Here is a 72,089-nt window from a genome sequence, read left to right as displayed (position 1 = left end):
ACAATTAGGCAAGTTAAATCAACTAAACATGCTTTTCTAATCTAACACAGGTTATAACTGCAAGTAAAACAAGGCAATTATGAAGGAAACTCAGTCTCAATATCTTAAGTAAAAATCGGATTTTTCAACAATTAGCTCAAGTACGCGCTCGTCACCTCACGTACAAGGCACTCAATTACCACATATCATATCCTAGGGGAATGGTCCCCCACACAAGGTAAGACAAGCCACTTACCTCGAACCGGCTCAATATCAACTAGAAACCACGCCCTTGCCACGAGTATCCGACTCCAAATGGCCCAAACCTATTCAATTCAATTACATATTGTAAATAACATCGCAAACAACTGGTTTTGCTATTAAATTCAAAGCTACAGCGTGAAATTAGGTAAAATGACCAAAATGCCCTTCAGGCCAACGCCTCGGAATCGAATAATTTTTACATTTTCAGAACCCTCGTACTCTCACGAGTCTAACCATATAAAAATCTCCCAAATCGGAGGTCAAATGCTCACTCAAAACTCAATTGTTTAGCCTATGAAGTTTTACCCAATTTCTTCCAATTTTTGATCCCAAATTCGAATTTTGATGATGGATTTAACTACAAAATGATGAAATATAACTAGAAGGGATCAAAGAAACGTTACCCAATAATCTTCTCTTTAAAACCCTCTGAAAATCGCCCTTCCCCGAGCTCAAATTGATTTTTTCTAACTTATGAAATCTAACCCTCAAAATTTCTATATCTGCACAGGCATTTCCGCTTCTGCGGACAAGGGACTGCTTCTGCGGACCAAGCGCCGCTTCTGCGGCTTTTCCTTAAGTTTCCAGGCTCCGCTTTTGCGGTCTTATACCGCACCTGCGGATTCCGCTTATGCGGATTTCCTACCGCTTCTGCGGTTTCAACCAAAGACCCAAGGGCCGCATCTGCGACTATTATCTCGCAGGTGCGTAACCGCTTCTGCGGCTACACTTCCGCACATGCAGAAACTGAAGAAACACTCGAATTTCGCTCCCGCGATGGGCAGGCCGCTTCTGCGGCTCCGCACCTGCGGAACCCAAACCGCAGGTGCGGTTATGATAGGTACCAGCAGTCTTCAGCAATTCTTCAACTTCAAAAACCTTCCGTCAACCATCCGAATTCATCCCGAGGCCCCCGGGACCTCAACCAATAATACCTAATACCTCATTCAAACTTGTACCAATCCTTAAACCACCTAAAACAACGCCGGAAACTCGAATTAATCAATGATTTGAGCCTAAGAACTTCAAATTCCATCAAAATACATTTTCGATCAAAAACCCAACCAAAACACGTCCGAATGACCTGAAATTTTGCACACACATCCCAAATGACTCGACGGAGCTACTACAACTTCTAGAATTCGCCCTCGGATCAAAAACTCACTATCGGACCGAAAACTGCAAAAATTCAACCTTCGGCATTTCAAGCCTAAATGAGCTACGGACTTCCAAAATACATTCCGAACACGCTCCCAACCCCTAAATCACCTAACGGAGCTAACGGGACCATCGGATTTCCGTTCTGAGGTCGTCTTCACACTGTTCCGACTACGGACCACTTTCAACACTTAAGCTCTCATTTAGGGACTAAGTGTCCCAAAACTCTCCGAAACTCAACACCGAACGTCCCGGAAAACCAAAATAGCAGAAATGAACTTAGGGGAAGCGGTTAATTGGGGATCGGGGCGTAAATTCTTAAGACGACCGGCCGGGTCGTCACATCCTCCTACACTTAAACATTCGTTCGTCCTAGAACGAGCATAGAGAACATACCTGAAGTAGTGAAAAGATGAGGGTACTGGCTGCGCATATCCTGCTCGGTCTCCCAGGTCGCCTCCTCGGCCGGCAGACCCTGCCACTAAACCTTCACTGAAGCCCTGCCAAACCAGCCTTAGCCAAAATAATCTAAGACTATCCAAACCTCATCTGAAACTTATATGGGCCACTCGGGACCCCGTACGAACATACCAACAACTCCCATAACATAACATGTACATGCCTCAAATCACACACAACAACATCGAAACGACGAATTGTACCTCAATTCAAACTTAAATGAACTTCGAACTTTCAGCTTCCAAAACTCGCGCTGAAACATATCAAATCAACGCAGAATGAACCCAAATTTTGCACACAAGTCTCAAATGACATTACAAAGCTATTCCAATTCCCGAAACCACAATCTGAATCCGATATCCTCAAAGTCAACTCTCGGTCAAACTTATAAACTTTTCAAACCTTCAAATTTCAAACTTTCGCCAATTAGCGTCGAAACCTTCTAGAAATGGCCAAATGCAAATCCGGGTATACGAGTGGGTCCAAAATTACCATCCGGACCTAACAGAGCCATCAAATCTTCAATCCAGGTCAAATACTAAAAAGTCGAACTTGGTCAACTCTTCCAACTTTAAAGCTTTAATTATGAAATTCATTCTTCCAAATCAATTCTGAATAACAAGAAAATCAAAACCGACGATTCACACAAATCATAATACATCATACAATGCTGCTCAAGACTTCAAATAGCTGAACGAAAACAAATACTCAAAATGATCGGTCGGGTCATTACGTAATGTAAATGGGAAAATCTCGAAATTTTAAAATAAAATATACGTCTAAACTTAACCAGAACATAAAACCTACATAGTTAACAATAGAGAATGATATACAATTATAAACATCTTATGAACAAGGGGCTAGGGATACCAAAAGGGATGAGGGGATGAAAGAATTTATTTAAGAGACTTGCAGATTTTTTTACACACTTGTCTAACAAATTAGTTTAACTATTTATGTAGAGCTATGAAATTTAACATGAACTTAAAATGCTTTCAAAAATTCTTTATTTCAGCCTGGCAGGTGTGTTTCAATGAGCCCAATTCTTCCGTATTTTTTTTTTTAAAAAAATCTTCTTTATTTAATTTGTCCTTCACTTACATTATTGCTCCTTATCTTCTAACGCAACACACCTTATCGTTTTCTTTCAGATTTTCAGTTTTATGTCTCATCCCTTTCTACTGTTCTTCCATTTTATGTCTCTTTATTCTTTTTTCATATGTTCAAATTATGCAGAGCCGTTGAGTCGAAACTCATTCCAGAGTTATCATCTTCATTTTCATGATATCCCATATTTGAGTCTTTTTTTTATAAGTGTTAGTCTTCTTCTAAAACATGTGAGGTTGCTCCTTCTTATTGTGATTCTCCTTCCAACACGAGTTTATCCTTTGCCAATTTTTTGCAATATTTGCTTAACAATAATTTTTATCCATTTCTTAGATTTGTTATCAGAACAACGTATTTAGTTGTTATAGGTGATACGTACAAGTTGAGAATAAGTTCTGGACTTATGTATACACATACACACATACACACACACACACACACATATATATATATATATATATATATATATATATATTAATAATGACACGTGATGAGTTTAAACATTTAAATGTCGAAAAATATTATTACATTAGCATAATACCTGAATTTGAAATGAAAGGACATCATCAGAACTTACATAAATGATCAATTTAGTCATGTTAGTTAGATAATTATGTATTATATAGTTTAAACGTATTTAATGTGATGATATCTGTAATGACCCGATCGGTCGTTTTGCATTTTTGAACCCCGTTCCCTTAAATAAGACTTCTCGCACTTGCATTAGCTAATTTATGACTTGCGGGGACGGGTGGTTCGGAAGTTAGAAGAGTTTTGGGCAAGAATATGTCTAGTTGCTTCTTTAAGTTTCTTTAAAAAGGCCAAGTTTGACTTCGGTCAACATTTTGGGGAAACGGACCCGGAATCGTGATTTGACAATTTCTGAGGGTCCGTGGAAAAATATGGGACCTGGGCGTATGCCCGGAATCGAATTCCGAGGTCCCTAGCCCGAGTAATGAATTTTTATGTAAAATTGTTAAGTTAAAGTTTTAAAGGTTTAAATAAACTAAGAAATCATTGTTTTCCTAGGTATCGGGTTCGGATTTTGATTCCGAAATGTGGTACCAGTCCAAAATATCAGTTAAGACTTACTTGTAAAATTTGGTGTCAATCCGAGTGGCTTAAGGGCGTTTTGACCCGTTAGGAGGAAATTTAGAACTTAAAGGTTCAATGATTTGAATCATTTGGTTTTGGGGTTGATTCCCTGATTTAGCGTTGTTTTAAGCGTTTCGAGGGCTCGAGTAGGTCCGCCTCGTGATTTCAGACTTGTCGGTATGTTCGGGCGGGGCTCGGGAGCCCCGAGCGTCAAATGGTCGAGGTGCGAGTGAAGTTGAAAACTTAGGAAAAACCTTATCTGCTGCTTCTGTCATAACCGCTTCTGCGGCTCTTGGACCGCAAAATCGAGACCGCAGAAGCGGTCGTTTTATCGCAGAAGCGGAAGGGGCCAGGCCCAGGGGAAACCGCAGGAGCGGACCCCTGCCCGCAGAAGCGGTCCATCCGCCCAGGCCCAGAACCGCAGAAGCGGTGGGCTTTCCGCTTAAGCGGCCTCGCAGAAGCGAGGTTATTACCGCAGAAGCGGCCCAGGCCCCCTTGCCCATTTCCGCAAAAGCGGCTCATGTCCGCAGAAGCGGGATTCCTTCCGCAGAAGCGGAAATCACTGGGGGCAGAAGGGTTCATTAATACGAACCCAAACTCATTTCTTCCACATTACTCTCAACACTTAGGCGATTTTGGTGATTCCAAAGAGGAGGTTTCAACATAACATTGCAAGGTAAGTAATCCCCACTCATTTTTAGTTCAAATACATAAACATTAGGTAGATTTAACACTAAAAATTAGGTAAAATCAAGGGATTTGAGCTAGACCTAGGGTTTAATGAAAACTAAGGTTTTATCACATAATTTGCCATGTAGTGAACTAGAAATCATATATTTGTGATCCTTAGGTGATAGAGAACAACTTCCTTCGAAAAATCTCGGAATCCGGGCACGTGGGCCCAGGGTCGGAATTTAGGAAACTTGTGTTAATGGTTAGGAAATTGCTTAAATAGCTAGAATTCAACCTTGTAAGCCTTTATTTACTAGTTCTTACTTCGTTTGATTAGTTTGGGATTGTCCGGCTTCGAATTAAGGACTTGGGCTCATTCTTGGACATTGGGAGCGCACTTTGGAGCGAGGTGAGTCTCCTTTCTAACCTTGTAAGAGGAAATTGTCCCCATAGAATTTTAAATGAGTAGTTGTTGCTAAATGCGGGGGCTACGTACGTACTAGGTGATGAGAGTCCGTGCGTAGCTACTATATGGTAATTGTTCGGGTAGTTTAGGACCCACGTCATGTCTAATTGGGGAATATCTCTTATTTTAAATTGCCAATATGATCATTTTGATTTGTTAGAGACTTGAGGAAATGAAAGGTGAACGTATGAGTTGGTTGAGCCTTGGTAGGAATTCCCTTGTATGTAATTGAGCCCTATGTGCTTTTCTTGATATTTTCTTGATGATTATGGATCGGGCCGATCGCCTCGGTGATAATAGATGCATCTATGGTTCGTGCCGCTCGACCCTCGGCAGTGCACAATTTATTTTCTGTTGGAGCGGGTCGTCGACCTCGGCATGTTTGTGCATGATTTATATGCTTACATTTAGTTATGACATGATCACTCATTTGATATGAAAAAGGGAAAACTGGTAATTTAATTATGACAAGAACATGAATATGACTCTTCTATTAAACGTGTATTATTGGAAATCCTTCATGCCGTATATCTCACTTTATTATATTATATTATCTTGACCTTAGTAAGTATCAAGTCGACCTCTTGTCTCTACTTCTTCGAGATTAGACGGGATACTTACTGAGTACATGTGGTTTATGTACTTATGCTACACTTCTGTACTTAATTGTACAGGATTTGAGGTAGGTGGATCTGGACATCATCCTGGTGCGCATCAGTGAGCACGCTTAGGGACTTCTACGGTGAGCTGCCTTCTCTCTCATGCCGATCCGCAGCCGAAGGAGTCCTTTCTTGTACTTTTTGTTTCTGTCTGTTCTGATTCAGACAGTAGGATAGTGTATTATTTTTTTGTGTATATTCTACTAGTCGCCCGTAGCTTGTGACACCAGGTTCTGGCACACACAGTAGTAGACATTTATTTTTTTTGGGGTTGTATCGCTATTTTTGCACTTTATGATCTTTACTGGTCTTATCTTTAAATTTGAAAATCTAGTATAACTGTCTTGGCTAGAGTAAAATGAGAACTTAATCACACTCCGCATCGGCTGGCCTGACAACGGTGTTAGGCGCCATCATGACCTATTATGGAAAATGGGTCGTGACAGTATCTTACCGAACATTTCTTTGTAGACTGTGTTTTTAGTGTATGTTTCCTTTTAATGCTTTGGTTGCTCTTCCATAATCAGAACTCTTTTTGTCGATATTGATATCCCTCTTTAAAGTGCAAAATATAGTTATTCGTGCAAGAAAATATATTACGGTAAATATAGTCCAATATTTAGGATGTTTGTCTTTGTGCTTTATTTATTACCGAAAATTATTTTCAAACAAATTTAAAGCCTATTCTTTAGTTTAGGAAGACGAAAGTTGAATTCGAGGATAAAAATATACTTAAAGCACATTAACCAGTATCATGTTTTTTGCATGTATGACGTTATTGTCAAAACTTCTATATACCAGCTGTGTGCTATTACATAAGCTATTCGGCGGATCCAAGTTTTTCAGTAGCATGGTGGGCATATTTTTCTTCAAAATCAATCTATATACAATGGAAAATTAATTTTGACTTAGTCTATTATATATACGGTGATACTAACATATATACGGAAAAATAAACTTGATAGAAAACTTGAATGGTAGAAGGCCATTTGGTATTAAAGTATTTAAGTACTCTTCTTGGTAATAATTGTTGGTATTCTAAAAAAAACTTTGTTTTTTACCATAAAACTTCGCAATCAATCTTTTATTTAGTTGATCAACATATTCATTTTTGCTAGCTAAAATAGCTTTTTAATTTCTATCATGGAATGCGGATCGCATTTTAATCTGATGATGGAAATATTTCCTTTATTAAATACACTACTATTACCATTAGGGTTGATAACTAAGTGTTCTTGAAGAACCAAATCATCTTTTATTGGATGCTCTTCTTCATTTCCGACACGAAGCAAGAAGTCACTGAATACTGGATTCGTTCTTACTTTATGTTCTTTGTCAGTTGAATCTTTTTCATTTGATGCCATAAGTACAATTTGGCAAGCTAGTACAATCTCTTCTTTCGTCGATTTTGGAACTATTGGTAGCTTGACAGAAATCACCTTTCAAACCATTAGTTTTCACCAAACGGTTCATTGATATTCAATATATCTCTAGAACTCTGGGCATTGTTTCAATCATTTGACACTTAGCCATAAGCGCTTCATCCCATATTATCAATTATGCTTTCTTTTTAAATTTAGCACCATTGCTCTGCTTTGTTATATTTGTGATGGTTATTTCAGTTGTTTGAAGAGGTATAACAATTTAAAGTGAGTGACCTCATAATAAAATCGTTGTTGGTACACCATTTGTTATTATTACTAATAGTATCAAGCCTCTTGGTCTGATATTTGCAAGTAATGCACGACATAGAAAATTATTTTGATTCCGCCGGAGGCATCTACAAAGATAATCCTGCTATACCAGAGTCAACTTTTTATAATATAGCCTTGAAAGCTTATTCTTGTTCAAGATTTAGCTTTGATTGTTCTTGCTCAGACACTTGTATGACCATTTGATTCTTAATACTATACTAACCTTTTTTTACTTTGTGATCTAGTTTTTTTAATCTCTAACGCTCTTTTTATGGAATAAATTTATTTATCCTACGATTTTTTTTAACTTGAAAAATAATTTTACTCATATGATGAATTTAAAAATAATTGAATTGGATTCTCTTGCTAAATAATAAATTGAAAGATTTAATTATTTGGTCTTAACATAAAAAATAATTTATTTTATGTTGATTAGATTCTTAATATTAGTTCATCTCTTGTTTGGAATATTTAATCGTAATTATAATATTATCCACCATAAATTTTATTTTAAAATAGTAAAAAGATCGATCTGACATTCCACTTTTAGATCTTTAATTTGCAGAATTATTAGTGCTATTGACTCTTACAAACTAATTTTCTTTCTCTTCTCACTTTATATTCTTAAATATTTTCTTGGTTGTTATTTAATAAATGTTATATTTTTTAATTATGATGACCCAAAAGGTCATCTTATGTTTTAGAACTCGATTTCGTGTTCCGAGGCCTTCAAAACCTTATTTTATCCCTCCTCGATTTGTGTGCACAGTTCGGGCGTGTTTTCAGAAAGCTTTTTTTGAAAGTTGATAAAAAATAATAATTTTGCCTTTAAAAGTTGATTTAGTTGACTTCGATCAATATTTTGAGTAAACGGACCCGGACTCGTATTTTGACAGTCCCGGTTGGTCCGTATCAAAATATGAGACCTGGGCATATGCCCAGAATCGAATTCCGAGGTCCCTAGCTCAAGATATGAATTTTTGTTGGAAATTAAAAGACTGAAAATCTAATAGTTTTAAGAATTTGGTTAATGTTTGATCTTGTTGGTATCGGGACCTTATTTTGGTTTCGTAGTCCGGTACAGGTCCAAAATAATATTTATACCTTATCTATGAAATTTGGCAAGAAACGGAACTGATTCGACGTGATTCGGACGTCCGATTGTGAAAATAGGAATTTCAAAGTGTTCTTAAGGATTTCATGTGATTTGGTGCTAAATTCGTAGTTCTAGGTGTTATTTTGGCAATTTGATCGCACAGGAAAGTCCGTATGAAGTTTTTAGCCTTGTGTGCATGTTTGGTTTGGAGCCCCGAGGGCTCGGGTGAGTTTTGGATAAGCTACGAGATAGTTTTAGACTTAGGAAAAATCTGATTTTCTGCAGCTTCAGCACTTGCTGGTTTCCTTCTTCACGTCCGCGAGAGAATGGTTTCCTTCTTCGCGTTCACGAGTTTCTCTCGCGAACGCGAATAGTAAGATGGGCTGGGGTGGTTTTTCTTCTATGCGAAGGCGAGGCCATGGTCGCGAACGCGGAGCACCGGCGGGTCTGCTCTTCGCGAACGCGACCGGCTCACGCAAACGCGTAGAGTAAATGGAGGTGGGCTGGGATTTTCAAGTTGTTCTACGCACTCGTGAGGTGGGCTGGGATTTTCAAGTTGTTTAATGCGAACGCGAGCCTTGGCTCACGAACGCGATGGTCAGGTGGGACAAACCATCGCGAATGCGGACAACTTTTCACGATCGCGTAAGCCATCAAGGCTGGCTTTTCGCGAACTCGGCAGGCCCTTCGCGAACGCGAAGAAGGCCTGCTCATTGTTTTACAACAGAATTCAATACGGGATTTCTTCAAATTTTCATATCTCTTTCATTAGAACTCAACCTAGGGCGATTTATGAAGGATGAATTCAACACCAAATCATAAGTTTGTACTCTTTAACTCATTTCCTTCAATTTCTATCATCATCCATTAGATTCCTAGTCCTAAACGTTGTTCTTTCTTGGTAGAATAAGGGATATTTGGATGAATTGGGGTTTTTTGCAAATTGGGGATTTAGACCTCGATTGGGTGTCGGATTCCAGAACTAATTACGTATTCGGGCTCGGGGGTGAATGGGTGAATGAGTTTTGGTCTGAACCTCAAGTTTTGACCAAGCGGACCTAGGGTCGATTTTTGACTGTTGGGGGAAATGTTGGGAAACCTAAATTTATGTATTGAAATTAATTCCTTTAGCAACATTTGATGTTATTAAGTTAGTTATGGATAAATACGAGTGGTTTGGAGGTGGAATCTAGAGGAAAAGCGGTAATTGAGGAGTGAGTGGCCTGCGGATCGAGGTAAGTGTTGTGTCTAACTTTGATTCGATGGATTAGGAATCCTTCACTTAATTGGTCTGTGGAAATCCATGTTAGTGGCGTATAGGTGAGCTGACAAGTACCTATACGCCGCCAATTTATCTGTTCTGCCTATTTTCTTCCCGTTCTTATTATATTGTCTTCCCTGCCTTAACTGCTACATGCTTTACTGGTATTTCCGTGCTTAATTGCTACTTGTCAGACATTGTTTTCCATTGTTGAAGGTGTTAGCTACCCCGTAGTTTCATTACCTCATATTATTGGCTTAAGCTGGTTTATCGGTGTTTTATGGTATATTTTGGATTGGTTTCGCTGAATAGTGTTATTTGTGTGAACTTTCATAATGTAAAAGCTTTCCGTTTGCTTTGGTTGAGGGTTTAAATATTGTGAAGAGTTTTGTGTTAAATTGTGAAATTTTTGTACTTGTTGAGTAATTGATGCTGATATGGTGGGATCGGGTTGCGTGCCGCAACAGGAGGAATAAATGTGATATATTCAAGAGGAATAAGGGGGAAAGGCTATTATATGGTGGGATCGGGTTGCACGCCGCAACATCAGGAGTAAGGGTGATATATTGAGGAGGAATAAGGGTGATTTGCTGTTATACGGTGGGATCGGGTTTCACACCGCAACAGGAGGAATAAGGGTGGATTGATATGGAGTAATAAGGGTGAATATTCATATTGATGTTGATATATGGTGGGATCAGGATGTGCGCTGCATCAATTTATGTGTTTATGTACCTTTTTCTTTTACTGTGTAAGTTATTCTGTGGTTTTGTATTTCACTCAAGGATTGGCTATAGCTGGATACTGATAAGACACTTTAGTTCCGTGTTCGTTTCTTGCAAGTTATTGCTTTATTTTGTCTTGTCCTTCTTTCTACTTTTATTATACATTCTATGCAGGTTATTTTGTAATTGCCCCGCCGTAGCCTCGTCACTACCTCGTCGAGGTTAGGCTCGTCACTTACTAGTACATGGGGTCGGTTGTACTGATACTGCACTCTGCACTTTCTGTGCAGATTTTGGAGCAGGTAGTGGCTGATCGAGAGGTTGGTTGCAGACATATGCAACTATGAGACCCAAGGTTGTCCTGCCGGCGTCTGCAGGCTATAGCATTCCATTCTACATCTCTATATTACTGTTTTATTTATTTCCAAAACAGTTGTAATTTCTTTTAGACTGATGTTTGTAGAAAATCATAGTGTGTTCGTGAATTGTGATACCGGATTTCTATGTAGAAGTATTATGTAAACAAAAACGATAGTTATACATCTTACATTTATATCGCTTCTTTTTGCCTGTAATTTGATGATTACTAAAAATGGAAAGAAAAGGCTAAATAACCTCTAATGTCGGCTTGCCTTGAAATTGTGATGTTAGGCGCCATCATAGTTCCGACGGTGAGAAATTCGGGTCGTGACAAGTTGGATCGGTACAGAGACGTCTATGCTTATCCCCAGAGGCTACAGAGTTTAGGAACAATGTCACTACTATTCTTCTCTGTCCTGCGATTTGATCTCACAATCTTTGAACTCCCCACTCTTGTTCCTTCGCAGATGACGAGAACACGTAACGCTTTATCAGCTGAGTAGGAGCGAGAGCCCCTAGTGCCAGCTCCTACGAGGGGCAGAGGACGAGGCCGAGGCCATTCCAGAGGCTGGGGTAGGGGCAGGGCTCAGCCTAGAGCTCGAGCAACAGCACCAGCGGCGGAGCCTCAGGTAGACTTTGATGAGGAGGCTCCTGCCCAGACCATTCTAGCAGGGCCAACTCAGGTTCCAGAGGGGTTCATTGCTACCCTGGTACTTCAGGATGCTTTGGTCCGTCTAGTGGGACTCATGGAGAGTGTGGCATAGACCGACACATTTTCTATAGCACCAGCTATCTCTCGGGCTGGGGGAGGAGTTCAGACTCCCGCTATGGAGCAGATGGCTCCCCAGTTTTAGACTCCAGCAGCTCAACCAGTTGGGGCAGTTCTACGGGGTGTTGTAGTACAGACCGGTGACGGATCAACTACGTCTTCTGAGTCTTTGTTGAGATAGGACAAGTTCACCAAACTCTTTCCAGTTCATTACAGTGGGGAAGCCTCTCAGGACCCACAGGATTATCTTGACCGCTGCCATGAGCTGTTGCGGAACATGGGGATAGTGGAGACCAATAGGGTTGATTTTGCTGCGTTCCAGATGGTAGGGTCTGCCGAGAGATGGTGGAACGACTTTGTGTTGACTAGACCAGCTTGGTCGCCTACTTTTACTTGGGACCAGTTCTCTCAGATATTTCTTGAGAAGTTCCTTCCCGTTACACTGAGAGAGGACTATCGCAGGCAGTTCGAGCATCTCCGGCATGGCAGTATATTCGTCACTCAACACGAGACCCTCTTTATTGATTTGGCCTCGCATGCTCTTCTTATACTTCCTACTGAGAGAGAGAGAGAGAGAGGGTGAGGAGGTTTATTTAGGGACTTGCTCAGCCTATCAGATTTCATATGGCTAAGGAGGCTGGGAGTGAGATTTCTTTCCAGGATGCAGCCAATGTTGCCAGACAAGTTGAGATGATTCTAGCTCAGGGGAGTGGTCAGGAGTCCGATAAGAGGTCGCGTCACTCCGATGGATTCAGTGGGGTCTCATCTGGAGGTCGAGGTACTTTTGGTATGGGCCATCCTCCCAAGCCATTTCATTCAACACTTTAGACATCCCATGGAGCTTCAGGGAGTCGTGGTCCTTATGTACCTTCTTCAGGGCAGCCATCTTATAGTGCACCACCAGATCCTATCAGAACACTTCCTCTTCAAATATTATCGCGGTCAATCTGCTTGTCCGGGTCAGTCTCAGTTTCCACAGCCACAGTATCAAGATGGATGTTTCAAGTGTGGTGATTATGGGCATATCCGGAGGACCTGTCCCAGATTAGTGGTCGTTCCACCATAGCAGTAGTGTTCTCATGCCATGATTCCTGCACCGGGCGTGCCACCACCCGCTCAGCAAGCTAGAGATAGGGGTCAGGGAGCCAGAGGTAGAGGCCATGCCGCTAAAGGTGGAGGTTGGGCCGTTGGAGGTGGAGGCAAGGCCGCTAGAGGTGGAGGCCGGCCAGCAGGAGGCCATCCCAGAGATATGGTTCAGAGTGGTGGGGCCTAGCCCCGATGTTATGCTTTCCCAGCCAGGCCTGAGGCTGAGTCATCCGATGCTGTTATCACAGGTACCATTTCAGTTTGCAGCAGAGATGCTTCAGTTCTATTTGATCCAGGGTCTATATACTCCTATGTGTCGTCTTACTTTGCTTCATATTTGGTTGTGCCTCATGATTCTTTGAGTTCTCCCGTGTATGTGTCCATACCGATGGGGGATTCTATTATTGTAGATCGTATCTATCGCTCGTGTGTGGTTATTATTGGGGGTCCTGAGACTAGCGTAGATCTCCTACTTCTCGATATGGTCAATTATGATGTTATTTTGGGGATGGATTAGCTGTCACCTTAGCATGCTATATTGGACTGTCACGCCAAGACCGTGACCTTAGCCTTGGCGGGGTTGCCTCAATTAGAGTGGAGAGGGACTCCTGGTCTTTCTACCAGCACGATTTTCTCTTATATGAAGGCGCGACGTATGGTCGAGAAAGGGTGTTTGTCTTATTTGGCTTATGTTTGTGATTCTAGCGCGGAGGTTCCTTCCATGGATTCTGTACTAGTTGTTAGGAGTTTCTAGAGGTATTTCTTGCAGACCTACCGAGGATGCCACCCGACAGGAATATTGACTTTTGTATTGATTTGGTTCCTAGCACTCAGCCCATTTCTATTTCGCCATACCGCATGGCCCCACCAGATTGTAAAGAGTTGAAGGAGAAGTTGCAAGATTTGCTTGATAAGGGCTTTATTAGACCCAATGTCTCGCTTTGGGGTGCGCCCATGTCTTTTGTAAAGAAGAAGGATGGAACGATGAGGATGTGCAGATTATCGGTAGTTAAACAAAGTCACCTTCAAGAACAAGTACCCGTTGCCGAGGATTGATGACTTATTTGATCAACTTCAGGGTGCCAAGGTATTTTCAAAGATCGATTTGAGGTCTGGCTACCATTAGTTGAGGATTAGGGCATTCGATATCCCTAAGATAGCTTTTCGGACTCGATATGGGTATTATGAGTTCCTAGTGATGTCATTTTACTTGACAAATGCCCCAACAACATTTATAGATTTGATGAACCGGGTGTTCAAACCCTATCTGGATTCCTTTATGATTGTTTTTATTGATGATATCTTGATCTACTCCTGCAGTCGAGAGGAGCATGAGCAGCATCTTTGGACCGTTTTTCATACTCTGAGAGACAACCAGTTATATGCTAAGTTTTCAAAATACGAGTTTTGGTTGAGTTCAGTTGCTTTCTTGGTCATGTTGTATCAGCAGAGGGTATTCAGGTGGGTCCTAAGAAGATTGAGGTCGTTCAGAATTGGCATAAACCTACTCCAGCCACGGAGATCTGTAGTTCTTGGGCTTGGTGGGTTATTACCGTTGGTTTGTGGCGGGGTTTTCATCTATAGAAGCCCCGTTGACCAGGTTGACTCAGAAGGGTGCCCCGTTCAAATGGTCAGACGAGTGTGAAGTGAGCTGACAGCTTTAACTACGGCTCCGGTGTTGGTGTTGCCCATAGGTTCAGGGCCCTATACAGTATATTGTGACGTATCTCATATTGGACTTGGTGCGGTACTGATGCACGGTGGCAAGGTTATTGCATACGCTTCACGGCAGCTAAAGGTTCACGAGAAGAATTATCCTATTCAGGATTTGGAGCTGGCAGCCATTGCTCACACACTGATAATTTGGAGGCACTATCTATATGGCGTGTCGTGTGAGGTGTCCATGGATCATAAGAGTTTGTAGTATTTGTTCAAGTAGAAGGAGCTCAATTTGAGGCAAAGGAGGTAGTTGGAGATATTGAAAGACTATGATATCACCATCTTGTATCATCCCGGGAAGGCCAATGTGGTGGCCGATGCTTTGAGTAAGAAGTCAGCTAGTATGGGCAGCCTTGCGTACATTCCAATCGGTGAGAGACGACTTGCATTAGATGTTCAGGCCTTAGCCAATCTGTTCGTGAGGTTGGATGTTTCTGAGCTCAGTCGTGTTTTAGCTTGCACAGTCGCTCGGTCTTTTTTGTTTGAGCGGATCGGGGAGCGACAGTGTTATGACTCTCATTTGCTTGTCCTTAGGGACACAGTGCAGCACGGTGATTCCAAGCAGGTTACGGTTGGAGGTGATGTATTTTTAAGGATGCAGGGTCATGTTTGTGTGCCTAATATGGAGGGACTTCGTGAGTTGATTCTGGAGGAGGCTCACAGTTCCTGGTATTCTATTCATCCGGGCGCAGCCAAGATGTATCAGGACTTGCGACAACATTATTGGTGGAGGAGGATGAATAAGGATATTATTGCATATGTAGCTCGATGTCTAAATTGTCAGCTTGTAAAATACGAGCATCAGAGACCTGGTGGTTTGCTTCAGAAGATAGAGATTCGTGAGTGGAAGTGGGAGCGTATCACTATGGATTTCGTTGTTGGACTCCCACAGTCTCAGAGGAAGTTCGATGCAGTTTAGGTTATTGTGGATAGACTGACCAAGTCAGCGCATTTCATTCCTGTGGCAGTATCCTATTCTTCGGAGCGGTTGGCAGAGATTTATATCCGTGAGATCGTTCGTCTTCACGGTGTGCCCGTGTCTATCATTTTTTATGCGCGCTTCTGAAGGGTATTACAACGCGAGTTGGGTACGCGGGTCGAGTTGAGCACAACATTTCATCCTCAGATGGACAGACAATCCGAGCGTACTATTCATATCTTGGAAAATATGCTTCGCGCATGTGTTATTGACTTTGGAGGTTCTTGGGATCAATTTTTTGCCGTTAGCGGAGTTTGCCTACAACAACAACTATCAGTCGAGCATCCAGATGGCTCCCTATGAGGAATTATATGGTAGACGGCGTCGATCGCCGGCTGGATGGTTTGAGCTGAGGGAGGCTCTGTTATTGGGTACATATTTGGTACATGAAGCCTTGGATAAGGTTAAGATCATTCAGGATAGACTTCGTACGGTTCAGTCCAAGCAGAACTGTTAATGCTGACCGTAAGGTTCGTGATATGGCATTCATGGTCGGAGAGAGAGTGTTTCTTCGGGTATCGCCCATGAAGGGTGTAATGAGGTTTAGAAAGAAGGGAAAGTTAATCCCTAGGTATATCAGGCCTTTTGAGATCCTTGAGCGAGTAGGAGAGGTGGCCTACAGACTTGCGTTGCCACCAGGCTTATCAGCGGTACATCCAATATTCCATGTATCCATGCTTCAGAAGTATCACGGTGATCCATCCCACGTGTTAGATTTCAACACTATCCAGTTGGACAAGGATTTGACCTACGAGGAGGAGCCGGTAGCTATTCTAGACCGGCAGGTTCGTCAGTTGAGATCGAAGAGTTATCCTTCGATTCGAGTGCAGTGGAGAGGTCAGCATGTTGAGGCAACTAACTGGTAGTCCATATGCGGAGCAGATATCCCCACATTTTCACCAGCTCAGGTACTTTTCTATGTCCGTTCGAGGACGAATGGTTGTTTTAGAGGTGGAGAATGTGATGACCCAAAAGGCATCCTATGTTTTATAACTTAATTTCGTGTTCCGAGGCCTTCAAAACCTCATTTTGTTCCTCCTCGATTTGCATGCGCAGTCCGGGCGTGTTTCCGAAAAACTTTTATGTTGAAAGTTGATAATAATAATAATTTTTTTAAAATTTTGATTTAGCTGACTTCGGTCAACGTTGTGAGTAAACGGACCTGGACTCGTATTTTGACAGTCTCGATGGGTCTTTATCGAAATATGGGACATGGGCGTATGCCCGGAATCAAATTCTGAGGTCCTTAGCTCAAGATATGAATTTTTATTGAAAATTAAAAGACTGAAAATCTAATAGTTTTAAGAATTTGGTTAATATTTGATATTATTGGTATCGGGCCTGTATTTTGGTTCTGGAGCCTGGTACAGGTCAAATAATATTTACACCTTATCTGTGAAATTTGGTGAGAAACGCAACTGATTCGACGTGATTTGGACGTCCGGTTGTGAAAATAGGAATTTTAAAGTGTTCTTAAGGATTTCATGTGATTGGTGCTAAATTTGTAGTTCTAGGTGTTATTTTGGCAATTTGATCGCACGAGCAAATCCCAATGTTGTTTTTATCCTTGTGGGTATGTTTGGTTTGGAGCCCAGAGGGCTTGGGTGAGTTTTGGATAGGCTACGGGATGTTTTAGACTTAGGAATGTAACGACCCGGCTGGTCGTTTCATGAGTTACCGCTCCGTTTCCCCATTTTTGCTTCTTATTGTATTGTTTAGCTGTATTATGTGTTATCGAGTTGGTTGGCTCGGGTTCGGAGAGGTTTTGGTAAGGTTTGAGACACTTAGTCTCTTTTGAGAAAACTTAAGTTGGAAAGTTAACCGGATGTTGACTTATGTGAAATAGGGCTCGGATGTGAATTTCGATGATTCGGATAGCTTCGGGAGGTGATTTGGGACTTAGGTGTTTGATCGGAATGTGTTTTGGAGGTCCGGAGTAGCTTTAGGCTTGAATTGGCGAAATTGGAATTTTGGCATTTTCTGGTTGATTGGTAAGATTTTGATATAGGGGTCGGAATGGAATTCCTGGAGTTGCAGTAGGTCCGTTGTGTCATTTGGGATGTGTGTGCAAAGTTTCAGGTCATTCGGACGAGATTTGATAGACTTTTTGATCTATAGTGAAATTTGGAAGATTTTGGAATTCTTAGGCTTGAATCTTATGCAAATTTGGTGTTTTGATGTTGTTTTGAGCGTTCCGAAGGTTGGAACAAGTTTGAATGATGTTATTGGATATGTTGGCATATTTGGTTGAGGTCCCGAGGGCTTCGGGTGAGTTTCGGGTGGTTGAACGGACCAATTCAAGTTGGAAAAGATTGCAGAAAATCTGCTGTGAGTGTTGCAGACTTTTGGCCTTCGTGTTCGCGAGTGGGCCCTCGCGTTCGCGAAGGGAAGGGTTAGGATGAGAGGTAGGAGGTTTTTCCTTCGCGTTCGCGATTGGAGTCCCGCGTTCGCGAACGGTTGGGGTCAGTGAGCTTCGCGTTCGCGAGAGGGCAGCCGCGTTCGCGGTGGTTTGTGAGGCTAGGTCTTCGCGTTTGCGTACAGGGCGTCGCGTTCGCGTAGAAGGAAAAATGGTCAACTCATATTTTTGCTTCGCAAACACGAGGTGTTGACCGCGTTCGCGATGAGGGATTTTAATAGCTGGGCAGAATGTTTAAAAGACCCATTCTGCGACTTTTAGCCTAAGTTTCACCATTTTTGGGTGATTTTAGAGCTTTTTCGAAGAGGATTGAAGAGGGAATCAAGGAGGAACACTTGGAGGTAAGATTTATGGACTTAATACTCAATCCTAATGTGATTTCTACCTAATTAATCATGGAAATTGTGGAAAATAAGCCTGAAAATTAGAAGTTAGGGCTTGGGAATTGGAGACCTAAATCTAGGGATTTGAGGGGTCATTTGTGGTCGGATTTTGAAGTATTTGATATGCATAAACTCGTGGGAAGATAAGGGTTCCATTGATATTAATTTTGTCGGATTTCGAGACGTGGGCTCGGGGGTCGGATTTGGTTAATTTCGAGATTTGTGTCGTAATTTGACTATTTTCGCATGGGCTTCGTTCCCTTAGCATATTTTAACGTCATGATTCTGATTTTGGTTAGATTCGATGCGAGTTGAGGTCGAGACGAGAGGCAAAGGCATCACGGGCTAGAATTTGGACCGGTTAGAGGTAAGTAATAATTGTATATGTTGTCCTGAGGGTATGAAACCCTGGAATTCACATCGTTGTGCTATTTTGAGGTGATACACACGCTGGATGACGAGCGTGGGGTCGTGCACCATTGGGGATTGTAACTTAGTCCGTCCCGTGGGACTGTTTAATTGCGTATTGGATTGAAAACTGTTTTCTATCATCATGTTTTGGGCTGAATGCCATATTTGGGCCTCGTGCCAGGATTTTTCTGCTATTCCTCACTATTTTGACTTAGTATTTGTATTCAGTCATGCTATATTCTACTGTTTTCACAACTCAACCATCTTTACTCGTTTTTTTTATATTTTAAATGATATTTTTGGGCTGAGCATCATGTTTTACTATTGCCCGTGTGGCTTGTGAGATTCTGACTGATTAAGGCCGAGGGCCTGTGTTGTGAGGATACTATAGGGTCGGGCTGCACGCCGCAGCATGTGGTACTGATTGTGATATATGAGAGGCCGAGAGCCAGATTTATTATGCCACGAGGTGGCTTGTGATTGATATGAGGCCGAGAGCCTGTTGATTATTCCACGAGATGGCTTATTATTGTGCTTGGGCTATAAGGGGCCCCTCCCGGAGACTGTACACCCCCAGTGAGCGCGGGTACCCAGTTTGTGATGTGATATAGCCTGAGGGGCTGATGTTGTTCCATGTTGTTGCCCGAGGTGTTGATATGAGTGATTGTGAGATAGCCCGAGGGGCTGGTTCTATTGGTATTCTGCCCGAGGGGCTGTTTTGTGTTTCTATCTTTTATACTTGTTTTCATTCACTCATTTGAACTGCTGAAAGATGTTTTAAGGAGGTTTTACTGAACTAAGAAGTTTTTATGAGTTCTTACTGTTTACTGTATTGTGCTGGTTTTACACTGCCTCGTTGTAGCATTTTACTGTGTATTTACGTGTTTTCTTACCGCTCAGCTACCTTTACTTTTATTACTTACTGAGTTGGCGTACTCACATTACTCCCTGCACGTCTGTGTGCAGATTCAGGAGTCTCAGGTCACGCTAGCGAGGGTTGATTTGCTTCCAGCAGGCTGTTTGGAGTTGACTAGGTAGCTGCTTGGCGTTTGTAGCCCAGTGCTTCTCCTTCCTACTCTTATTTTGTTTGTTCTATCTTCGTAGTAGACTATGTTGTCTTTTCATACTCTTAAACGGATTTTAGATGCTCATGACTGGTGACACCCCGATGTCAGGCTGTATTTTGTTTCCGCATTTTCTTTTAGTTCGTTCTGTTTTGATATTTATCACTTATTAATGGCTTGATTATGAATTATTGTAACTGTTAATCTGTTTTGGGGGTTTGTGTCGGCTGGCCTTGTTTCACGAGAGGCGCCATCACGACCGGTTCCGGTTTGAGGTCGTGACAAGGAAAAATCTAATTTTCTGCAGCTTCAGCACTTTTTGGTTTCCTTCTTCGCGTTCGCGAAGCATCTCATGCGAACACGAAGAGTAAAATGGGCTGGGGTAGTTTTTTTTTTTCTATGTGAACGCGAGGCCACGGTCGCGAACGCGGAGCACTGGGGGGGGGGGGTCTGCTCTTTGCAAATGCAACCGGATCATGCGAACGCATAGAGTAAATGGAGGTGGGCTGGGATTTTCAAGTTATTCTACGCGAACACGAGCCTTGGCTCGGGAACGCGATGGTCAGGTGGGAAAAACCATCGCGAAACGTGGACAGCTTTTTGCGATCACGTAAGCCATCGAGGCTGGCTCTTCGCAAACGCGGCAGGCCCTTCGCGAATGCCAAGAAGGCCTGCCCAGTGTTTTAAAATAGAATTCAATACGGGATTTCTTCAAAATTTCATATCTCTTTCATTGGAACTCAACCTAGGGCGATTTTTGAAGGGGGGAATTCAACACCAAGTCTTAGGTTTGTACTCTTTAACTCATTTTCTTCAATTTCTATCATCACCCATTAGATTCCTAGTCCTAAACCTTGTTCTTTCATGGTAGAATTAGGATGTTTTGGAAGAATTGGGGGGGGGGGGTTTGCAAATTGGGGATTTAGACCTCGATTTGAGGTCGGATTCCGGAACTAATTACGTATTTGGGCCCGGGACTGAATGGGGGAATGAGATTTGATCCGAGTTTTGACCAAGCGGGTCCGGGGTCGATTTTAATGTTGGGAAACCTAAACTTATGTATTGAAATTGATTCCTTTAGCAACATTTGATGTTATTTAGTTAATTATGGCTAGATACGAGTGCTTTGGAGGTGGAATCTAGAGGAAAAATGATAATTGAGCAGTGAGTGGCCCGCGGATCGAGATAAGTGTTGTGTCTAACTTTGAATCGAGAGATTAGGGATCCTTGACTTAATTGTTATGTGAAAATCCATGTGAGTGGCGTATAGGTGACGTGACGAGTACCTATGCACCGCTAATTTATATGTTTTGCCTGTTTTCTTCCCGTTCTTATTGTATTGTCTTCTTTGCTTTATTGCTACATGCTTTACTGGTATTTCCATGCTTAATTGCTACTTGTCCGACATTGTTTTCCATTATTGAAGGTATTAGCTACCCCGTAATTTCATTATCTCATATTATTGGCTTAAGCTAGTTTATCGTTGTTTTATGGTATATTTTGGATTGGTTTCGCTGAATAGTGTTATTTGTGTGAACTTTCATAATTTACAAGCTTTCCTTTTTCTTTGGTTTGAGGTTTAAATATTGTGAAGAGTTTTGAGTTAAATTGTGAAATTTTTGTACTTGTTGAGTAATTGATGCTGATATGGTGTGAACAGATTATGCCCCTGCAACAAGAGGAATAAGGGTGATATATTGAGGAGGAATAAGGACGAAATGCTATTATATGGTGGGATCGGGTTGCGCACCGCAACAGGAGGAATAATGGTGATATATTGAGGAGGAATAAGAGTGAATTACTGTTATACGGTGGGATCGGGTTGCACGCCGCAACAGGAGGAATAAGAGTGGATTAATATGGAGTAACAAGGGTGACTATTCATATTGATGTTGATATATGGTGGGATCGGGATGCGCGCCACATCGATTTATGTGTTTATGTACCTTTCTTTTACTGTGCTTTTATTCTGTAGTTTTGTATTTCACTTAAGGAATTGGTTATTTCTGGATACTGATAAGACACTTGAGTTCTGTGTTCGTTTGTTGCAAGTTATTGCTTTGTTTTGTCCTGTCTTTCTTTCTGCTTTATTATACACTATATGCAGGTTATATTGTAATTGCCCCGCTATAGCCTCGTCACTACTTCGTCGAGGTTAGGAACTTACCAGTACATGTGGTCGGTTGTATTGATACTGCACTCTGCACTTTCTGTGCAGATTTTGGAGCAGGTAGTGGCTGATCGAGAGGTCAGTTGCAGATATATTCAACTTGGAGACCCAAGGGAGTCCTGCCGGCGTCCGCAGGCCATGGCGTCCCCTTCTACATCTCTATATTACTGTTTTCTTTATTTCCAAAACAATTGTAATTTCTTTCAGACTGATGTCTGTAAAAAATCATAGTGTGTTCGTGAATTGTGTCACCGAATTTCTGGGTAGAAGTATTATGTAAACGAAACTGATAGCTATACATCTTGCATTTATATCACTTCATTTTGCCTATTTACTGATGACTACTAAAAATGGAAAGAGAATGCAAAATAAAATCTAACGTTGGCTTGCCTGGCAAGTGTGATGTTAGGCGTCATCACGGTTCCGACGATGAGAAATTCGGGTCATGACATTAATATTACACGAAAAATTGATAAGAAAAAATATTATTTGAGTAGGAAAACAGTTGAAATATAATATAAAAATATATTGTGGGAATAATTTTTTTTTTCAATTTCAACGTTTTATGCAGTCAATTTAACATTACTTTTATCTTTTCTTGGAATTGGACATTATGGAGTGGGAATGTAATGCTAATACGGAGTATTCTTATGAAATTAATTTTATTGAACCTTCCTTGATATTTTTAATAAGAATATAATAGACGCAATTTTTCTAATTTTAAAATCTTAAATATTAAAAAAATTAACATAGAAGGTATTGTAGTCCAAAAAATAGGTTATTACAGTTATATCCTTTCCCTATGAGTTCTTCTATTTAATATTTTATGACTATTTTGGTCTATCAATATTATATTCGTACTTTTATATAATATAGAAGATATGGATAGATATAGACTTTTTTAATTTTAAAAAAATGGATTTGAATAATATAATACATTATCGAATTATATTAGTAATATGATATTATAATACGTTTTTAAATTAAATTAGTAATAGAAATTTTTAAGAAATATATCTAAGAAATAGGATAACATGACTAAAAATATGCTTTTATCCCGAAAGTAATTATACTAATTGGAAACCTAATGTGTTCCTAAAGGACTTAGATTTACATGCTAACTTGTAGTATTATATGTCTATGCCCGAAAGTAATTATGCTAATAGGATTCCTAAAGGAATCATGAAGGATTCTTAACGTTTAGTATTATGTCCTAAAACTAATAGGATTACAAGACTAATGTCTAGAATTCCGCTTTTTATCCTTTTACTATATGTTATTATGCTTAATATATTAAGGTTATTTTTGTAAACCGACATTATACATATATATATATATATATATATATATATATATATATATATATATATATATATATATATATATATATATATATGTGTGTGTGTGTGTGTGTATTAACTTATTTTTTATTTTCACTTGTAACTTTGGTATGGTAATGACATTGAGCTTAAAGAAAGATATGAGCATTCATATAGTCAATTCTAACTTGTTTGGTGTGGCTTAGTTATTATTATACACATTCTGTGCTTTGAAGGATCTCATACATAAAGATATTGGGAAATGTTTTATTTTTTTTTTTTTATAATTTGAACACTATTTATATAGATAATATTTCTCTTGCACGAGAGTTTGTTATAAACTAGTTGCACAGAGGTCTTTTTTTAACTTGATTTCATATGTTAGAATTAAGTCTTTTACATTAGTTATATTACTGATCAGTTATTAAATATGGATGGTAGTCATAAAAAAGGTCCCTCCAAGAGAATCATATGTAGACATCGCAAAAACTAAGGCTCAAATTAAAAATTATAGAGGTGGAGGTAGTGAACTACTTATTTTTATTATAATTGAGGATTTATTTCCAGTGACACATTTGTTGTAATGAGCTATAATGAAAAAATAAGTAGAAAAACCAATTTCAACAGATATATGTTTCACATAATGTCCAGATCTTATATCCACGGGATACATTAAGATTGCCAAAATTTCACGGTATAGCCAGTTTTCGGATTGGTCAATCAAAAATAGTCAGCGTTTACCAAGTCAATGAAAAATAGGCACCGTTTTGCTGCAATAAAGACCGGTCCAGCATAATATACTGGAGTTCGGTGCACTTGTGTATGAACTCCAGCATATTATGCTGGACCGGTATACTTTGCTGCTCCAGTGTAATATACAGGAGACTGGAGCACTGGTGCTCCAAACTCCAGTATATTATACTGGACCATTATACTTGCTGGAACTCCAGTATATTATGCTAGAGTTCTAGTGTATTTATGCTGGAACTCCATCATATTATGCTGGAGTTCCAGCATATTATCCTGGAACTCCAGTATAATATGCTGGAGTTCAAGTATACTTATGCTGGAACTCCAGCATAATATACTGGAGTATTTTCCGGGTTTTGAACAGTGTTTTCGCTCAGATTTATCTTTACATAAAAAGTGGCTAAATTTCGATTACTTTTGAAATTGAGCTATTTTTGAACGACCAGTTGTAAATCTGGCTATTTTTAAAAATCACCCTATATCCACGGGATACATTAAGATCATTGCTGTATATCGCTTTATTGGGCCATGGCCACAAAGGCCTTGGGATAATGTCTGTGTTGGCCATTTATGAAAGAAAGCCCATTTCTAATTTGGTTAACCCAAGTGCATAAATAGTCATTCTCAGGGATGCTATTTAGAGATTGGTCAGTATTTATTTTGTCCTGAAATTTTAAATTAAAAATCTTACTCCAGGACAATATAGGACATTTTTGTCCTAAAAAAATTAAACTGAAAAACTGAAATTTAGGACGCACTGGTTAATTCCTAAATAGTAACCTTTTAGAATGGTTACCTGGTGTCATTTCCACGCTATAGCCTATACGAGTCCGATTTCCGTGAAACATGGGAGAAATTCAAAAATAGCCAGATTTACAAGTGGTCGTTCAAAAATAGTCCAGTTTCAAAAGTAATCGAAATTTAGCCACTTTTCATGTAAAGATAAATTTGAGCGAAAACAGTGTTCAAAACCCGGAAAATAGGCGAGTATATTATGTTGGAGATCCAACATATTATACTGGAGTTCCAGGATAGGTATGCTGGAACTCCAGCATAATATGATGGAGTTCCAGCATAAGTACACTAGAACTCTAGCATAATATACTGGAGTTCCAGCAAGTATGCCGGTCCAGTATAATATGCTGGAAGTTCATACACAAGTGCTCGAATCTCCAGTATATTAGGTTGGAACTTTCCGTGTGTTGGAGTTCCAGCATAATATGCTGAAAGTTCATGCATAGGTGCACCGAACTCCAGTATATTATGCTGGACCGGTCTCTGTTGCAGCAAAATAGTGGCTATTTTTCGTTGACTTGATAAATGATGGCTATTTTTGAATGACCAGTCCGAAAACTGGCTAGACCGTGCTATTTTTACGCTAGTATTTGATGGTTCACAAAAAACAATTCATATATTTGGGAAATCAATCTCAATTACGAAAAACTGAGGACTGTTCACCTAATGTCTATATCAGTAAACTGTTTACTGATTCCAAAAACACAGGCCTAAGTGAATCCTTTTAGGGGATTTTATTTTTTATTTTTTTGAAAATCCTTTTAGTACTATCTGTTCAAGAATTTCTACATCAAAGCTGCCGCAATGAGTAAAAGCAGTCGAGAACCACTCAGAATTTAATAGTTAATCACCAAAACACAAGCTAGTTTCATCAAAGCATTACTCATTTCACTCCAGGACTTCCATAAATTCACCAAAACATACACGTGCGCGCGCGCACACAAAAGGAATATCCAATTAATATGCAAGTATGACTCTGCTATTCTATGAACAAGGAATAGAAAAAAATAACTCAAGCATAATTTGTTCCAGCTAGAGTAAAGATGGCCATATTGATGTAATGCTAGCATTTGTTTTGTAGTTTCTCTTTCTTGAGAGCCATGAACTTAACCGCTATTTCGTCGTAGTCTGGTAGCTTCGGATGGACATGGCTATTTTCAGATAATCCATTTCCAGGCTCCTGAACTGGGAAGGAGTTTGACCGTATAAAGTTATCTATGATACTATCTTTAGGCCTTTCAGGAGGCATAGTCGTTGCCCTCAAATAAGGATTCTGATTTTCTTTTCTTGCACATTGATCTGCCATTCTTGAAGTTGAGGACATAATTGAAGAACAAGTTTCTCGGCTTTCCCATACTTCCTCAGTATCAGGTTTTACAAACTCATCCCTCATTAGTCCAACATCTTGACTTGTTTTTGCTATCTGTGGTGGAAGTGCTAATCCATCGCCAACGATATGTTGATCCTGGCTGCAGGAACATTGGCATTGATAAAATCCTTGTTTTCTTTCCTTGAGACTATGTTTACTAAAATTCTTTGCAGCTTCGACTCTTCTCCTTGGAACGCGAAAAGGAGATCCCCCGCTATCTTTTACATTAGTAATCCAGTAATAAGATGGATGTTCCAAACTGCAGCGATTTTCCATTGGCCCATTGCACCTCAAATTGCAGGTTGATCTCGAATGATCATCACTGCGCTTGACAAAAGTCAATAAGCTTCTGAATTTCACATAGCAAGGTTGATCTTGGTTGTCATGTGCGAATGTATAATTGGACTTCTGACTTTCCTCAACAGAACTCTTCCTCGAATTTCTTCGCCTGTTTTGGCGTTTTGGTGTGCTATCTCGAGAACTCTCACTTAAGTCACCGTAGTATATTGTGCTATCAGTGTCTGAGACAAAGCTCTTCTCAATGGATAGTGATCTCCTTCTTATTCTTTTTCCAGATATCTTGTTATTCTTCCTCGAGCTTCTTGGTCGTTCTTTTGCAATCTGCGCCTCAAAATTGCTTCCAGTATCTATCTTTAGACTCAAGGGAGCAATAGGGGCTTTGAACATGAATAGCCTCTGATCCTGGAATCTCACATCTTTGCTCACAACAGACTCAAACTCTTGAATGTCATCTAGGTATATCATCTGCTGCGATTCAGCTGAATCTCTTCTCTCAATGTTTTTATTTAAAGTAAAGCCACTAATTTTCCCGATATCCCTTCTTGTTACACGTTCAGGACTTGAAATTGTGGATTGGGATAAATAGCCTGGCTGAGCAGAATCTTGAACTCTTTCGTTACCATTGTTTTTCAAGTAGTGCACTGAATCTTTGTTAGTTGTTGAAAGGCATGTTGAAGTTGCAGTAGGAATCCGTTCTTGGCGAGAAATGGAAGGATCTTCGATAACATTGTTGCTCTTAGATGAATAATCAGCATTTACTATATATGCTTCTGTCTTTGTAATGTTGTCGTTGTAATCAGCTGCTGCATTACTTGTTTCATTTACCTGCAATTTCTTGGCATAAGGAATTCTGTGGTGCCAACAAGAATAAAGCAGGGAAAACATGCTTTACCTTTTTCTTTTGCTTAGGCTATTCTATGAAGCATATTTTGATGGATTGATAGACAATTACCAGCTCATCGTGTCTGTATTCAAGAAGTAAAGGTCCTTGCTGAAAACAAATCCTTGCAATTTCATCCACCAATCTATATTTCTCTTCATCTGATACACAGTTTGTGCATAAATTGTCCTTTACCTGTATTCAAAGAAGGATCTGATCAGTTAGAAAGATATAATACTCAAAGACTAAAGGGCAGCCCAGTGCATTAATTAAGCTCCTGCTATCCGCAGAAAGACCGGACCACAAGGGTCTATTGTACCCAGCCTTACCTTGCATTTCTGCAAGAGGCTGTAACCTGATCACATGGCAGCAACTTTACCAGTTACGCCAAGGCTCCCTTTCATAATACTCAAAGACTAAGTTTCGAAAAGGCTTTCGTGTAAGATTTGGATAACCTGAAGGCTGACAAGATTTCCAGGGAGTAATTGAAGGGCACATGTTTCAAAATTCTGGCCATAACGTTCGCGAAAGAGCTTCCGAATCATCACAAGCTCGGGCAATTCACCAAGTCTTGCTGATGCAAATATGAGACTCGACACTGCTTCATTGATGTCATTGGGACAGTCCCTGAAAGAAAAACAAATATGAACACTAGTCATTGCAATAGAACATTGAGGTATATTAAAATGCTATTGCTTCTTACTTGTGTCTGCGAATATACGGAAGGTTATGGATTATAAATTCACAGTAATTCTCCAATAAGTCATACACTGCCACCATTTTTTCATCCATAAATAGCTGTTCAACCTGAAAATTGTAGGAAAATGAAGAGAACAATCATACTAATAAGTAATTCTCGTATATATTACGTACTCTCTCAGTAACAATTTGGTAATGCCCATTTCTAAGTAGGTCAGATAAATCATCCCTCAGCTGCCTGATAATGCAACTTCTCTTGTTCTTCAGCAGCTTAAGCCGACACTGAACTCTTTTAATCAAATTCTTACTGCCACAGAAAATTAAATAAAACCAATAATTAAGCTGTTTCACCTTCTTTAACAAGGAAAAAAAGAAGATAACTATTTACCATTTAGAAGCTTTTCTCCAGCCAAAGAATATATCAAACATTTCCTCCAAACAGACAAGTGAAGTAAAAATGAATTTGAAGGGCTGCCCGTATAACAAAAAGAACCATCAATGGACAAGTTATTTTAGAAGAAGGGGTTTATAGTTGAACAAGAATAAGGAGAGATGAGAAGCTTCGAATTATAGTATTTCGACTTCTTTCACTTTGGGATCACTTAATCTTTTTACTTTTAGGTCGTCGTTTTCCATTCTAGCTACTTCTTGTAATTTAACTCCGGCTATGTAACAAAGCATAATTACAATATATAAATCAACTACCAACTAAATATGTATATAATTCATTGATCTTAGAATAATAGTTTCCAACCAAGAATAAAAAGATAAGTTTACCTTTTTCTTGTACTACAGTATAATTCAATTTGTAATGTTTAATGCGCAAATATATTTATCATTTTTTCTTGAATCTTTTATGTTTTGGTCTCAAACACAGGAATAGAGAGAATTAATGGAGTAGTTACTTCAAAAGCACGCACTGATTCTTTGTCGGCGAGTTACATCTGTGTGTGTATATGGTATTGTTTAGAGTCAAACGAACAGTTCACCAAATTCAATAAAGGCAAAAATATATTATGGTCAATTTGTTACGAACAAGGCAACGAGTTGGTAACCAACTGATAAATAACTGAAACAATAGAATACTACAAGTGTTGGAAAAGTGACATGGAAAAGTGGGGTCGTTTGGCTACTTATTTTGAACCAAAATGAAAAAGTAAATAGGACACTTATGAACCGGAGGGAGTAATAGTTGACCAAGGTTTGACGATGATCTCGGATAGATATTTTGATGGTTTCAATAGGTTCTTACGGCGATTTTGGACTTAGGAATAAGTTTAGTTCGGCATCATACTTGGTAGTAAATTCTTTCTTTTGCAGAAAACGAGAATTGTAACCCATGATTATTTCCTGGACTTTAATTGATTGGGAGTAAACATTTACAAGGGTACCTAGGAGCTCTGCAGTTTGCTTGATGTTTTGCTTAAGCAATTTAAAGTTGCATAGTTTGAAAATTAGGTAGTAGGTGAGCTAAATTTGTATCAAGTTGTACTTAACAGCAATATTTAATGATGTGAGCTAAAGACTGTGACAACTGTTTAGTAAATTCTAGTACAAGTTTTTTCTCTCTCTGTTGGTCAAAGAATATAGAGCCTAGATTACTTGCAAAAGTCATGCGTTCTCTATCAGCTCACTCTTGAGTACATAGACAAACAAAGATTAGGCTGGAAGGAATTAAAACAGAGAGGATAAGATCTCTCCCAGTCACCCTTGTTAGGACAAAAAAAAAACAAGTGACATGCAAAAACTAGTAAAGCAAATATTGAACAAAGATAAAATTGTTATGGATTTTAGAAAAATATGCAAGCAGCAAGAAGATTGAAAATAGGATTGAAAAACTGTCTTTAAAATTTTATTAATCATAAGGCTTTAAATAGCCAAATAAATAAAGTAGTAGACTCCTCCTACAATTAAATTATTAAACTCTTACTATAATTAAAATTCTGAATCTTCTAGCAGACTCCTCCTAAAACTAAACAACCAATTATTCTAGAAAACAGTAGCAGTAATAGATGCAAAATCCAACACTCCTCCTTGCTTGTGTTGCTGCAGTCTAAAGAAGGTCATCCTCAATTCGTTCTTCTGCTATTAGTGCTTGTGCATGAGCATCTTTGAACTTGCACACTTTTGTAACATGACCTTTTTGTTTGCAATTTTCACATAATGCATCAGGTCTTCACCAACAAAATTTTACTAAGTGTGTTTTCTTTTTGCAATATTTGCAATAAGGATAATCGACTTTTTCTTTTTGGTGTTTCGCATAAAAAAATACCCTCAGTAACTTTGTCTTGTCTGAAGGCCCTTCTTTGCTCTTGTGCTTGAAGAGCACTTATTAATTCTGCAACAGAGATGGTAGAGAGATCTTTAGACTCTTCCAGAGAGGAAATTTTGGATTCAAATCTCTTGGGAGTTGTCATAAGAATTTTTTTCGACTATCCTGTCATCTTTGAAATCATCGCCAAGCAACCTGATTTTATTGACAATTAAAGAAATTTGGTCAGAATACTTAGCGATGGTCTCATCATCTTGCATTCTAGGAGATTCAAAATCTCTTTCCAAATTTAAAATCTGATTTTGTCTGCCTCGTTCACTTCCTTGATACTCCTGTTTGAGTGTTTCCCAAGCTTCTTTTGTTGTCTCACATGCAATGATTTTAGAGAAAATTGAATCTGCAACTGAATTTTGAATTAAATTTTTGGCTTTGTATTTTTTTGGTTTTCTCATCTGAATGAGCTTTGATTTGGACAAGGGTAGGATCTGCAGGAAGTGGTTGTATAAGTTTGTCTTCCATTACAACTTCCCATAGATCATAAGCTTCAAGATAAGATTTCATCTTCACTGACCAAATCTGATAGTTTTCACGAGTAAAAGTTTGTGGGGTATTCAAAGAGAGACCGCTGCTTGCCATTGTTAAAAATTTGGTTAAAAATTGGTATGGTTTAAAAGTGGTTGAAATTGGTTATTTTTCAGCGAATTCAGATATCCGTCAAGATCAATGGAGGCTCTGATACCACTGTTATGGATTTTAGAAAAATATGCAAGCAGCAAGAAGATTGAAAATAGGATTGAAAAACTGTCTCTAAAATTTTATTAATCATAGGGCTTTAAATAGCCAAATAAATAAAGTAGTAGTCTCCTCCTACAACTAAATTACTAAACTCTTACTATAATTAAAATTCTGAATCTTCTAGAAGACTCCTCCTAAAACTAAACAACTAATTATTCTAGAAAACAGTAACAGTAACAGATGCAAAACCAATAAAATCATCCAACAAAAGAGAAATCTACCAAAAGAGACTCAAACATTTAACGTGATAAGCCAATTTCCAACACCCCCTATTCTGTCAAACAAAGTATAAAGAACACACACAACTCCCAACAGTCAGTCATATTTCTCTTTACCCATTTTTTTTCTTTTTTAATTCCCTATTGAAAATCCTTAGCTTTGCCTACTCACCTAATCTACTATAATATTATTAACTGCCTACAAATAAGGGGAAAACAAAGAGAGTGGGACATTAAAAAACAGTAGCAGAAAAAATAGAGGGCTAGAAATTAGGATTTGAGAGTAGAGGCAAAAATGGGGAGCAACAACATTGAGAGGACGGGAATAGAGGGGAACGGGAAAGAGTAATAAAAACGAGAGAGAAGAGACAATTAAGAGGGGGAAGCTCGCATTTTTTTTTGGAGGTCTCGAGGTTCTTTCTTTGTTTCGATTTCAAGATTTCTCAAGAGTCTTGTTGTATTAGAGTGCAGTTTAGCCGAGGTTCCGCTCGTGGATCCTGATCCGGTCAAGGTCTTGTTCATTCGATGAGTTTTGGCGATTCAAAGCTTTAAGGTCTATTTCTCATCTTATTCCTAATTAATTTTGATTATTGGTGCCTATTAGAATTTTGGGTGTGAATGAGGTTCTATTTCAAGCATGCTATTGTCTCTCGCTTAATCTTTATGTTTGTGTGCTTATACACTGTTATCCCAAATTAGTACGTTAAAAATAGAGACTTTGGTGTAAAATGTTGAAATTGCATAAAGTGGGTCGCGGGATATTGGGTTAAAACAAAGTAAAATTGGAATTGTAATATTTATTGCTTTTATCACTTATATATAGCTAGAGCATGTTTTAGGCTGACCAAACATAGGTAGGCAATATTAGGATGTTTTATTAGTTTTTGAGGCGAGAGATCGTTCCTTTAGTCAAATTTATCCGGAGAATGCCCCGAGGAGCTTGTAAAAATTTTGGAGGCCATGACGAACACCGTGGAGGAAGTATAGTGTAGGCTAGTTTAGGATTTTAATTTTCGTTTGCTTTATTTTATTTTTTTATTATTAGGTGGGGACAACCACGAGCCTCTTCTGTTTTTATTTTCGTTTGTTTTGTGTTTCTACCTCAATCTGAGTATTTCCAAAAGCCAACAGATCATTTATGCAACCGTACTAGTTGTGAGACTCGGGGAATGCCTAACACCTTCTCTCCGATTCAAATGAACCCCCTTATCTAGAATCTCTGGTGCAAACTAGTTTAGAGTCAAATATGTTTTAAGGGAAAATTGCTTTTAAATGGTGATTTGGCACACCGAGATTATATGCCAAGTGGCGACTCTGAGAAAATCCTTTTTAAACAAATTTATTCACTTTCTAATTGAAAAACGCTTTTGAACTTTAGAATCACCTTTATATTTTTAAGAGGGTTTTTAAGGTGAAAAAAGAGGTGTGTTAGCTTTGGCGACTCTGCTGGGGAGATGTAGGTTCGAGCTGATACTATGATCTTGTTGGCTTTTTAGAATATTCGGTTGAGGTTTTTATGTTTTTATTTACGTTATTTGATTTTTATTTTTGTTTATGTCGTTTTATTGTTTGCTAGTTGTTTATGTGTTTACAGTTTTTCCTTATGTGCTACTGCTTTATAACTGTTGTCATATGTATTACCGGTTAATTCTATCTGCAATAAGTCTCGTAGTACGCGTCGCGTACACGAACTCTTTGTTGAGTCACCCTTATTTTAGGAGGGGGCGTCGGACGTACATGAACTCTTTGTTGAGTCTTTAGTTTTTCTTAAAGTTCAGGGGTCCCGCCTAGAGAATAGAGTCAATTTTTAGTTTACTTAAGTTGTTAGCCTTTGGTTTTTCTTCAAGTTGAGGGGTCCCGCCTGGAGAATAAGGTCAGTTTTTAGTTTTCTTAAGTTGTTAGTCTTTTGTTATTCTTAAAGTCCAGGAGCCCGCCCGGAGAATAGGGTCAGTTGTCAGTTTCCTTAAGTTTTTAGTCTCTAGTTTTTCTTGAGTTCAGGGCTCCCGCCTGGAGAATAAGATCAATTTTTAGTTTAGTAAAGCTCAGTTTATAGTTTTGCTAACAACTCACAAATCTTCCTAGTGCAAACTAGGGTAGAAATTTGTTTGTTTTGTTTCTTTTGGTTGCAGGCAACCACCTGGAGAACGAGGGTCAATATTTGAGAAATCGGTTTTAAGTTCATATCAGAGAAGCACCAGGAGTCCGCCTGAAGAACAGGGTCAACTTTTAGTTCAAGCAGCAGGATCGCACCTGAAGAACATGGTCAACTTTCAATTTTCGAGTTTAAGAAGCACGACTACAATTCTAACTAAAAAACGAACAACATGCAATGCGAGCCAATACTACAAGAACAAGTAAATTGAAACCATGAGTATAACTCTATTTCAAAATCCAAAAAAAAAAAAATTTAACATATGTCAAATTCCAACATAATAATAGTAAGTTCCACCACAACTTAAGATTAGGAAACATAATAAGTTTATAATTATATTCAACAACAAAATTTCACTTTAATTGCATCACTTAGTATATATCAAGTTTATTAATGACTCATTATTTCTAGTATTAGAAAGTGTAATTTCAAAAAATAGAATAATGAAATAAATAAATAAAATAAAATGTAAGCAATTACATGGAATCACAATACGTAAAAATAAAGAAATAAATGATAAATAATGTACAATGTAAAATATATTTAAAAATTTTAAGAGAAATTAAAAAGTATAATGAAATTAAAAAATTTAAAAATAGAAATAAAAAGTCATATAGAAAATAAGTTAAAATAAAAACAAAAAGGAAAGAAACTAAAAGGCAACCTTGTAATTACACAGTGTAATTACCACCAATTCTCACCTCCCCCTTGAGAATTGGAGAGTGTAATTACACTCCTCCAATTACACTCAATTCCATGCTGACCAAGTAATTACTTGGCCAAACAACTATGTCAAATTGTGTAATTACACCCAATTACATCCAAATCCAATTCCTAGGTAACTTTCATACAGGCTCTTAGTTAAATTTATCCGGGGAATGCCGCCGAAGAGCGTGTAAATATTTTGGAGGCCATGACGAAAAGTTTAGTGTAGCTTAGTTTTGGATTTTAATTTTAATTTTGTTTATTTTATTTTTCTTTTATTAGGTGGGGACAACCTCGACCCTCTTCTGTGTTTATTTTCGCTTGTTGTGTGTTTCTACCTCAATCTGAGTATTTCTAAAAGCCAACCAGATCAAGTATGCAACCGTACTAGTTACGGGACTCGGGGAATGCCTAACACCTTCACCCCGAGTCAAATGAACCCCCTTTAATTATCTAGAATCTCTGGTGCAAACTGGTTTAGAATCAAATATGTTTTAAGGGAAAATTGCTTTTAAATGGTGATATGGTACACTGAGGTTATATGCCAAGTGACGACTCTGAAAAAATCCCTTTTAAACAAATTTTGTCACTTTCTAATTGAAAAACCCTTTTGAACTTTACAAATCACCTTTATATTTTCAAGGAGGGTTGTTAAGGTGAAAAAAGGGGTGTGACAAAACTCAATTATGATAAATTTGTTGTCCTTTCTTTAATGAGACAAGAAAACCAATTATGATAAAAAAATCCGGACAAACACTTTACATCCCTTGTATTCTTTTTACCAATAAAATGATCAGGACCGGAACTTAATAAATAGTCTTAGCCTAAATAGGTAATCAAATATAGTCCATGGCAAAGGGAATATAACTGGTTAATTTAGTTAACAAAAGATTAGAAGGAAAACTTTTACTTGGTATAGAGATGGAATCTTAAGTTACTATAAGTGAAGCTTCCCAGTGCTGAATATTTTATTGTAATTGAAACATTTAAATGCCAATTCTTTAACTTCTTATAGGTAGAAAGTAATATTGTCTATAGGAAATTTGCTCTTGAAGCTTTTTAGGGTGGACCTTATAATAATAATGATTTGCTGGTGAAATGAATTGGGGACAAGAAGAGGAAATCATCTCCAGAATAACTCTCTCTGAAAGAGTAACATGTATATATATTAATGTCTTGCTTAATTTAGCAGTGGTATGAATGTTTTTATTCCATACCTTTGGTAGGAAATATGCAGCTCCTTTTTTATGGTTTTTCAGAAGAAGCAATTTTTTGATGTTATAGGAATGAAACAATTGTCATCAGTTACTTGTGCAGGTGTAGCATATAAGCAAAACTTTATTAATTCAGATCAAGAGTAACGTGCAAAACTGCAAATCAAAAAGCCTAAGAAACTAACTATTGTACTTGTATGATATTTGTTTTCTCATAATTGGTACAAGGAAGAGAGCTGCCATGCATGGTTCGTTTTCTAAGGTCAAAAGAACCAATAAATACACTCAAAATTTAAAACGTTGAGCAGATCTTTTATCATTTTGATAAACTGTAGGTGAACTTGCTTTCAACAATGTCAGCTTTCTTGCCTGGCTTCAAGTTATTCACAATTAAAGAACAGTTTGCAAGCACATTGAATTTCTTTAAAGGAGTTTCTCCAACTAGAACCTCCACAGGTACCTTAGCTGTCACCGATAATGGAATTTTGCCATTTTTTTCATTTTCTTGCATTGCCTCATATTGCCCTGATCGAAACTGACTTTTTCCCTTGAGTTCAACCTGGATTATGGTTGTATTCTTATGTCCGTGACGGAAAGCTGGTAATTTTCCTGAACATAATGTTGAATCAGTGTAGGTCATGTTTATAGAGCTAGCTTCCCCGTAAGTTAGTTCTATCTTTTTGTTAGGATTCTCTGCTTTAATAGTGACAATAATATCTATTGTTAGGGTGAAATCATGAGGTTGATATCCAAATTCCTTAATCTCAAGTGCTTGAACGTTGTAATGTGGTAATTTTGGTTGGAAGATCATGTAGAAATAGAAGGTGATGGCGGATACAACAAGAATGACGAAAAACAGGATGCAATAGCAGCAGCAAATGCATCTCAAGCAAGGGTTTCCTCCTCTTGGCCTTTCTTCATAGTAATACTCACCGCCATACCGCGGGGCTTTTGTATAAGGCGGCGGATATGGTTGCATTGTGGTGGCCACGAAGAAGAAGGAGGAGGAAACAACTTGCTTTTGATTTGGTGGTGGTACCTATTTCCTTATGATGGATCAAGGACCACCAGTATTTCCTATTTTAGGAAAGAGGAATTCTATTTAAGGGAGAAACGGCTTCTGTTTATTCGACAGTTCCATTGGTTAAGGAAATTGCTACGTATGTGTGGCTAAACATGAGCAGAACAGTTACACCTTTCTTTGGATGTTTTAGGCTTCTTGTTACTCCATCGCTTCTTAAATTAATTAATAGGAGTAATAATATTCATACCTTATAAAAGATAATACAAGTGTAAAGAATTAATGATATACATAATAACTTATACAAAGTCTTTGTGACAATAATATTGATTGTGTATATGGATTTCTGCTATGGCAAACACGAACGCAGTGCCGGCTCTAGGGGAAGCCGCTAAACTAATTGCTTTAGACCCCCTAGAATTGAAGGGCTCAAAATTTTCAAATTAAAATTATTACATATTACAGATTTATTAATAAAAAAAAATACTAGATTTTATACCTTTTTTTGGATGTGATAAGAGGTTTTTTAAATAAATAATTCGAGTTTTATAATAAAGGTGCAATATATATATGAAATTAAACAATTTGATGACGACTTTGATACTAAATACGAACTATATATACTGACATCTATTTTGTTCTACAAAATTGAGATTTTTAGATTGTGAGAATTCGTAAAAATATTATCTTAACCGTCAACATATGTTTCTTATAAATTGGTCAGTAGCATTACTAAATATTTACATTGGTGAGTGTATAGGGTAAAATATGTTTATATTAAATGATCGCATGAGGAAGTGACACGTGGAGCCGAAGACAGAAGATAGTTGAATCTGAAGGCAACAATCATGTCTGTTACCAGAGAGAATGGCACTCATAAAGATGAAATAAATGCTTGCTACCCGGTAGCATTTAATGAGGAGTATTTTATAGCATTAAGTACACGGCCCGTTACAAGGAATATGACATTCATTGTCTGCCGTTACACATTCTTCAATGGACCTCATAATTGACATTAAAAAGGGGCTTGATCCTAGGACCTTGTTCCCTATGTGCAGCTATAAATAGTGAGCTATATTATTATTGTAAGAGAGATGAATTTTCTGACAAACATACGCTACATCTATTCAAAGCTCGATATAAGTTTATCTTCTTGTTTACTGATATCGTTGCAACTGTCCCCGGAAGCCTTGCTCCCGGAATTATAATTTTTGCTATTTTATCTCCATCTCAAGGCTAAGTACTACATTTCTGTTTAATTCATCTATTATTTTAGGATCAAATTAATTTACTTGTCTATAAACCACGTATAAATTCAACTTTATCGTTTTACGGGTAAACAGTTTGGGGCCTACTGTGCGGCTTAGACAGTTGTGTAATTAAGTCGGTCCTTGCCTCTTTTACTAACGCGTTTGGTTATTTGTTCTTAGCAAAAAATCATAGAAAATGGCAGATAATGGTGTTAACAACACACACAACCTTGAGGCCCAAGGAAATCAGCCTCAACACGAGGATTCAATCAGTGGTACCCGCAACGAGGGGAATGAGGCCACACCGGTCCACAGTAGGCGGTACCTGCGACATGCTCGAGAGGCGACTCCTGATGATGCTGAAGAAGAGCACGTCGTCGAAGCGGTAAGGGTCTTGCAGGAGCAATAAGAGGCCATTTCACACGGCAGGATAATGTTATGACAGAGCTAAAACAGGCGTCATCGGGTGCTTACAACAACGCGAATGGACGAGGTCCGGTTCCTCTCGGTGTCCCCGCAAATCAAACAACATAGAGGATCGACAACAACACCCCGAGGGGCAAGGTCGGCTTCGATGGGGCCGGGTGGGGCGGATCTGATCACAACAACGAGAGTGATCCCTTCAAAAATGAACTCATACGGTTTATGAGGGAAGTAAATGCCCGCATGGACCAAATTCCGGACGCACCACCAGTGCTGGAAGGGTCGAACTAAACGCATTACACTCAATTGCCATACAAACCAAGCCCGACACCAGAAGTGATGCCAAAGCGGTTTAAAATGCCAGACGTGCCGAAATATGATGGGATTTCAGATCCTCAAGAGAATATCACCACATATACAACGGCGGTGAATGGGAACGATTTAGCTCCCTATGAGATCGAGTCAGTTTTGCCGAAGAAATTCGGAAAGACTCTCACGAAAGGAGCCTTGACGTGGTATTCGCTTTAGCCCGAGCAGTCCATGGACTTTTTCGAGATGCTCGCAGATTCTTTCATTATGGCCCATGCCAGGGCCAAAAAGCTGCAGGCCCGAAAGGCCGATATATTCAGGATTGCACAAGGAGATTCCGAGTTGATGCGGGAGTTTGTAACCTGGTTCCAACAAGAAAGATGTTGCTACTGGCCATTTCGGATGAATGGGCAGCTGAAGCCTTTGCCAAGGGTTTGAATCCAAGAAGTTGTGATTCTTCCCGAAAGTTAAAAGAAAGCTTGTTCGAGTTCCAAGCGACAACTTGTGCGGATGTTCACAACCGGTACGAGTCAAAGATAAGGATTGAGTATGATCACCTCGATTTCCCGGTGCCGGTTAAGGGTCGGAACCGAGAGAAGAATAAAGAGAAATCAAATGACAATTTTGACATAGATCGACGGTCTTTGAGGAGCCGATTTTTGCCCTACGAACGACCGAAGGACGTGGTAGAGGTTTTCAATCGGCGGATATGTTTGTACCGATAGAAGAACTGATCGATGTCGGAACAACAGGTCGTTACAGGACAAGGATACATCAGGTTCACGAGATTCTTCCTACCCCATACTTTCAGAATATAACTTGAGCATTGGTGTAGTAGAGTTGGTATCCACTATGAGGAACATTAAAGAAGCACGGTTGCCAAAGCCAATGAGATCTGATCCTAGCTAGAGGGATCCTAATTTGTGGTGAGAACACCACAGGACAAATGGTCGCCGGACCGGGGACTGCCGACATCTGCGCGAAGAGGTGGCAACACTACTGAAAAATAGCCATCTCAGGGAATTTTAAGTGACCGGGCTAAAAATAATTACGGTTGCAATCGTGATAACATGGAGCCCTCAAAAGTAGGAGAGGATCCCCCGCACCTAACGATCAACATGAGTTTTGGAGGAAACGAGATTAGCGAGGTCATATTCTTAGCGGCAAAAAGTACGAAGGCATCAGTAACCCATAACAAGAGGCCCCGCGAAGTTGCTAAAGACGACATCACTTTCACGGAGGAGGACGAAGATGGATTGTTGCTACTGCACAATGATGCATTGGTAATCTCTTTAAATGTATTAGACTTTAAAATCAAACATGTTCTTGTGGATCCAAGGAGTTCGTGCCAATATTATACAATGGAGGGTATTAGAGAAAGACAAGCTCACCGGAAGAATCATTCTGGCCACAAAACTCCTCGTCTAGTTTAACAAAGCAAGCATGACAACCCGAGGAGAGATCCTGTTGCCCACGAATGCCGAAGGGGTGATAAAGATGACCCTTTTCGAGGTAGTGGATGGTGATATGGGCTACAAAATTATCCTGGTAAGACCATGGTTGCACGAGATAAAGGTTGTGCCATCAACATATCACCGGTTGCTAAAATTCCCAACACCCGATGGAATTAAATAAATACGAGGTGACCAACCGGCGGCAAGGGAGATGAATGCAATGTTGGTATCTAGTAGCAAAGAGAAGGAGCATGCGTCATTGCAATTACAAGACCCGGTGCCTGCTCACGAGTCAAGCAAAGTCAACTAGAGGAAAGAGGCGTCGGAATCTTATCAGGTGTCAAGGTATTTCTAGGTACCAGAAGAGACGAACGCAACAAAATCCACATCGGGAGAGCTTGAGCAAGTTGCATTATTCGAAAATTTCTTGGTGAGGAAATTCTACTTTGGGACAGAACTGCACCCCGAACTAAGGTCTGGATTTATTGAATTTCTTAAATTTAACGTTGCTTTGCATGGTCGCATGCATATATGACAGGTATCTTGCCGGAAGTGGCCGTATACAAGCTAAGCTTGCATCCCAGCATTCCCCCGGTACGACTAAAAAAATGTCCTATTGCAGAGGCCAAAAACAAATTCGTCGAAGAAGAGGCAACTCGCCTACTTGATATCGGTTCAATCCAAGAGGTAAAGTATCCATACCGGCTAGCTAACATAGTAGTAATTCCAAAGAAGAATAATAAAGTTCGCATGTGCATACAGTATAAGGACTTAAATAAGGCGTGTCCAAAAGACGCGTTCCCATTTCCGAACATCGATAAAATGATTTATGTAAAGGCCGAGCATGAGTTAATGAGTTTCCTCGATGCTTACTCTGGGTATAACCAAATTAAGATAAACACTGAGGATCAGGAAAAAACTTCGTTCATAACGAATTTCAGCACATATTTCTATAATGTGGTGCTCTTCGGGCTAAAGAACGCTGAAGCCACTTATCAGCGGCTCGTACACAAAATGTTTGAAAACAAATAGGGAAAACCATGGAAGTTTACATAGATGATATGATTGTTAAGACTTTAAATGCAGGCGATCATCTTTAGCACTTTCAAGAAACTTTTGACATTTTAAGGAAGCATAACATGAAACTTAACCCCGAGAAGTGTGCATTCAGGGGTAGCACCTGCAAGTTCCTGGGATTCCTGGTGCCATAAAGGGGAATTGAGGTTAACCCCGACAAAATTAAAGCCATCGAAGACATCCCGAACTAGCTATCAATAGTAAAAGAGGTGCAAAGGCTCACAAGGAGATTGGCTGCTTTGAGCAGGTTCATTTCCGGGTCTTCAGGGAAATGCCACCATTTCTTCTCGTTACTAAAAAAGAAAAACAATTTTGAATGGACCCCGAAAAGCCAGCAAGTTTTGAGGTATTTGAAAAGGTATTTGTCAAGTTCTCTTTTACTATCAAAGCCGGAGGAAGACGAAAATTTGTTAATCTACATAGCAGTCTCGGAGATAGCGGTAAGCGCTATTTTGGTATGTGAGGATGAAGGTACGCAATCTCGCATCTATTACGTTAGTAGAATTTTAACGGGAGCAGAAACTCGCTACCCACATCTGGATAAGTTGACCTTAGCCCTCGTAGTCACCGCTCGGAAGCTAAAGCTATACTTCCAATGTCACCCAATAGCTGTGATGACCACCTTTCGCCTGCAGAATATCCTTCATAAACCCGAACTTTCGGGTAGGCTGGCCAAGTTGGCCGTCGAAATGAGTGAATTTTGCATATAATATAAACCTAAGACTGCGATTAAGTCGCAAATTTTGGCAGACTTTGTGGCCGATTTTAGTCTGGGATTATTACTTTTGGAAACCAAAGAAGCAGTAATGGTGTCAGAATCGACATTAGGAGTTTGGACCCTATTGACGAAAGGAGCTTCCAACGTAAAAGGGTCCAAGCTTGGCATAGTATTAACCATGCCTTCGAGAGAAACCCTAAGACATGCCATAAAAATGGTTCCTCTGAGTAACAATGAAGCAGAGTATGAAGCTTTGATTGCAGGGATCGAATTGTCCTGGAGACTAAATTCTGAGTTCATAGAAATCAAATGTGACTCCCAGCTGGTGGTAAATCGGGTCTACGAGATCTTCGAATCCAAAGAGGAACGCATGCAGCAGTACGTAGTGAAGGTCCGGGCTCTACTTTCTCGGTTCCGGCAGTGGTCAATTACGCATATCCTGAAGGAAGAAAATGTAGAAGCGGACGCATTAGATAACCTTGGATCGTCTACGGAATGAAGGGATCGGACTCCAGTACGGTCGTACAGCTTATGCACTTAGTTCTGGATGCAGATAGCTACTACGAGGTAAACTCGACTAAATTTGTCTGGGACTGGAAGAATGAGATCATTGATTACCTCAAGCACGGAAAGTTTCCTGAAGATCCCAAGGCATCCGGGACGCTGCGCACTAAAGCTGCACAGTATAGTTTCAAAGAAGGTCAATTGTACAGGAAATCTTTCCAAGTCCCGCTGGCCCAATATTTGGGAGCCTCCGAAGCTAATTATGTTATGCGAGAAGTCCACGAAGGGATATGTGGAAATCATTCGAGCGCAGATTGTTTAGTACTAAAATTGGTAAGAGTAGGATACTATTGGCCCCGAATGCAACAAGACGCCAAAGCTTTCGTTCAAAAATACGATAAGTGTCAACTCTACGCACCATTGGTACATCAACCAGCAGAACCATTGCATTTAGTTTTGTCTTCATGGCCATTAATGAAGTGAGGAATGGATATTGTCGGATCGCTGCCGTCGGCCCCTGGTAAGGTAAGGTTTTTTTTTTTGTTTTTTTATTTTAACTAACTATTTTTCTAAATGGATTGAAGCAGGTCCTTATCAGAAGATCGGTGAACGTGAAGTGGTGGATTTCTTGTGGAAGAATATAATTTGCAGATTTGGGATACAAAAAGAGATAGCCTCGACAACGGGCCATAATTTATAGACGCAAAAGTAACAAAATTCCTTGAAGACTTGAAAATCAAAAGGATCTCATCTTCTCCCTATCATCCGAACGCAAATGGTCAAGTGAAATCAAAGAATAAGGTGATTATACAAAATCACAAAAAGAGATTAGAAGCAGCTAAAGGCAAATGGCCTGAGGAACTGCCAGGTGTATTATGTGTGTACCAAAAAAACAGCCAAATCGAGCACGGGAGAGACTCCTTTTCCCTTGTGTACGGAGCAGAAGCTCTGATCCCGGTGGAAGTAAGGGAGCCTACCTTGAGATACTTCCGAGCGAATGAAGAAACAAACAATGAAGCAATGTTGGTTAATTTGGAGCAGGGACTCTGCGCATATAAGGATGGCAACTCAAAAACAGAGAATAGAAGATATTACAATCAAATACCCAACCTCAGTTATTTCAAAGTGGGAGACTTGGTTTTAAGGAAAGTGACTCAAAATACCCGGGATCTCAATGCATGGAAGCTAGGTCCAACATGGGAAGGCAAGTACCGGGTTTCAGCTGTCACTGGGAAAGGATCATACAAGTTGGAGAATCAATATGGAGAAAAGTTTCAAGCAATTGGAATGTGGCACATCTCAAGAGATACTATTGCTGATGAACATCACCTGTACTGAAAGTATGAGCTGCACTCTTTTTCCCTTCGTCCAGTTTTTGTCCCAAATGGATTTTTCTAGCAAGGTTTTTAACGAGGTATCAATGGAAAGCATACTACGAAGGAGGTTTCAATAGTAGCAATAAGTCTTTTTAATGACAAGGAACACAAGCAAAGAACCACTCCAGGGCGGTTAGATAGTCTTTTGATCGATAACAAATTTCGTACCGGGAAGTTAGGTTTGCTATCAAACAAAGATTACCCGACCGTTCACAAGTGCAAGCCACTAGGGGATTGTTAGATAATCTTTGGCTCGATAGCATAGATTCCTATGGGGAAGTAAAGTTTGTTACCGAACTGAAGATTATCTAGCAATTCACTAGTGGAATCCTCGAAGGTGTAAAACTTCCAGTGTTCAAATTTGTATTCTTCGCAATCGAACACTGGGGGGAACGATAGAAGGATACGGAAACAAATATTGCCACTTCAATCGGAATTAGAAACCCGAAAACATAATTGTGTCATTGGGACTGGGGACTGCGCGGCCAGCCCCGTAGAAACAAGTTGTACAAGTTAGCCACAAGAAATGGCAACTTTTTTTAGCACAACAAATGCTTATGTACTTTTGAAAATGGAAGTAATGAAGTAAAGTCCTTTTATTTCTATCTTGTTTCTTGTTTGAACGATGAATTGATTTTGTCATTTGAAAGTTAAATAAGCACTTTAAATGCTAGTGCTGTAATGAACACGAGACGTCCTCTTCAAGAGCACCGTAAATATAAGAGGGCCCTCTCTTATGAAAACCCTCACGATAAAGGGTTGATTTTTAAAGAAATTATGCCCGAAATCCAAATGCTTTTGGGAGAAAATACACCCAAAGCTTTGCACAATTAGACGCAAAAAGTAAACTTGCTCAAACATTTAAACGAAGAAAGACACGAAGATCAAACTTGCGCAAATATTTAAGTAAAAGTACGCAGAAATAACTTATACAGAAAACTGTTATTCTTTACAATAAATATGCCAAGCAGCACAAGTACAAAAGTTTGAAAAGGAAAGCAAAAAATTAAGCTGCTACATCTCCAAAACCCAGAGAAAGAGAAAAACCTACGCCCCAGGAGAAGTGGGTAGATCCGCCGCCGGTTTGATATTCTGGCCTTCAGCATCGTCACCTTCCGCTTCCTCTTCAGTTTCCGAGAACTCAGAACCATAACTAGAAGAATCGGTAGCATCGGGCTGGGCCGGTGGACCTCTTTTTGCAACACACTTGCTCACGGGCCTTAGCGATTTCGGCTTCAAAGTCAATAAGACCCGCTTTGGCCTCTTCCAAGATTTTTCTCCTCATGCTATACATAGAATGTGTTTTCTCAACAATGAGGGAAGCCGCTCGACGCTGAAGTTCTTCTTTAAGTTTATCAACCTCGACAGAAAGACTGTCCCGCACAAATCTAGTGGCCTGGAGGCTGACATCAAGGTCACGAACAGTTGAGCAAAAAACCTTGTTATGTTCTGTGACCTTCTTATGCCTTTCCTTCAACCGGGCATGCTTCTCTTCAGCCGCAACGATTTCTTCAGTTTTGGAGTGTAAGGCTGCCTCCAAGTTATTCAATCTTTCTATGGAAGCAGCCTCATGATCGGATGCAGTAAGAATGGCATTTTGAACCTCAACCCATTTGGCCTTAGCTTCTTCAAATTGAACCCTTAACTGGGTAGTCTCTTGGCCTCACTACGTCTTTCTCACTTTGCTGCAATTGAACCTCCAACTCCACGGCCTCGGCAACCCGTGCTTCCGGTTTTGAGAGACGAGCAGCGGTTTGATATCGCTCGGCCAATAGTTGATCCTGCTCGGAGATAAGTTTTTTCTTATCATGGATCAGCCTCTAAAGGTCCTCAGAAGCAAGGAAGTTGGCCTGTAAAAGTAAAATGCAAACTCAAAAACCTGCCATAACAAAGATAGAAGAAATAATCGAGAAAATGAGGATTATACCACTGTTGCGTTATGCATGGCATTATCCAGCTAACACTATCCCAAGAGAGTTTGAACTTTATTCCTATCTCTTTCTAAAGCAAAAGGTTTAAGATAGTTAGCAAGTTCCACCGGCCGGAATAACATATGGCATTCGGTGGAAACCGAGAGAGTAACGCTCCTCCTCCTTTGAGGATCTTCTGGAGGGGCAGCATAATTTTTCCCCAAGTTCTCATGAACTGGGGACTAGGGAAGAGGAACATTATTGTCTCGGGCAACTGCGACCGGTGGAGATGATGTAACAGTTGTTGGAGGCAGAAATAGAGTTGGTGAAGAAGCAGATGAAGCTGATGGCGTGGAAGCACGAGAAGTGGCTGCAGCAAGCGCGGTGCTGGTTGTTGGTTTCTCATCAACTGAAGATGGCAGGGACCCGGTACTCAGCCTCACGGTACCGGGTACGGAGACTCAGAAACGGGAGTTGGCATTTTCCACCATATCATACTCCCCTAGAGGGCCAAAACATCATCCTTGGTTGGTGTAACTAACTCAACAAATTGAGTATTATGTTGAGTCGATGAAGGTCGTCGTCTTCTATCATCACTAGATTCTCTATCATCATCAATAGCCACGATATCTATGGCCGGCTCGGGCACGGTGCTCAAAACCATAGCATCTGAAGACAGCTCGGGCACGACACTTCTTGCCCTTTTATATTTTCCCCCGGCCGCAGAGGAACGTCTATTTTTTGGTTGCTTGTTCTCCGGCCGGTGACATCGAAAAGAAGGACTTACACCAGAAGAAGGCCTAGAGATGCATGTTCGAGTAAACGCCTCCTGAAGCAGCCTCGCCGCATCAATAGGATTAGCCAAAACTTCCTCCTCGGGGACGACAACTGAGCCCTGGGTAGACGTGAATTCAACAAAGGAAAAAGGGGTTAATCGGCTTCTTTATACAAGAGGAAAACAACAAGTTGAGTTTAACTTACCATGATTTTTGGCCTTCCACCCGTATATGAGGTCTAGTTCTTTCTATGTGTGGGTTTCTGGCGTAGTAATGTCCAAAATCTTTTGGACCCACTGATCCAAACCTTCAACCCGCGGTGGAACCCACCGAGTCGCTGAAATAAGTGGAAGAAGAAGAGTCAATAACGATATGGGACGATCTTTAATGGAAAAAAAGAGAAATGGTGAACTTATGAGTGAGGTTCCATGATTCCAGAAAAGATGAAGTCGTTATCGGAATGATGTCACTAGTGGCGATTGCAACGAACTGTTCCATCCACTCACGGTCGTTGTCATCATCCATGCTAGATAGCAGAGCATGGTGGCCACACTTGTTGAAATTTACCATTTCCCCGCGGAAGATCTTGGGGGAATAGAGGTTCATCAACCGAGCTAGGGTAAGCTCCCCTCCCGTCTCCTGGAACAGGCACCGAAAACAAGTGACTGTCCTCCATACAAAAGAACTTACTTGTGCCAGGCATACATAATAGCGGATGCAGAACTCCACGATGACGGAGTCGAGCTCTGCACTCAAAGAGTATGGACCCAAAGTGAAGGGATACGTATAAAAATACGTAAAACCCTTCTTAGTTAATATTACCCGCTCCGCTAGATCAGGAGCGATAATGTCTAGATCTTGGCAATTGCAGTTTTCCTTCACAACAGGGATATTGGAATGACCGATAGAAGAAGAGTATCTGCCAACGGCCCAAGTGCGAAGATTTGCAGAAGGAAACTTTTCTTTAAAATCTTTGGTTGTGACAAGACTCTTTGGGATGATGGTGCTCAGTGTAGGGGGAACGATGTCATCAACTTTACCTTTGCTCTTTGAAAAACTAGGGTTTTGGAAGAAGAAGCCATTTTTATCGGAAAGGGAAGAAAGTTTTCTCTCGAGAAGAAGATCAAAGAAGGGTTGAAGACAAAGTATGAAGTTGAGTAAAGAGGGTTTGAGAAAGTTCGATATATTAAGAAGTGTAAATAGAGGAGTTAGATGTGTGTAAGCAAAGAAATAGGCGGCTAGAATTGTGGCTATAATTACCTCGATAACCGACAAAAGTGATGTTGAATCATACGGTAACGCATGTTTGAGGAATTAAATGCTGAGAGATGTACGTCTAATCAACTGTCAGAAACATTTCAGAGGGGGTTAGTGAGTTTCCCAGCAAAAAAAGTTATTTCTACCAACTTCACGATGACACAAAGTTATGCCACTGGAAAGTAGGGGGACTATCTGTGACGACCCGGCCCGTGGTCACGTGAGTTACCGCCCCGTTTCAACCATTTTCTGCTTCCTTATGTTTTATTATAAGAGTCTTGAGTGAATGAGTCGATTTGGATTGTGTTTTGGATGGAAATGAGACACATAGTCTCTTTAAGGAAGGTTTGTATTAGAAAAATCAACCGGATGTTGACTTGTGAGTTAGAGGGCTCAGATGTGATTTTCGGTGATTTGGTTAGCTTCGGGGGATGATTTGTGACTTAGGAGTGTGATCGGAATTGATTTTGGAGGTCCGGTGTAGAATTAGACTTGAATTGGCGAAGTTAGTATTTTAGCGAATTCCGGTTGATAGGTGAGATTTTGATCCGAGGGTCGAAATGGAATTCTGAGAGTCTCTATAGCTTCGTTAGGTGTTTTTGTATGTGTGTACAAAATTTCAGATCATTCGGAGGTGTTTTGGTCGGGTTTTTGATCAAATGCGTAATTCGGAAGTTTTGGAAGAACTTAGGCTTGAATCCGATGTAATTTTAGGGTTTTGGTGCTAATTGTGGTGTTTTGATGATTGGAGCAAGTTTGAATGATGTTTTAGGATGGGTTGGAACTTTTGGTTGAGGTCCTGGGGGCCTCGGGGTGATTTCGGATGACCATGGGGATGAAATTTGGACTTATGAGATTGCTGGTGTGCCTAGTTTCTGGTATTTCCGCATTTGCGGAAAAGGAACCGCAGATGCGGTTGCGCAGGTGCGGAAGGAAGGTACGCAGGTGTGAGTTCTTGGAAGGTTTGCTGTTTCCAGCGGTGCGGGCTTGGGGCCGCATCTGCGATGCCTCATATACGATAGATGAGTCGCAGAAGCGAATTGGCGTGGCCTTGGTATTTCCGCAGAAGCGGACAGGTATCCGCAGAAGCGGGATCCGCAAATGCGGAGAGATGACCGCAGAAGCGATCGTGGATTTAGTGAAGATCCGCAGAAGCAGAGGTATAACCGCAGAAGCGGTAGCCGCAAATGCAGTAAAGGAACCGCAGATGCGAAAATCACTGTTCAGAGAAGGGTTTGAAAGCTCATTTTGTTCCGCGAGCTTAAGTTCATTTCCACCATTTTTGATCGACCTTGAGAGCTCTTGGACGGAAATTGAAGGGGATTTCGACTAGGTGTGATTGGAGGTGAGTTCCTTGACCTAAATACGTGATTTAATGGTAGAATTAACGTGGAAATTTGTGGAAATTCATCAAAAGAGGGTAATACTAGGGCTTGGGAATTTTGTATTTCAAAGTGGAATTTGAGGGGTCAAATGGACTCCGATTTTGGTAATTTTGATATGTATAGACCCGTGGCGAGAAAAGGAATCCGGTGATGTTAATTTTCTGATTTTTCGAGAAGTGGGCCCGTGGCTCGGGTTTTGCCAATTTCGTGAATTTCGATGTTTTTCGAGTCTTTTCGATTGGGTTATATTCCCTTAGCCTATTGTAACGTATTCGTTGTGGTTTTGGCCAGATTCGACGCGCGAGGAGGTTGATTTGCGAGGCAAGGGCATAGCGAGCTAGGATTTTGGCCGGCTTGAGGTGAGTAATGGTTATAAATGATGTCCTGAGGGTTTGAAACCCCGGATTTGCACAACGTAGTGCTATGTTGAGGTGAGACACACGCTGCATGTTGAGCGTGGGGTCCATTACTACTGGGGATTTGGACTTGGTCCATCCCGATCGATGTTTCTACTGTATTTTTGACTGAGACTTAGCTAATATCATTATAGTCCGGGCTAGTTGCCATGTTTGGGGCCTTGTGCCGACCTGTAGAATCCTTAGGGGCATTGTACTGATTGACCTCACTTTACTTGTTAAAAATCATACCCTCAGTCAAGTCTCTAACTGTTTAATATAATATGAACCGGCTTTTGAAATAGCTAAACCAAAATGAGAGTAATATGTGGGCTGGGATCCCTATCTTATCTTAGTATGCCCGAGGGGCGAAGTTTATATTGACTGAGAGGGGTTGAGAATCCAATAGTGAGGATGATTGATATGTTATGGATCGGGTTGCACGCCGCAGCAAGGTATATATATATATATATGGATCGGGCTGCACGCCGCAGCAGTATACCTATATGGATCGGGCTGCACGCCGCAGCAGTATATTATATGGATCGGGCTGCACGCCGCAGCAGTATAACGCTTGGGCTGTAGGAGCCCCTCCGGAGTCTGCACACCCCCAGTGAGCGCAGTCGACTATTATTATTCGATCGGGCTGCACGCCGCAGCGATATATTTATTATTGGATCGGGCTGCACGCCGCAGCAATATATTTATTACGGATCGGGCTGCACGCCACAACGGTATATTTATGATTTCGGTTATTGTGAAAAGTATACGAGTTGAGTACTGGTTTAAAGGGTTCTGCCTGACTTCTTCATTTAGTTGCTGTTTAAATGTCCTTACTGCTTTGATATAGAACTGCTTAGTGCTTTTACGAGATTTCTTTCCGTCAGCCATTATTTATTATTATTACTCACTGGGTCGGAGTACTCACATTACTCCCTGCACCGTGTGTGCAGAAACAGGTATCCCTGAGGCGTAGTTCGAGCTATTTCTACTGTCCAGATTTCACCGGAGTCATCGAGGTAGCTGCATGGCGTCCGCAGACCCGATTTCTCCCTCTATCCTCTTTACTTTCAGTATTTTAGACTATCTCTTGTTTAGGCTGTTTCTCAGACTTGTATTAGAGGCTCTTGACTCGTGACACCGGATCGGTGGGCTATGTAGTGATGTTACCTTGATTTGCGCACATTTTATCTTCTGTTGCAAATTTCTATTCATGTTAATTTGGTATTTAAACCCTGTTAGTTGGTAATGAACTCTATATGAGGGATTGAGAGTGCTGAATTGGTCGGGCTTGCCTAGCATTGTGTTGGGCGCCATCACGACCGGGGTTGGGGTCGTGACAAGTTGGTATCAGAGCCTAGGTTACTAGGTCTCGCGAGTCGTGAGCCGGTTTAGTAAAATTCCACATTCTTGAAATTCTTGTCGTGCAAACTTGTTGATCCGAATACTAAACTTCTCCTTATTCTATTCTCTCACAGATGGTGAGGACACGAGCTACCGGATGTGACGGACGACCACTAGTGCCACCTACTGAGGCCACCAGAGGCCGTGGACGCGGTCGTGGTCGTGGCCGAGGCAGAGCAACGAGGGTAGCATCTATTGATCCACCAGCTACCCCAGTTCCGGTTCAGGCTCCAGCAGTACCAGCTCAGACACTGGCTGTGCCCATAGTGATTCCTGGCCTTCAGGAGACATTAGCTCAGATCTTGACAGTGTGCACGGGCCTGGCTCAGGTGGTTTCAGCCACCACAGCAGCAGTACCTACTTCACAGGCCGGGGGAGGCAATCAGACCCCCGCTGCTCGCACACCTGAGCAGGTAGTGCAGGGATTACAAACTCCAGAGGCACCTCCAGCTCAGCCAGTGGTACCAGTGCAGGAGTTCAGGGTTCCAGTTATGCCCGAGGACGAGCAGCGTCGCCTCGAGAGGTTTGGTAGACTCCAGCCTCCGACATTTAGTGGAGCTGAGGGCGAGGATGCCCAGGGTTTTCTTGACAGATGTCAGTGAATGCTCCGTACAGCGGGGATTCTTGAGTCCAATGGTGTGGCTTTTGCTACTTTTCAGTTTACTTGAGCTGCCTTCACTTGGTGGGAGGCATATGAGCGGCGTAGGCCGGTTGGTGCAGCACCTTTGACTTGGCAGGAGTTCTCCACTCTCTTCTTGGAGAAGTATGTACCGCAGTCTCGCAGAGAGGAGCTGCGCAGACAGTTTGAGGGATTACTGCAGGGAGATATGACAGTGTCCCAGTATGAGATGAGATTTTCTGAGTTGTCTCGTCATGCAGTTTGGTTGGTTCCGACGGATCGTGAGCGTATCCGGAGGTTTGTTGATGGTCTCACCTATCCTCTTCGTGTTCTTATGACTAGGGAGCGAGTGCTTGGTGCCACATTCGAGGAGGTGGTTGATATAGCCCGAGAGATTGAGGCGGTTTGCCGTCAGGATCTAGATGAGAGGGAGGCTAAGAGGCCTCGAGGTTCTGGTAGTTACAGTGGCACTCCTTTGAGGGACCAGTTCCAGCAGGGTCAGGGTCGTTCTTTCAGGCCCGCTTAGTCAGCTCGACCCGAGTATCGAGGAGGATCTTCAGGTCGTGGTTATCAGGGTTCTCAGCATAGTCAGCCATCTCTCAGTGCTCTTCCAGCACAGAGTTCGTCTCATGCTCCGTCTGCTCAGGGTTCTTCCAGGCTGAGTGCATCAGCTAGTCACTCTGGCGCGAGGGGTTCCTTTCAGTCCCAGTTCCCAGCACCCGGGAGTTGCTATGAGTGTGGAGAGTTCGGGCATATGCGGAGGGAGTGTCCTCGTCGTGCTGCTAGCTTATCTCAGCAGAGGGGTGAGCCCTCATCTTCTGGTCCAGTTTCTTCAGCACCCGCCCCGCCAGCTAGGGGTGAGGGTCAGGCAGCCAGGGGCCGCCCCAAAGGTGCAGGTCGATCGGGCGGTGGTCAGGCTTGCTTTTATGCTCTTCAGGGCAGGACATATGCTATTGCTTCGGATGCCGTGATTACAGGTATTATTTTAGTCTGCCACAGAGATGCCTCAGTCTTATTCGATCCCGGTTCCACCTATTCCTATGTGCCTTCATATTTTGCTCATCATTTGGGTGCGACCCGAGGGTGTCTTGCTTTACCTGTTCATGTATCTATCTCGGTGGGGGATACTATTGTTGTAGACCATGTATATCGGTCATGTTTGGTGACTATTGGGGGTCTGGAGACCCGAGTTGATTTACTGCTATTGAGCATGGTGGATTTCGATGTTATTTTGGGCATGGACTGGCTATCTCCGTGTCATGCTATTCTAGACTGTCATGCTAAGACAGTCACCTTAGCTATACCGGGTGTTCCGAGGATCGAGCATCGTGGCATGACTGACTATGTTCCTAGTAGGGTGATCTCATTCCTAAAGGCCCAGCGTATGGTTGGGAAGGGTTGTCTTTCATATTTGGCATTTGTGAGGGATGTGGGAGCCGAGACTCCTAGCATTGATTCGGTCCCGGTTGTAAGGGAGTTTCCAGATGTGTTTCCTGCAGACCTGTCGGGCATGCCGCCGGATAGGGACATTGATTTTGGTATTGAACTGGTGCCGGGAACTCAGCCCATTTCCATTCTGCCATATCGTATGGCACCAGCAGAGTTGAAAGAATTAAAGGATCAGCTTCAGGAACTCCTAGATAAGGGGTTCATTCGGCTGAGTGTGTCACCGTGGGGTGCACCGGTTCTATTTGTGAAGAAGAAAGATGGCACCATGAGGATGTGCATTGACTACACGCAATTGAACAAAGTAACAGTGAATAACAAGTACCCCCTGCCTCGTATTGATGATTTATTTAACCAGCTTCAGGGAGCGAGGGTGTTCTCCAAGATTGACCTCCGTTCGGGCTATCACCGGTTGAAGATCAGGGATTCAAATATTATGAAGACTGCTTTCAGGACTAGATATGGGCACTATGTGTTTCTTGTTATGTCCTTTGGGCTGACTAATGCCCCAGCAGCATTCATGCATTTGATGAACAGTGTGTTTCGGCCGTATCTGGATTCGTTCATTATTGTTTTTATTGATGATATTTTGGTGTACCCGCGTAGCCAGGAGGCACGCGCAACATTTGTGAGTTGTATTGCATAGATTGAGGGAGGAGAAGCTTTATGCAAAGTTCTCCAAGTGTGAGCTTTGGCTCAGCTCAGTAGCTTTCTTGGGGCACGTGGTGTCCAGCGAGGGTATTCAGGTCGACACGAAGAAGATAGAGGCAGTTCAGAGTTGGCCTAGACCGACCTCAGCCACGGAGATTCGTAGTTTCCTTGGGTTGGCAGGTTATTATCGCAGGTTTGTTCAGGGATTTTCCTCTATTGCATCGCCCTTGACAAAGTTGACGCAGAAGGGTGCTCCATTTGTATGGTCGGACGAGTGCTAGGAGAGCTTTCAGAAGCTCAAGACAGCTTTGACCACGGCTCCAGTGTTGGTTTTGCCATCAGCTTCAGGTTCTTACACTGTATATTGTGATGCTTCGAGAGTTGGGATCGGATGTGTATTGATGCAGGAGGGTAGAGTTATTGCATATGCTTCTCGCCAGTTGAAGCCCCACGAGAAGAACTACCCTGTACATGATTTGGAGTTGGCTGCTATAGTTCATGCTTTGAAGATTTGGAGGCACTACTTGTATGGCGTATCTTGTGAGGTATTCACTGATCATCGTAGTCTTCAGCATCTATTCAAGCAAAAGGATCTTAATTTGAGGCAGCGGAGGTGGCTAGAGTTACTCAAGGATTATGATATTACCATTCTGTATCACCCGGGGAAGGCCAATGTAGTGGCCGATGCTTTGAGCCGAAAGGCGGTTAGTATGGGGAGTTTGGCGTATATTCCAGTTGGGGAGAGGCCCTTTGCAGTTGATGTCCAGGCTTTGGCCAATCGGATGGTGAGATTAGATATTTCGGAGCCTAGTCGGGTGTTGGCTTGTGTGGTTTCTCGATCTTCCTTGTATGATCGCATCAGAGAGCACCAGTATGATGATCCGCATTTGCTTGTCCTTAAGGACAGGGTTCAGCATGATGATGCCAGGGATGTGACCATTGGTGATGATGGCGTGTTGAGGAAGCAGGGCCGGATTTGTGTGCCCAATGTGGATGGGCTTCGGGAGTTGATATTGGAAGAGGCCCACAGCTCGCGGTATTCCATTCATCCGGGTGCCGCAAAGATGTATCAGGATTTGAGGCAACACTATTGGTGGAGAAGGATGAAGAAGGACATAGTAGGGTTTGTAGCTCGGTGTCTCAACTGTCAGCAGGTAAAGTACGAGCATCAGAGGTCGGGCGGTGTACTTCAGCGGATGATTATTCCAGAGTGGAAGTGGGAGAGGATTACTATGGATTTTGTGAGTGGTCTCCCTCGGACTTTGAAGAAGTTCGATTCGATTTGGGTGATTGTGGACCGGCTGACCAAGTCTGCGCACTTCATTCCAGTATGTACTACCTATTCTTCGAAGCGGCTGGCCCTTTATCTGGGAGATTGTCCGATTGCATGGGGTTCCAGTGTCTATTATCTCAGATAGGGGTACTCAGTTCAGTTCTCAGTTCTGGAAGACTTTTTAGCGAGAGTTGGGTACACAGGTGGAGCTGAGCACAGCGTTTCATCCTCAGATGAACGGGCAGTCCGAGCGTACTATTCAGATATTGGAGGATATGCTGCGTGCCTGTGTTATTGATTTCGGGGGTTCTTGGGATGAGTTTTTGCCGCTTGCCGAGTTTGCCTACAACAACAGTTATCAGTCGAGCATTCAGATGGCTCCGTATGAGGCGTTGTATGGGAGGCGGTGTAGATCTCCGGTTGGATGGTTCGAGCCCGGCGAGGCTAGGTTATTGGGAACAGAGATGGTTCAGGATGCCTTAGAGAAGGTGAAGCTGATTCAGGAGAGGCTTCGTACAATATAGTCGCGTCAGAAGAGTTATGCGGATCGGAAGGTTCGGGATGTGTCATATATGGTGGTTGAGAAGGTCTTGCTGAAGGTTTCGCCCATGAAGGGTGTCATGCAATTTGGAAAGAAAGGGAAGCTGAGTCCGCGGTTTTTGGGACCTTTTGAGGTACTTAGGAGGATTGGGGAGGTGGCTTATGAGCTTGCCTTGCCACCCAGCTTGTCGGGCGTGCATCCGGTATTTCATGTATCCATGCTCCGGAAGTATGTTGGGGACCCGTCTCATTTATTGGATTTCAGCACTGTTCAGTTGGATGATGATTTGACCTATGATATGGAGCCAGTGGCTATTTTGGGTCGTCAGGTTCGAAAGTTGAGATCAAAGGATATAGCTTAGGTAAAGGTGCAGCGGAGAGGTCGGCCCGTGGAGGAGGCTACTTGGGAGACCGAGCGGGAGATGCGGAGCAGATATCCTCACCTGTTTGAGACTTCAGGTATGTTTCTTGACCCGCTCGAGGACGAGCGTTTGTTTTAGTTGGGGAGGATGTGACGACCCAGCCCGTCGTCACGTGAGTTACCGCCCCGTTTCCCCCATTTTTTGCTTCCTTATGTTTTATTATAAGAGTCTTGAGTGAATGAGTCGATTTGGATTGGTTTTGGATGGAAATGAGACACATAGTCTCTTTAAGGAAGGTTTGTATTAGAAAAGTCAACCGGATGTTGACTTGTGAGTTAGAGGGCTCGGATGTGATTTCCGGTGATTTGGTTAGCTTCGGGGGATGATTTGTGACTTAGGAGTGTGACCGGAATTGATTTTGGAGGTCCGGTGTAGAATTAGGCTTGAATTGGCGAAGTTAGTATTTTGGTGAATTCCGGTTGATAGGTGAGATTTTGATCTGAGGGTCGGAATGCTATTCCGAGAGTTTCTGTAGCTTCGTTAGGTGATTTTGGATGTGTGTACAAAATTTCAGATCATTCGGAGGTGTTTTGTTCGGGTTTTTGATCAAATGCGTAATTCGGAAGTTTTGGAAGAACTTAGGCTTGAATCCGATGTAATTTTAGGGTTTTTTGTTAATTGTGGTGTTTTGATGATTGGAGAAAGTTTTGATGATGTTTTAGGATGGGTTGGCACTTTTGATTGATGTCCCGGGGGCCTCGAGGTGATTTCGGATGGCCATCCGGATGAAATTTGGACTTATGAGATTGCTGGTGTGCCTGGTTTCTGGTATTTCCGCATCCGCAGAAAAGGAACCGCAGATGCAGTTGCGCAGGTGCGGAAGGAAGGTACGTAGGTGCGAGTTCTTGGAAGGTTTGTTGTTTCCGCAGCAGAAGCGAATTGGCGTGGCCTTGGTATTTCCGCAGAAGCGGGATCTGCAAATGTGGAGAGATGACCGCAGGAGCGATCGTGGACTTAATGGAGATCCGCAGAAGCGAAGGTATAACCGCAGAAGCGATAGCCGCAAATGCGGTAAAGGAACCACAGATGCGAAAATCATTGTTCAGAGAAGGGTTTTAAAGCTCATTTTGTTCCGCGAGCTTAAGTTCATTTCCACCATTTTTGATCGACATTGAGAGCTATTGGACGGAAATTGAAGGGGATTTCGACTAGGTGTGATTGGAGGTGAGTTCCTTGACCTAAATACGTGATTTAATGGTAGAATTAACGTGAAATTTGTGGAAATTCATCAAAAGAGGGTAAAGCTAGGGCTTGGGAATTTGGTGTTTCAAAGTGGAATTTGAGGGGTCAAATGGACTCCGATTTTGGTAATTTTGATATGTATAGACTCTTGGCGAGATAAGGAATCCGGTGATGTTCATTTTCTGATTTTTCGAGAAGTGGGCCCGTGGCTCGGGTTTTTGCCAATTTCGTGAATTTTGATGTTTTTCGAGTCTTTTCTATTGGGTTATATTCCCTTAGCCTATTGTAACGTATTCGTTGTGGTTTTGGCTAGATTCGACACGCGAGGAGGTTGATTTGCGAGGCAAGGGCATAGCGAGCTAGGATTTTGGCCGGCTTGAGGTGAGTAATAGTAATAAATGATGTCCTGAGGGTTTGAAACCCCAGATTTGCACAACGTAGTGCAATATTAGGTAAGGCACACGCTGCATGTTGAGCGTGGGTCCATTACTACTGGGGATTTGGACTAGGTCCATCCCGATCAATGTTTCTACTGTATTTTTGACTGAGACTTAGCTAATATCATTATAGTCTGGGCTAGTTGCCATGTTTGGGGCCTTGTGCCGACCTGTAGAACCCTTAGGGGCATTGTACTGATTGACCTCACTTTACTTGTTAAAAAAATCATACCCTCAGTCATGTCTCTAACTGTTTAATAAAATATGAACCGGCTTTGAAATAGCTAAACCAAAATGAGAGTAATATGTGGGCTGGGATTCCTATCTTATCTTAGTATGCCCGAGGGGCGAAGTTTATATTGACTGAGAGGGGTTGAGAACCCAATAGTGAGGATGACTGATATGTTATGGATCGGGCTGCACGCCGCAGCAAGGTATATGTATATATGGATCGGGTTGCACGCCGCAGCAGTATACCTATATGGATCGGGCTGCACGCCGCAGCAGTATATTATATGGATCAGGCTGCACGCCGCAGCAGTATAGCGTTTGGGCTGTAGGAGCCCCTCCGGAGTCTGCACACCCCCAGTGAGCGCAATTGACTATTATTATTGGATCGGGTTGCACGTCGCAACAATATATTTATTACGGATCGAGCTGCACGCCGCAGCGATATATTTATGATTTCGGTTATTGTGAAAAGCATACGAGTTGAGTACTGGTTTAAAGGGTTCTGCCTGACTTCTTCATTTAGTTGTTGTTTAAATGTCCTTACTGCTTTGATATAGAACTGCTTAGTGCTTTTACGAGATTTCTTTCCGTNTGTATATATATATATATATATATATATATATATATATATATATATATATATATATATATATATATGGATCGGGTTGCACGCCGCAGCAGTATACCTATATGGATCGGGCTGCATGCCGCAATAGTATACCTATATGGATCGGGCTGCACGCCGCATCAGTATAGCGCTTGGGCTGTAGGAGCCCCTCCGGAGTCTGCACACCCCCAGTGAGCGCAGTCGACTATTATTATTGGATCGGGCTGCACGCCGCAGCAATATCTTTATTACGGATCGGGCTGCACGTCGCAGCGGTATATTTATGATTTCGGTTATTGTGAAAAGTATACGAGTTGAGTACTGGTTTAAAGGGTTCTGCCTCACTTCTTCATTTAGTTGCTTTTTAAATGTCCTTACTGCTTTGATATAGAACTGCTTAGTGCTTTTATGAGATTTCTTTCCGTCAGCCATTATTTATTATTATTACTCACTGGGTCGGAGTACTCACATTACTCCCTGCACCGTGTGTGCAGATGCAGGTATCCCTGAGGCGTAGTTCGAGCTATTTCTGCTGTCCAGATTTCACCGGCGTCATCGAGGTAGCTGCATGCATCCGCAGACCCGATTTCTCCCTCTATCCTCTTTACTTTCAGTATTTTAGACTATCTCTTGTTTAGGCTGTTTCTCAGACTTGTATTAGAGGCTCTTGACTCGTGACACCGGATCGGTGGGCTATGTAGTGATGTTACCTTGATTTCCGCATATTTTATCTTCTGTTGCAAATTTCTATTCATGTTAATTTGGTATTTAAACCCTGTTAGTTGGTAATGAACTCTATATGAGGGATTGAGAGTGCTGAATTGGTCGGGCTTGCCTAGCATTGTGTTGGGCGTCATCACGACCGGGGTTGGGGTCGTGACACTATCTGTATATGGTAAAATATGTTTATATTAAATTATCGCATGAGGAAGTGACATGTGGAGCTAAAGACAGAAGATAGTTGAATCCGAAGCAGTGATCATGTCTGTTACCGGTGAGAATGACACTCATGTATGAAGATGAAATAAATATGCTTTCCACCCGGTAGCATTTAATGATGAATATTTTACAGCATTAAGTACACGGCCCGTTACAAGGAATATGGCATTTACTGCCCGCCGTTACACATTTCTTCAATATCCCTCATAATAGACATTAAAAAGGGGTTTGATCCTAGGACCTTGTTCCCTATATGCAGCTATAAATAGTGAGCTCTATTATCATTGTAAGGGAGACGAATTTTCTGACAAACATATGCTACACTCTATTCAAAGCTCAATATAATTTTGTCTTCTTGTTTACTGATATTGTTGCTATTGTCCCCGGAAGCCCTGCTCACGGAATTACAATTTCTGCTATTTTATCTCCATCTCAAGGCTAAGTATTGCATTTCTGTTTAATTCATCTATTATTTTAGGATCAAATTAATTCACTTGTCTATAAATCACATATAAATTCAACTGTATTGTTTTACCGGTAATTAGTGAGAGCTAGTAGTTAAATGAACGAATGATCAAGATACATACAAGATAGTCGATATACCATCCTTACTAAAAGAAAAATAAAAATAATATATTAAATTTTGTTAAATAAATCTAAGGCCTCTTAGTGAGGTTTGGGTTTAGGCCACCAATACTGTTGAACCGACGAACGAATCATAACAACAATATATTCAGTATATTGTCTAGGTGGTGAGAATGAATTAAAATCAAGAATTAATCAACAGCACCTTATACTCGAGCGGGAGGAACAACACGGATTGAAGAGTGACAATTACAAGGTCTAGGGGTGTGAGAGTCCACATAAAAGATGCAACAGAAACAATAGCAGAGTTCACTTTGAAAACAATCTTCTTCAGTATTTTAGTCCTGGAATTGTCAATGGATTCCAGCTTGTAGCTTTGTAAGAATATCTGCCGTTTTCTTGCTCGTTCCCTTCTGTAGCTAAGTGAGCGCAATATTATTGGACTTCTGATCTGCTGCTTTCGAGTACCGATCCTTTGCAGCTTCATACTTATATTCCTTCGCCTATATTGACTATGATCATCATCACAAACAATTTCAGTTTCCTTTCCTGATTTGCCGATTTGTGATTGATCCAACGGCTCGTATCCATCGATCCTTCTGCTGAAACGCAAAGGCCTACTCCTTACTAAACTGTTCATGGCTGATCAAACTTGAAAAAAACTCTAGGAAATGATAGCTTGATGACTAGGTTGTAAGTAATTAGCTAGGACTATGTATACAATGTGCAGACAACAACAAATCAACGAGGATAGATAAATATTAAGCTTTTTTATTAGATTTAATTAATTATATTAAAATGTGTTAAATATGAGATTTGAATAGTATGGTTACCATTTTTGTTAATCTTATTTCCGTTTCGTGGAGGCGGGATCTCTAGATTCTAGAATGATTGGGTAAGTGATGAATGCAATATTAAACTACTAGTCAAACTCGACAATTCAGAACATATAGTAAGGCTAGGGGTGTCAAATGGGCGAGTTGGGTCGATTTTGGGCGGGTCAAAATGGGACGAGTCAATAAATAGGCGGGTCATTGATCCGCCCAAGAGTTACTTGGCCTTAGATGGGCTGGATCAATATGGACTAAAATTTGGGTCATAGCACAACCCGCCCAACTCTTACCGTGCTTTAATGAATATGTATTGTTATCTTATGAATTACATAATTACTAAATAAGACTTTTTCCTTTTGTTATGGTCATATATAACATATCAAACAAAAAAAAAGTTATTTCTATGATATTTTGACAAAGTTACTCATAGATAGTTTAGGCTAAAAATCAGGTCAATTTTAAATGGATTAGACCAAGATAAGCTGAGTTTAACAAATGGGCGATTCAATAATGGAATTTTTACCTCCTATAGCAAAGGTTAACACCTTATTTATTTTAAATAAATACCATTTAAAAAAATTATATTCTATAAATACCTTTTAAGGTTTATATCAAAATATTTAATTTTGGTTACCTCCTAGCCCTAAGCCACTAAATACGCTAATCAGTTACACTATTTTCTTTCTCTCTCTACTTTGATACATCCCATTATCTCCCCATCCCATTAAAATTTTCGATCTCCTCCTCCTTCCACCGGATTGGTGCAAAACCCACTTCAAAAATTGCTCCGGCTCCCGCATCCGGTTGAGAGACCGGCCTTTTCCGACAACGGGAGCACTCCGAACAGTCTCTGAGACCGGCCTTAGAGCCATCAATTGGCTCGCTGTAACCTTTAATCGACACCTCTGAAGTAGTCATTTTTCTTATACTAATTCTCAACATAGATCTCACATCTCCAAGCACAAATTAATTATCAACAAAATGAAACTTACTTCTCACAAATTAGCAAGTAATCAAGTGATGTCCTTATCAAAGTCAAACAGAGTGTGCAGAATCTTCAAATACAACGAGATACATTCAAATTTCTTATGGAATTATGGTCGGAATCCGATGGGTCGTCGGTCTGAAGTTTGAGGTTGAGCAATTTGAAGATTGTGTTACCTTTTTTTTAAGAGCATTTCAATGTATCTCGCTGTATTTCTATGTATTTCATTGTATTCACTATCTTTTTTTCATTGTAATTCAATGTATCTCGNGATCGAGGTTAGGCTTGGCACTTACTGGGCATCGCTGTGGTGTACTCATGCCCTTTCCTGCACATGTTTTTCGTGTGCAGATCCAGGTTCTTCTGCTCAGCCGTTCTATCAGTGAGGCATGCGATATTAGAGACTTCGAGGTATATCTGCCGCGTCCGCAGACCTAGAAGTCCCTCTCTATTCTTCCCTTTTACTTTAGACTTCCTGTATTTACTTTTGATTAGACATTCTGGAGTTAGAACACTATGTAGTTTTCTCTAGCTTGTGATTCATGAGATTCTGGGTTTTGGGAGTTTTTGATTCAGTTTGAGAGTGTGTTATTGTATATGCCAGGCGGCATTCTTAAACTCTTTTATTTTTTTTTACCCGTAACTTGTTAGTTTCGTGTTTTATTTTCCTTTTACCGCAATTTGTTAGGCTTACCTAGTCGTAGAGACTAGGTGCCGTCACGACAGTTCACGGAGGGAGAACTTGGGTCGTGACAAGTTGGTATCAGAGCTCTAGGTTCATAGGAGTCATGAATCACAAGCTAATTTATTAGAGTCTTGCGGATCGATACGGAGACGTCTGTACTTATCTACGAGAGGCTATGTAACTATTAGGAATATTCCACTTCATTTGATTTCCTTGTCGTGCCAGATTTTGATATTGAAAATTCTAAACCTCTGTCTTTTATTCTCTCCCAGATGGTGAGAACACGTGCTACCGGAGATGACCAGGAACCCGCGCCCCCTGCTAGAGCCGTCAGAGGTCGGGGCCGGGGTAGAGCCCGAGGACGCGCACCTGGTGCAGCCAGAGCACCCGTGCGAGCTGCTACAGAGGAGCCACCAGCAGCTCCAGCCGGAGCCCAGGCGCCTGATACGCCTGCTGCTACAACTCCGGCTCTCTAGGAGACTCGTGCACATTTCATAAGTATGTACACCACTCTAGCTCAGACAGGGTTGCTTCCCCTTGCTGCAGCCACATCTCAGGTCGGGGGAGGAGCACAGACTCCTGCCGCCCGCACTCCTGAGCAGCGAGTACAGGTCGAGCAGGTCCTAGAGGTTATACCGGTACCGCCTGTAGCCCCAGTTCAGCTCGAGGATAGGGTAGTAGCTTCAGAGGAGGAGCAGAGGAGGCTTGAGAGGTTCAAGAAGTACCAGCCTCCTACATTCAGTGGTCTAGCATCGAAGGATGCTTAGGTATTTCTAGAGGAGTGATATCGTATCCTCCGCACTATGGGTATATCAGGATCGAGTGGGGTTTCTTTCACTGCCCTCCAACTGCGAGGAGCAGCCTATCAGTGGTGGTGTACTTTTGAGCTGGACAGTCCAGCTGAGGCAGCTTCCCTGACATGGACTCAGTTTTCAGATATGTTCTTGAGAGAGTATGTCCCTCAGAGCCTCAAGGACGCATGGTGTGCAGAGTGTGAGCATTTGCGCCAAGTTACTATGATTGTTTCGGAGTATGCTGTCCTTTTCACTGACTTAGCTAGGCATGCACCAACCTTGGTTTCTACGATTTGCGAGAGAGTTCTCCGATTTATTGAGGGGCTTATTCCCGGCATCAGATCTAGCATGGCCCGGGAGTTGGAGATGGATATCTCTTATCAGCAGGCGGTGAGTATTGCTAGGAGAGTAGAGGGCATGCACGTTCGGGATATAGAGGAGAGAGAGGCCAAGATGTAGCGACCCGGCCGATCGTTTCATAAGTTACCGCTCCGTTTTCCCCATTTCTGCTTCTTTATGCTCTGTTTATCCGTGTTATGTGGTATCGGGTTAGTCGGTTCGGATCGGGAATGGTTTTGGTAAGGTTTGAGACACTTGGTCTCTTTTGAGTGAGCTTAAGTTGGAAAAGTCAACCGGATGTTGACTTATGTGATAAAGGGCTCGGATGTGAATTCCGATGGATCGGATAGCTTCGGGAGGTGATTTGGGACTTAGGAGTGTGATCGGAACGTGTTTTGGAGGTCCGTAGTGGATTTAGGCTTGAATTGGCGAAATTGGAATTTTGGCGTTTTCCGGTGGATAGGTGAGATTTTGATATAAGTGTCTGAATGGAATTCCGGGAGTTGCAGTAGGTCTGTTGTGTTATTTGGGATGTGTGTGCAAAATTTTAGGTCATTCGGACGCGGTTTGGTAGACTTTTTGATCAAAAGCGAAATTCGGAAGTTTAAGAGTTCTTAGGCTTGAATCCGATGTGTTTTGGTTGTTTTGATGTTGTTTGAGGTGTTTTGAAGATTGGTATAAGTTTTGATGGTGGTATATGACTTGTTTGTGCTTTTGGTTTGGGTCCCGGGGGCCTCGGAGTGATTTTGGATGGTTGTCGGGAAGATAGGAATTTGGAAATGGCAGCTGAAGCTAAGTCTGCTATCATAACCGCACCTGCGGCTAGGGGACCACAGGTGCGTGCTTGCAGAAGCGCCCAATGGGTCGCAGATGCGGAAAAAGGGCCATGGGGCTGGAACCGCAGAAGTGGCTGTTTGAGCGCACGGTTGCTCGATCGCAGATGCGGTGCTCCTGACCACATAAGCGGTAGCGCGGAAGCGGAGTTTGGGCCGCAGGTGCGAAAAGCCTGGGCTAGAAGGTATAAATGATTTCCTTCGCGATTTTTGAGTTTTTCTTCACCATTTTCATGCGGGTTTGAGCTTGAGGGAGCTATTTGAAGAGGGATTTCATAGAGGTAAGGTTTTTGGACCCGAAACTCGTTTCTATGGTGTAATTTCACTGATTTGGCTTGGAAATTAAGGGTTAAAAATCGGGAAACTAGGGCTTGATATTGGAGACCTTTGAGCAAGAGTTTGAGGGGTCATTTGTGGTCGGATTTTAATACTTTTGATATGCATGAACTCGTGGGGAGATAAGGAGTCTACTGATGTAAATTTTATCGAATTCCGAGACGTGGGCCCGAGGGTCGGGTTGGACCAATTTCGGGATTTTTGGTATAATTTGATATTTTCGCATGGGCTTCGTTCCCTTTAGGGGTGGGCATTCGGTATTTCGGTTCGGTATTTAAGAATTTCGGTTCGGTATTTGGTATTCGGTTTATCAATTGTGTATACCAAATACCATACCAAAGTATTTCGGTACGGTTCGGTATTTCTTATTTTGGTTCGGTACGGTTTCGGTTTAATAATCGCTGAATAAGCAATGTTAAATTCAATACTAACTTACTAAGCAGCAAGCAACAGTGCACCACAATTCTAGGCAACACTAAGTCAGTAACGAGTGAAAGAATCTGTTCCGATAAGCAACAGTGCACATGCACACATAAACATATCTGTACACAACGATTAACGAGGGCAACATCTTCAGTTCTTCACAGTGCACTGCACAATTCAAACTTCAAAGCTGCCAATTCAAAGTGCACATTGCATAATTCAAAGCTGCCAATTCTTCCTAACTCACAAGTCATAAATAACCACAATTCGAATCTGCCAATTGACCAATTCTGCCTAACTCACAAATAACCACAATTAAAGTTTAACAATTAACCGAGTGCAGCAGAATTAAACAAAAACAGAGACTAACAGTGCAACAGTCGCAACAGAATTAACTTAGTCTTAGCAGTGCAACAGTAGCAGCAGACTCTAACAATAACAACAGAATTAAACACAGTGCAACAAAAACAGAGAGGGCATCCCTCAATTCAAGTTTACACTAATAGTCTCGAATCAACTTAGTCTTAATTCTTAAAGACGGATTCCAGGAAGACGCTCAAGACAACGCCTAATATGGTCCCTTAAAGCAGATGTTCCATGCCACTTTGGATGAACATTATAGACTTGACCACAACGCTTGCACTCTACTTTGCGAACTTCTCCATTATCTTCTTTCACCTCAAAGTGTTCCCAAATATCAGAGCGTACTTTGGGAGCACGGGGCATGATTGCACTTGAACCTAAAAAAAATATAAATCATAAGTTAGAATATTATATTTTGATGATAATAAAACAAAACTACAAAAGTATATCACCAAACAAATAGAGTATTAAACTTACCACTCAAGTTGCAAGTTGCAACTATACATCAAACAATGCTAGTAGTGCTTCCATTATTTTCCATATCTAAAGATAATTCGACCAAATATGTCATACAAATAAAAAGGTATGATATATTATTTTGAACTAAAATACACACAAAATATTAAAGCTTACCAAGCTCGAGTTCCTCAAGATACTTCAAGTCTTCTTCAACACTAATAGGATTCTTCTCTTCTCTTCTCTAAGCCAATCTTGAACACAAATAAGAGCTTGCACACATTTAGGAGTCAATGAACTCCTAAATGAATCAAGAATACGGCCACCGGTGCTAAATGCGCATTCCGACGCCACACTAGAAATTGGAATGGTCAACACATCACGAGCCAACTCCGAAATAATAGGAAATTTAGGAGCATGTATTTTCCACCAACTCAAGATATCAAATTCTTCACTAAAAGGCTCTTGTTCTTCACTAATGTATTTATCCAACTCCGATTTAGCACCCCCACTTCCATTGTCTTCCTTTTGTTTCTTCAAGCTAAGCTTCGTCCTTATTTTTTATGCAGTTATAACACTCCCACTAGATGTATTAGATGTGATGTTAGATGAAGTAGAACTAGATGGAGATTGAGGACAAGATCCAGTTGAATACTTTTTTAGATACTCTCCAAACAAAGAATTCATATAAGCATACACCTCAACATTTATTTTCTTCCCTTTTTCCTCCCCAAAAAGTTCTTCAAGTGCTCCCTCAACATATTCAAATTTGTTACGTGGATCCAAGACGGAAGCAATAAAAATCATTTTATTCATCTTTCCAGGCTCACCCCAATACTTCTTGAACTTTTCTTGCATTCGGTCAGCCATTTTTCTCAAATGTTAATCCTCACTAGCTAAACACATTTTCAAATGAGAACAAAGTTCAAATACATCCTCAAAATGAGAATTACAAGTGACATAACGTGAACCTGAAACTTTTTTAGTTAGCTCGTAAAATCTTGCAAGAAACTCTATCACATTCCTCACATTCACTCAATCATCAAATTCAAGAGGACCTGCACTACTGCCATCTTCACAAAGATGAGAACATTGATAAGCAGAAAATCCATCATCAAAAAGATGAAACTTATCAAAGGCCTTTTCAAAGTTTTGTGCCGTATCCAACATCAAATAGGTGGAATTCCACCTAGTATGAACATCCAAACACAACGTTTTGGTACATTCTACCTTTACATGTGCACAACACTGTTTAAACTTTAAGGTCCTTGCAGGCGAAGATCTCACATACCTCACAATATTTCTAACACGTGTCACAGAAGCATCAAGTTCATTCAAACCATCTTGCACAATTAGATTTAGTATATGAGCCATGCATGAAGATGTTTACCACTCATCATATTAGTTTTCCACATATCTAACTGTCACGACCCGGATTTTCCACCATCAGAGTCGTGATGGCGCCTACTCGTGGTAGCTAGGCAAGCCAACTTAATTACCTTTCCATCACTAGCAATTATCTTCAACAGTTTATAACATCAATATAAAACATAAAGTCTAATAAGAACAATAGCGGAAGTCTGTCTTAAAATGGTGAATTTAAAACGCGGAATAGTCAAAAACAACCTCTACCCAAGATTTGGTGTCACATTACTCACGAACCACTAAGAATACACTAAATACAAAGGTCTGAAAGAAATATAAAAGTTGTCTGTCTCGAAACAAGGAGGCAACAGTCTAAAAGAAAACAATGAGAAGAGACGTCGGGCCTGCGGACGCCTGCAAGGCTACCTCAGTCTCGTGAATATGAATCGCCTGCTTCCGAACTACTGCTGCTGCTGCTCCTCAAAACCTGGACCTGTGCAAAAATGCACAGAAGTGTAGCATCAGCACAACCGACCCCATGTGCTGGTAAGTGTCTTGCCTAACCCCGACGAAGTAGTGACGAGGCTAGACCGGATACCACATAAACCTGTGCAGTTATAGATATACAGCGGAAATCGAATACAAAGCAATTACCAACATGGGAGGGGAAACATGCTATGGGGAGTTACAATAATAACAATAATCCAGGGCAACAACTAACGCAACTTGGGTTCACAGTGAACAAGGAATCAATACTCAAATGTAAACACATAGCCTCAATAATTGTTGCGGCGTGCAACCCGCTCCATAATTACTATTGTTGCGGCGTGCAACCCGCTCCACAATATCATTGTTGCGGCGTGCAACCCGACCCATATCACTTATCATTGTTGCGGCGCGCAACCCGATCCTCATATATTATTGTTGCGGCGCGCAACCCGATCCTCAACATCATTGTTGCGGCGCGTAACCCGATCCTCAACATCATTTAACAGTCTGACTTCCCAAACAACAGTCACAATTAAGGGGCATAAAATAAGCAAATAGTTGACAACCATCCCGGCAAGGGAAAGAATCCAACAAGTTCAACCAAACGTCCCGACAAGGGAATAATCAACAATGCTTTCTCTTTCTTACTTTCCTTATCTTATAATTCACTTTACTATTTTGAGCCAACGCTCCAAAGAATCAAGTGATCCTATTACCGTTCACATGTTATTCACAACATATAGAAATCCTCCATTAAACACGGAGTTCACAACCAAATCATGATAATCACATTATAAGGACTCACGGTCATGCTAGACACCAATGTATAGATACTCGTCACCATGCCTATACATCGTACTCGATCACATAGCAATTAGCAACAAGACTCAACTCCTATTCCCTCAAGCTAGGGTTAAATCAAACACTTACCTCAAAGCCTTGAGATCCACTTAATCCTCAACTATTGCTTTACCTCGTGATTCAACCTCCAATTCAGTGATATCTAGGCATAATAAATTTAATAATATCAATAAAGACTCAATGGTAACATCCCATAGCCTAGATATGAATTTCCTAGCATTATTCCAAAAATCCCGAAATTAGATACTGGGCCCACATGGTCCAAACTCGAGGCTCGGACCAAAACTCAATCACCCATAACCCCACGAGTCCAACGATATAATTTGTTTTAAGATTCGACCCCAAATTGAGGTTGAATCACCCAAAATTCTCAAAACCCTAACTCTACCCAAAACCCATAATTTCTACTTTGATTTTATGATTTAGGGCTAGGATTTTGCTAAATGATGAAGGAAATTGAAGAAAACAAGTTAGATAATACTTACCCAAGGATATTTGGTGAAGAATCGCTCTACAAGTCGCCTAGGGGCTGTGGAGAAGAAGAGCTCGTGTATTTTGGTGATAGAACCCGTAGCTACTGTTTCTGTTCTTTTTAAAAAAATTCGCTGGGCCAAAATTGCCCTACGCGATCGCGGAAATAGGGATGCGATCGCGAAGGGTACCACTGACTGGTCATCGCGATCGCGTGGAGGGTTACGCGATCGCGTAGAAGAACTACTGGGGGTCCAAAACTTGGTCTATGCGATCGCGACCCTACTGGTGCGAACGCATTGAAGGAAGTGCTGAGGCAGTGCGATCGCGTGATCAAGTACGCGATCGCGAAAGAGCAAAGAGCCAAAGGAACGCGATCGCGGGCTGGAGATTGCGATCGCGTAAGAGGAAATCACTGAGCAAAAATTGCAGAAAAATCTGCTACCATTCTAAGTGCAAAAACACCCCGAACCACCTCCAATTCACTCCCGAGCCCTCGGGGCTCCTAACCAATCACACACACTAACTCAATAACATCCTACGAACTTAACCGAGCGATCAAATCGCCAAAATAACGTCAACATCATTGAATCAAGCCTCAAACTCATCATTTCTATTTCAAACTTCATAAACTTCCAACTTTAGATAATTAGGTCCGAAACACGTCAAACGACGTCCGATTTCGACCAAACTTCACAGAAAGCGCTTAAACAATATATAAGACTTGTACCGGGCGTCGGAACCAAAATACGAGCCCGATACCACAGTCTTTTAATCAATTTTCATTTCCATTTTCCTTAATAATTCCAGAAAAACAATTTCACAGAAAAATTCATTTCTCGGGCTCTAGACCTCGGAATTCGACTCCGGGCACATGCCCGAGTCCCATATTTTTCTACGGACCTTCCGGGACCGTCCAACCTCGGGTCCGGGTCCGTTTACCAAAAATGTTGACCGAAGTCAACCTTAAACATATTAATATCAAAATTCTTCAAATTTTTCACAGAATTCACATATTTCAATATAAAAGCTTTCCGGCTATGCGCCCGGACTGCGCACGCAAATCGAGGCAAGTAAAAATGAGGTTTTCAAGGCCTCGGAAGCACAGAACGGATGAGGAAACAGGTGATGACCCTTTGGGTCGTCACACTAACTGTTCAGACAATTCTTTAACTATGACATCATTTGAAGAAGCATTGCCCACGGTAATAGTGAAAACCTTGTCTAATTTCCATTCAAGCAAACAATCCCTAATAGCTTTAGCCATCTCTTTACCCTTATGACTAGTGATAGGGCAAAAATTTGGTATTCTTTTATGCAACTTCCAATCCCTATCAATGAAGTGGGCTGTCAAACACATATAATTTATTCTTTGTAATGAAATCCATGTGTCTGTTGTGAGGCAAATTTTTGGTTGTGCTTCTCTAAAAGACCTTCTTAGATTTTGCTTCAGTTCACCGTAAGCTTCATAACAATCCCTTGTTATTGTTCTACGAGAAGGAAGACGAAATAGTGGTTGAGTTTTTCTGATAAACTTCATAAAGCCTTCATTTTCTACAAAGCTAAATGGTAGTTCATCAATAACTATCATCTCAATTAAGGCCCTCCTAACCACTTCTTGATCAAATTTCCAAAGTGATCCTTCATCATTTTGGCAAGATTGAAAATTTAACTTTGTTTGACTATTATCTTTATCAATGTTAAGTGGGTATTCTTTGCATCTAAGCAAATGATTCTTTAATCCTGTTTTTCCATTCTTAGATGAATTAGCAGCATAAGCTTGCTTACAATATCGACACCGTGCTTTCCCAACCCCATTAACCTCAAATTTATCAAAATGGTTCCAAACGTCAGACCTAGGTTGCATGGATTTCCTTTTCTTCGAATCTTGAGTATCAATGGTGTTGGTGTTACTATCTACCGTAATAGGTAAACTTTCACTTGAACCAGCATCACTTACTCTACTTGTATCTGCCATCTATACAAAATTAAACAAATATAAACACGAAGTAACAATCAACAAGCTTTAGGTCTTGCAGCAGCTAAAAGCAAAGTTAGAGTGTAACCATTTGAGCACTATTTTTCAAAGATGTGTAGATTATAAATGTATTGTTCTTACAGACTCATGTTTTGCACATTTATTCAATCGTAATCTTAAGCATACTATTTAGCTGGAATTCAACTATACTATTTAGGAAATCCAGATTCTTTAGCATATTCACCAATATTATAGTCTCCTATTTTTTGTCCTTTTGAATTTTCATATCGCCAGGCATATGACAAGGTCCCTAGGACGTCCTTTGGAGGTGTCTGGAGGTGAAAGGTGTGCCGGTGGCTTACATTAGGGCGATAAAGAATATGTATGATGGAGCTATGACTCGGGTTAGGACTGTGGGAGGTGACTCAGAGCCTTTTCCGGTGGTTATGGGATTACACCAAGGATCTGCACTCAGCCCGTTCTTATTTTCTATAGCGATGGACGTACTGACACACCATATCCAAGGAGAGGTGCCATGGTGTATGTTGTTCGCTGATGATATAGTTCTGATTGATGAGACGCGAGGCGGCGTTAATGGGAGACTGGAGGTATGGAGGCAGACTCTAGAGTCTAAAGGTTTCAAGTTGAGTAGGACTAAGACAGAATATGTGGAATGTAAGTTCAACAATGTGACGGGGGAAGCAGATGTGTAAGTTAGGCTTGACTCACAGGTCATCCCCAAGAGAGAAAGTTTTAAGTACTTAGGGTCAATTATCCAGGGAGACAGGGAGATCGATGAGGATGTTACGCACCGTATAGGAGTGGGGTGGATGAAATGGAGGTTAGCGTCTGGAGTCCTGTGTGACAAGAATATGCCACCGAAACTCAAAGGTAAGTTCTATAAAGCGGTGGTTAGACCGGCCATGTTGTATGGAGCTGAGTGTTGGCCAGTCAAGAATTCACATATCCAGAAGATGAAGTAGCAGAAATGAGGATGTTGAGATGGATGTGTGGGCACACTAGGCTGGATAAGATTCAGAATGAAGATATTCGGGAGAGGGTGGGCGTGGCTCCCGTGGACGATAAGATGCGGGAAGCGCGGCTTAGATGGTTCGGACACGTGTGGAGGAGGAGCCTAGATGCACCAGTTAGAAGGTGTGAGCGGTTGACTTTGGCAGGTACGAGAAGAGGCAGAGGGCGGCCTAGGAAGTATTGGGGCGAGGTGAT

The 72,089-nt window shown here is 41.1% G+C and overlaps 3 protein-coding genes across 4 annotated transcripts; all 3 read right to left on the bottom strand.

The window, feature by feature from the left end:
- Positions 25,723-28,776, bottom strand: LOC109229556. 2 transcript variants are annotated; one of them, XM_019395035.1, is made up of 6 exons: positions 28,493-28,776; positions 28,279-28,411; positions 28,109-28,212; positions 27,861-28,032; positions 27,478-27,600; positions 25,723-27,350 (listed from the first exon to the last, which is right to left on the bottom strand). In XM_019395035.1, the coding sequence occupies exons 1-6, from the start codon at positions 28,531-28,533 to the stop codon at positions 25,920-25,922; spliced, it is 2,004 nt and encodes a 667-aa protein (XP_019250580.1). In that variant the 5' UTR covers positions 28,534-28,776; the 3' UTR covers positions 25,723-25,919. The 2 variants fall into 2 exon arrangements, with proteins under 2 accessions (XP_019250580.1, XP_019250581.1); XM_019395036.1 differs by having other exon boundaries at positions 28,109-28,203.
- Positions 35,567-36,540, bottom strand: LOC109230598. The gene has a single exon (XM_019396062.1). The coding sequence runs from the start codon at positions 36,437-36,439 to the stop codon at positions 35,777-35,779; it is 663 nt and encodes a 220-aa protein (XP_019251607.1). The 5' UTR covers positions 36,440-36,540; the 3' UTR covers positions 35,567-35,776.
- On the bottom strand, positions 44,640-47,360 carry LOC109230304. Its single transcript, XM_019395817.1, has 9 exons — positions 47,314-47,360; positions 47,101-47,197; positions 46,769-46,917; positions 46,609-46,660; positions 46,045-46,397; positions 45,760-45,940; positions 45,274-45,373; positions 44,808-45,218; positions 44,640-44,716 (listed from the first exon to the last, which is right to left on the bottom strand). Exons 1-9 carry the CDS (start codon positions 47,358-47,360, stop codon positions 44,640-44,642), a joined length of 1,467 nt encoding a protein of 488 aa, XP_019251362.1.

This window comes from Nicotiana attenuata, chromosome 7, assembly GCF_001879085.1.
Source record: "Nicotiana attenuata strain UT chromosome 7, NIATTr2, whole genome shotgun sequence".
NCBI lineage: Eukaryota > Viridiplantae > Streptophyta > Magnoliopsida > Solanales > Solanaceae > Nicotiana > Nicotiana attenuata.
This window is presented reverse-complemented; position numbering and strand designations above follow the sequence as displayed.

What these genes read in the sequence shown, in the direction of transcription:
- LOC109230598 (XM_019396062.1), bottom strand. Translation starts at nt 36,439, where the DNA reads ATGCAACCATATCCGCCGCCTTATACAAAAGCCCCGCGGTATGGCGGT.
- LOC109230304 (XM_019395817.1), bottom strand. Translation starts at nt 47,360, where the DNA reads ATGGCTTCTTCTTCCAAAACCCTAGTTTTTCAAAGAGCAAAGGTAAA. An exon ending in CCACTTATTTCAGCGACTCG is followed by an intron (nt 46,398 to 46,608) that starts GTGGGTTCCACC and finishes ACGTCTACCCAG; the next exon opens with GGCTCAGTTGTCGTCCCCGA. An exon ending in CATAATACTCAATTTGTTGA is followed by an intron (nt 45,941 to 46,044) that starts GTTAGTTACACC and finishes CGGTACCGTGAG; the next exon opens with GCTGAGTACCGGGTCCCTGC.
- LOC109229556 (XM_019395035.1), bottom strand. Translation starts at nt 28,533, where the DNA reads ATGTTTGATATATTCTTTGGCTGGAGAAAAGCTTCTAAATG. An exon ending in ACCAAATTGTTACTGAGAGA is followed by an intron (nt 28,213 to 28,278) that starts GTACGTAATATA and finishes TACAATTTTCAG; the next exon opens with GTTGAACAGCTATTTATGGA. An exon ending in AATACAGACACGATGAGCTG is followed by an intron (nt 27,351 to 27,477) that starts GTAATTGTCTAT and finishes AAGAAATTGCAG; the next exon opens with GTAAATGAAACAAGTAATGC.